This window comes from Coptis chinensis, chromosome 1 (assembly GCF_015680905.1).
Source record: "Coptis chinensis isolate HL-2020 chromosome 1, ASM1568090v1, whole genome shotgun sequence".
NCBI classification, from domain to species: Eukaryota; Viridiplantae; Streptophyta; class Magnoliopsida; order Ranunculales; family Ranunculaceae; genus Coptis; species Coptis chinensis.
The window spans coordinates 55,301,552-55,373,640 of NC_141456.1; the positions used below are offsets into that span (position 1 = coordinate 55,301,552).

The window sequence follows — 72,089 nt, forward strand, 5'->3', positions numbered from 1 at the left end:
AAATTCAACACCTCCAACTTTCTCTATGAGTTTTCCCCACGAAGAACCATGCACCCTACTTTCCTTTGCGTTCGTGCATGGTTGTTGCGACGAGTAACGGGTAAGAAATCTCTCCATATTAGTTTTAAATGTGAAATTAAAGCTACACATTATTTTATTTGTTGATTTTGAACCTATTACTTCTCCAAGTCATTGTCGGGTTTTCGGCATGTTTAGTACATGATATTGTTATTGTTGGGAAACCCATTTGCTTGAAAGAGATGATTGGTTTAAAACTTGGGTGTTTTGGAGATAAAAATTTGTTTTTGTGCACCACTATCTTACCCTAGTAATGGTCACAATGGTAACATCTTTGATCCGTGATTCATTCATACGGACTCATTTAAATCTAAGCTCGAAAAGAGTTTTCATCAAGTCTCTTGTGAGGTAATATTTCTACCTTCTTCGAAGTGCTAGTGTCCTTCAAAGCATCTCTTTCTCTATCACGTTTTATAGAGAATTGTTGCAGGCGTTTGTTTTGTTAATTTGCAAAAGTAAGATTCTTTGTTTAATTTACCTTGTAACAAATTTAATTCAAGTGAAATTGAATGCGGCTAAAATGTTAATTGGAAGTAGAATTGGTTAACTTAAGGGTGATAACTTCGCATATCGACACATAATTTTCGTTATTCTCAATATTTTTGGTACATTATGTTATTTTCTTTATGGAATTTAGTTCAAACGGTAGAGTGCTTGAGAATGCTAGTGGATCTCCACTACATCTTAAGAGATGGTGGTTCGAGTCCACCAATATCCATTAGTGCTAGTGGGTGCAAAAATTATGAGATTTTTATATTTTTCATGTGAAATATTTTGATTCTCACCTATGTATTGGGCTTTCTAATCGGCACCTATGTATGCATATAAGTAGGAAATACAAGAAGTTTCAATGAGCCTTCTCTACTGCTTTTCCCAATACGAAACAGAAGGAATTGTACCGCTCCTTCTCATGCAGCAGAGATTGGATACCTTTATGCGCTTTCTCAAGGATGACAACAGGAGGAATGCTCAGATCGTAGAAGTTGGATTGTTGGCAAATCTCCCAAAATCGGAAATAGAACTCACAAAGAAGCTGATCAAAATTGGTGGGCTTCCAAAAATATTGAAAATCTTGATTGCTGGCACAATGGAAGCAAAAGAAAATGCATTTGGTGCACTCTTTAGTTCACCGATCCTACAAATGTTGAATTTCAAAGGATGGTGGTTGACTTAGGAGTCTACCCTTTGCCTTTGAGCCTTTTGAAATCTGGTACTGTAACAACTAAGGCAAGGGCAACAACTTTAATTGGTTCTGTTGGAAATAAGGTTGGATAGACGCCCACCAAGATAAGGATAAACCACTGAGTATAGGACTCTATCTTATCTGATATTAGATGAGTATAGGACTCTATCCTATCAGATATTAGATGAGTATAGGATTCTATCCAATCAGATATTAGATGAGTATATGACTCTATCCTATCTGATATTAGATGAGTATAGGACTCTATCCTATCAGATATTAGATGAGTATATGACTCTATCCTATCTGATATTAGATGAGTATAGGACTCTATCCTATCCAATATTGAGGAGGTGGGAACCTCTATAAATACACCCCCCACCTCTCACATATTAATCATCCAAAACAACAAGAAAAGCTCTCTCTCCTTTAATGGCAACCTCTAACATTTTCTAAAGTAGAAGCCAGTAATTTGTGGAGATTCCATAGGTGGTATCCTCCCTAGCCATTGTCAGTTCTTGGTTCTTGGTTCTTGGTTCGTGAAAAAAGGTTGCTTCCCATTCGTGGTTGGAACTTGACTCCAAAGCAAAGTTAAGAAGAAGAAGATCTTGAGTGTGCCAAGAACATCTTTCCCGTAGATCAAAGCTTGGAACTTCAAATTGAAAGTCGTGACCAAGGTAACGATCTTCTATTTCCGCCTAGCGTTATTTTATGCATGTGGTATAACGTAATTGTATATATCGTAGGAATCATGCATGAGATATCGATAAAATCCTACATTTGCATCGAGCCAGTTTTCCATGGTTTGCATGCTTTTGTTTGCGGTTTTGATCTTGTGATCTACAATTTTGAAAAATCATGCGTTTTTCAAAATCTTTTAATTAATTTTTAAATAATTAGGTTGTTTAAAATTAATTAGATATTGCTTAATTTTTTTGCAAAATAAATTATTTATGGGAAATAATTAGTGGAAATTTTTTTTCTAGGAAATTTTTTTTCTTAGAAATTTTTACATGGAAATTTTTTTATGAGATTATTTCTCTATAAATTTTAGGATTTTTTTCACATGTATTTTTCCACAATTAAAAATTGACATTAGGATGTTTATTTTTACCATGCAGTAATTATTTGAATCTGGATTTTTACTATTGCATGTATATAAAATTGTTTGTTTTCTATCAACGATCATATGAAAACTAAGGCACAATGCCTAAGTCACATAGAGACCAAACTTGTAGGAAAATCGAACCGGATCTTGGGAGGCGGGCTTCCAAGAAACGCATGATCGCTAAGCAGCAATATAGGAGAACTTTCAAGAGTAATCGCCTTGAAATCTGATAAGATAGAGACAGAGCCACCATCACCAGAATATACACCAAAGAGCCCCAGTCCTATTCAGGATAGGAATGAGGCTCGACCACTTAAATCTCTCCTACATCGATTATGGGACGATGCTAAGGAACCAAATCCATATGATGTGTCATCAGGGTTTATTTTCCCACCTCACGGGGAAACAGAGGAAGTGGCTAGTAATTTTCAAATGGCTGATAGTGACTGTGAGGATGAGGATGACTCCCCTGGGCACCCAGGACGCTTCTATGTTCATGGTTGACTAGCTCTGTTTAGTTCTACATTGTTTTTTGAAAGATAGGAAACTCTTTTTTGTAGAAACAATTTTATGAAATGGAAATTTAAGTAGTAGATTTTTTGCATATTCTATGTTATTGATAGTCAAATGCATTGATTTTATTTAATGGCTAGAATCATGCTAGTAGATTATCATGATCATCTCATATGTGAAAATGTGGATTACGTAGATTTAATTTAAGAGATGATTCTTATTAAGTAGTATCTTATTTTTGGAATTCAAACTTGATAGAATGGCACCGATGGAAAATCCCCCGTTAATACGATGCTACCGAAAAGGACTTGTTAAACGATAAGAATTACTTAACTTTGGTCTAGGAAAGTTAGGCTAATTCTCGCAGATAGGAAGGTCATTGATGTAATAACCGAGACAAGAGCGTAACCTTTGAAGGATTAACACAAGTCGCTTATATCATTGTGATTTTAAGAAGTACAATGAGTATACAAGCAAAGATAATGTTGCCCGAAATTACCATACTTGGCACCATGAGGAATGACTTCATGATGCGGTATGATGGCCTTGGATCGGCTAAAGAGCTATGGGAAGCAGTAAAGGCGGACCTTGGGGTAACGCACTATCATTGCCAAAGGTGAGGAGGCTACAAATGAGCTTTGACAAATTTATCAAGCTGCCCCATACCTCTATGACACAACATTGCACGGTGATGAGAAACTTGGTTGCCGAGTTAGCCTAAGCAGACAGTGTCCCTGTCAAATGAACAACAAATTCAAATTCAAGCTGTCATTAGGACTTTACCTAAAACTTGGGAACAATTTCGCCTTATCTTGACGATGACGACAATATCACAAACTTTGCACAGTGCAAAGGAAATGTGAGTTTGAGGAACAAAGGCTTCTCAATGAAAAGCCCGTTGTTCAAACTGAAAACAAATGTTGTCAACTCCAAAAGAGGAAGGCTCCTTGGAACAAGAAAAGTGGAAAAGGGAAAGGCAAGGAAAAGGCCAAGCCTAACCCGCAAGAAAAGAAACCTAGGAAGTCGATAGACATGACTAGTGTTGAATGCTTCCGTTGTCATCGAGATGGGACACTATGCTAGGGCATGTCCTTCTCCGAGGTGAGTTTTACTTTAGCAATCGTCAATGTGGTAAGTACTATCATGTCTTTCTGATTCATCACAATATTGGATTGTAGATTCAGCAAAACGGAGATGCATCACATGTTTTAGGGATAGGTCCCCTGCTTTGAAGATTTCGGAAACTTCCACAAGGAACTCGAGAGTCCACATGGGAAACCAAAGTGTAGCTGATGTTTTGGGGCACGTGCACTTGTAGGTTGGATTTTATGAGTGGGAGATCCATCCTTATTGAAGAAGTACTATTTGTACCCTCAATTAGGAGAAATCTTTTATCGTTTTGAAATTACTTCAAGAATCCTATGTGTTTAATTTTTTTCCTTAACTCGCTTGAGATATCTTTAAATAACAGGTTTGATAGGTCATGCTTATTTAATGAATTCTTATATGACATTACACTTAGCACAAACTGAAGTTTTATGTCTAAAATGGTTGGTTGCCAATTGTGGCATGCTAGACTAGGACATATGGGACATAGTAGGATAGACCGCTTAGCAAGGGAGGGTTGTTAGGTAACTTAACCCTGTTAAAATGGAAACTGTGGAAAGTTGTCTTGCTAGAAAAGCCACCAAGAAACCTTTTGGGAAAGCCCAAAGGGCAACTTATCCTTTACAACTTATTCACTCAGACATCTGTGGACCAATGAATGTAACAGCAAGGCATGGGGCTTTGTATTTCATTACCTTCACAGATGACTATACACGTTATGGGACCGTGTAATTGATGTCTCACAAATCAGACGCCTTGGACTGTTTTAAAAAGTACAAGAACCTGGTTGAGAATCAACTTGATAGGACAATAAAGGCCTTAAGAACTGACCGCAGACGTGAATATCTTTCTGATGAGTTTAAGGAACTCTGTGAAAATAAGGGTATAGGTAGACAGCTAACGATTCCTTATACCCCTCAGCAGAATGGTGTCTCTGAGAGAAGAAATAGAACCCTGCTGGACATGGTTAGATCTATGATGGCTCAGGCTAACTTGCCTATCTCATTTTGGGGTGATGCATTGTTAACGGCTGCGCACATACTTAACCTAGTTCCTTCAAAAACTGTTGACAAAACACCCTATGAACTATGGACTGGTAGACAACCCATTTTGAACTACCTTAGACCATGGGGGTGTGCTGCCTTTGTCACTTCTCAAAATCGAGAATTTGGAAAGTTGAGTGCTCCTGGAAAGAAGTGTATCTTTATAAGATACAAATTGAGACTTCTAAGGGGTATATCTTCCTAGGGGGAGGATACTCAAGGGCATGTCACGAAGAAATAGAAGCACGTGAACGCCGATTCTTAGAGGATCAATACCCAATGAGGGGTGAGGTTGATAAGGATATACAACTTTACGGGTTGATAACCTTATAACTGGCGATGAACAAGGCTAAGATGAAACTTTCATCAACCCCGATTCTAGTAACAATGGCATTGGTCAAATGATTGATCAATCCCAACCTCGTAAGAGTGTTAGAGGCCATATCCCCAAACGTCGGTTTGAGATTGAAGGGGAGATAAATATGACCAATGCACTTACAGAAATATCTAATGAACCTAAAACATTCAAGGAGGCTATTTCTGGGTCCAATACAAGTAAGTGGATGGAAGCTATGAAGGAAGAATTGGAGTCGATCAAGAAAAACAAAGTATGGGACTTACTTGATCTACCTCCAAACAGGAGATCTATTGGGAACAAGTGGGTTCTCAAGATCAAGAAAAATGCGGAAGGGAACATAGACAAATTCAAAGCTAGGCTTGTTGCAAAAGGTTACACCCAAAAAGAAGGAATAGACTATGAGGACACCTTCTCACCAGTAGTGAGATTTGCCTCCATACGTCTCCTCTTGTCAATGGTTGCCCATTTAGATTTAGAGCTTTACCAGATGGATGTCAAAACTGCTTTTCTCAATGGAGAATTACAAGAGGAAATCTATATGGATCAACCCACTGGTTTTTCAATCAAGGGTCAGGAACACAAAGTGTGTAAACTGAACAGATCCATAAATGGTTTAAAACAGGCCTCTAGACAGTGGAATCTGAGATTCCATGAAGCAACGCTTCAAGATAAATTCGAAATGGTAAATGAGGACCATTGCGTATATGTCAAGACATCTAAAAATGGTTTTGTGATTCTATCTCTATATGTGGATGACATTTTGTTAGCAGGTAACAATAAGGCATTGATAAATTCCACTAAGGAGTGGTTGTCATTAAACTTCGAAATGAAGGACATGGGTGAAGCTAGTTATGTCTTAGGAGTTAAAATAACTCGTGATCGATCCAAACGCTTGTTATCTTTGTCTCAGGAGACATATATCAAGAAGGTTTTGGAAAGATTCAACATGACTGATTGTAAGCAAGTGGATCTCCCAGTAAGTCTAGGAGAGTCTTTGAGTTCTAAAATGTCTCCCAAGAATCCCATCAAACTCGGGCTATGAAAAATGTACCATACTCAAGCGCAGTTTCGGAAGCCTTATGTATGCAATGTTGTGTACAAAGCCGCGGACATCCGCTATGCAGTTGGGTTAGTATCAAGGTTCCAAACAAATCACGGGTCGCATTAATGGAAAGTGTCAAGAAGATAATGAGGTATCTAAAAGGCACCGTGGACTACTCCTTGTCTACCAAGGGAAAGATCTTAAGTCGATTGGGTACTCCGATCGACCGGTTTGGGAGACCTTGATGAGAGGAAAGTCAACTTCGGGATATACCTACATAATGAATGGAGGTGCTATATCCTAGAGCAGCAAGAAGCAAACTTCCATAGCACTTTCAACTATGGAAGTTTGAGTATATATTGATGTTGCTCGCCACACGTGAGGCCGTGGTGGCTCGACGATTCATCAAACACTTGTCGGTGTTCTCAAGAGTCTTGAACGGGTTCACATCACGATCGACAAAGATGGCTGCTCTTGCATATGCTAAAGATCCAAAGTACCATGGAAGAACCAAGCATATAGAGTTAAAATACCACTACGCATCGACAAATGATATGAAGAAGAAAGTGGTTCTAAAACATATATCCACTCGATCGATGGTTTACGGATCCATCGACCAAACCTATTCCAAAGGAACTCTTCCTTGCACATGTAAAAATGTTTGGGTTAAAGAGGATGTGATTATGTTAAGAACACTTTGATGGTTTAATGAATAAAAGTGCATTCTTTCGGATCGATTGCATTCTCATTATCTTTTTATCATCTCATATGTATGTCGGTAGGGTTGACCGGGTTCACTCACATGAACAGTCACTTCCATTTTAAACAATGGGAGTTTAGCTTGACAAGTCACTAAACCTTATAGGAAGGGTGGACCTAGTGTGCGAAGTCATGCCCCTTCTTATAATTGGATAAGAAGAAAACAGCTTCATAGGGAAGATTCTCGTCTAAACCTACTGAACGGTTGTTGCCAAGTGGGAGCATAGTATCATTGGAATTGTCATTAGGGATGACAACACTTGCATGGTATGAGTGGACATACAGATATCTATTGTTGAGTAAACAAATTAGATACTCTTGCCATGACATGTTTTCACACAACATGTGTATAGTTGACCACCTGAGAGCAAGAAAAGAAATATCCCTAAAATTCTTGCTATGTGAGCTCTATTGATATATTTTTTGTTTAAAACATATCGAATGGTACCCTCCTTGAACTTTTCACCTCGTCAAGAAAATAAGAGGATTACTCGTAACTTTGGTTTGCTCCCCACAAGCTCTTACTAAAAGGCTGACTGGATGCATACTGGGAAGTTGGTAGAACTCTGACGACAATGACTTGCATGCAAAGGGTAAAAGAACTGAAGGTTTATCACACAATCACTGGGATTCTACCTGGCCAGGACAATTGATGATAATTGTGAATCATGTGACACGTTTTTGACTTTATGGTGTGGACTCATAGGGATGAGTGCTATTTGTCAAAGTGATGAAACAAATAGATCTTGGGGTATACACACACTCTCCGGATATTAGGTTTTCGGATTCATCTTCTTTAAGATCACTTTCATGGTAGATCACCGCGGTCGTGGTTTTCATTGCGACTTGCTACTTCACAGATATCATGATACGCGTGTGCTAGGGGTCACATGAACCATTTTTGCCGTGTGAGACACACAAATGGCTAAGCATTCTACTTAAATGCTTCTCTTAGAAACCTTCTTCGCCCGTTGTGGGCGAAGTGGGAGATGTTGGAAATAAGGTTGGATAGGCGCCACCAAGATAAGGATAAAACCATCGAGTATAGGACTCTATCCTATCTGATATTAGATGAGTATAGGACTCTATCCTATCAGATATTAGATGAGTATATGATTCTATCCTATTAGATATTAGATGAGTATATGACTCTATCCTATTTGATATTAGATGAGTATAGGACTCTATCCTATCTAATATTGAGGAGGTGGGAACCTCTATAAATAGACCTCCCACCTCTCACATATTAATCATCCAAAACAACAAGAAAAGCTCTCTCTCCTTTAATGGCAGCCTCCAACATTTTCTAAAGTAGAAGCCAGTAATTTGTGGAGATTCCATAGGTGGTATCCTCCCTAGCCATTGTCAGTTCTTGGTTCTTGGTTCGTGAAAAAAGGTTGCTTCCCGTTCGTGGTTGGAACTTGACTCCAGCAAAGTTAAGAAGAAGAAGATCTTGAGTGTGCCAAGAACATCTTCTCCTGTAGATCAAAGCTTGGAACTTCAAATTGAAAGCTGTGACCAAGGTACGATCTTCTGTTTCCGTTGCGCTATTTTATGCATGTGGTATAACATAATTGTATATATCGTAGGAATCATGCATGAGATATCGATAAAATCCTACAGGTTCCTTATCCTTGAGCAGTCCCAAACTCGCAGTCATCTCTAAACCCACCAGTTGTTGGTGTTTCAGGAACAATCACCCATAAATGTGTGGTGCACATGGAGGCATTTGCAGCATAACCTGTACATTTTATATTCTAAAGGCAAACACTTTGCCTGAGCTAGTGGCGCTTTTGCATGAAAAAGTGCACGCAACTACCTATGAAGCACTGCAAGCGCTACTTTCGCTGGTTTGTGAAGACAAATATCATAGAGGAGCTAATGTCTTACATACAACAAATTCCATCAGTCCTATACTAGAAATTCTTGATTGGGGTACACCCTCTTTAAAGGAAGAGGCTTTGGGCATTTTGGAAAAGGTTCATGTAACTAAAGATATGGTGGACTTGTATGGTGCATGTGCTAGTCCCCACCTTATAGAAATTATGGGAGAAGTTATTCTGTAGAAATTATGTCATAAGTTTTTCTATTTGTGGCGATTTTTGTAGCTACTTTCATTAATTAATTTGAACCTTCCACATTATGATACAAACATATATTACGTATTTTACTAAGCAACTATTTCAACTAATGAACAGAAGATCACAACGCTATCAATGCCAACGCAAGAGTGCTCACAAAACTTACAGACAAAATGGCATGCAAACTATCTGTCGAAGCAAAAAAAATTAAATAAAGAAAACAATGTACCACTCCATTCTCTAGTTACTAAAATATAAAGTTGTTGCTAAAATATGAACTGCTTAGGTCTATATATCCATCAAGAACAATAACATAAAACTCCATTGCATTCAGAAGCATCCTCAGATCCTTATAACTTCTACAGAACAAGATATGCTCGTTTTTTTATGATCTAGACAAACAGATAATCCACCTCCATGTTTCCCTAAATCGGAAAATGTGAGCAATCACTTGCGTATTCCCACCACTAACATACAAAACAAGAGGATCATCAGCTAAAAAGGTAAAGCAAATTCATTACATCAAGTACCTTCACAAGTAAACATACATTACATTGGCATATAAAGAGTCGTACACCCATCTAAGACACTTCTTGTTACAAAGTAACATAGCTACTATAACACCCCGTGTTTTATTTCTTTATTTTCCTAATAATAATAATAATGTATAACAGAAAAAAATAAAAATAGGATAAGTGTTAGTGGAAATAGGAGACGAGGGTTTATGGGATAAACCTTCTTCCCTATTTCGGGGTTTTGTTTTTAACGTAAAAGAAAAGAATAGAGTTTTCTCACGAGAGTTTCGGGGAAAACACAATGAGAGTTTTAGGAGAAAAACGGGGATTTTTCCGAAAAGAAGAAAAGGAAGTTTTTTCTTGTATGGCCGATAATCGGAGAGCCGCAGGTGAGTGGATATTTCACGTTTTATTTTTGTTTACCATCGATTTTGTGATATGAGATAATCGTTCACATGATGTTTTTTTGCCAATACGATATAATCGTGATAGTGTAAACCCCTTTAATATTGTCGATCGATTTATAATTAATGTCGCGATAGAATATGATAAAAACTCGTTAATGGTGTCGTCTCTATTAGATACCATTACCATTGTTAAGTACTACATAAATCCATTCGACAAGTTGAGAGTTTAAATTGTCGGTCCCGATGCGGAGACGGCGGTGGTTGATGGCGTTGCCATCAGCACCAAAGCCCCAAACCGTACTTCCTGTTTTGTGTTTGAAGTATATTCTTTTTTTGATTTGTGGTGATGTTGGAACTGTGAGTGTTCTAATTGGTGTGAGATGGGTGATGGTGGACTGGAGATTGGGTGTTGTGAGAGCTTTGAAAGGTTGGGGAAGCCATTAATGGCGGTCCGAGATTGTAGATGCAGTTGGGGAAGTGAGTGATGTGAGTAAATCGAGTTTTTGGTTTTATGAAAGTGCTTTGGTTTTTCATAAGGAGTTGAACTGACTTGATGGAGAGGAGAGATGGTGGCGGCGCGTGAGCTGCTGGTGGTGGAGCTGCTGGAGGAAGAAGATGACACTATTCATTTTAGTTGGGCCTTGGGCCAAAACTAGTTGGTTTTGTTTGGGCCTTAACTTGTTTGGTTTTTGGGGCTGGTCCATAGTATTTTAAGTGGATCTTCAAGTTGGGCCAAACCAGTTTATGGGCCGGGTTAAGGCCTAAGTTATTGAACCTGGTCAGCTTAGATAAATCGGTTTGGGACTGGGTGACTACTGTTGACCCTTGGCATGTTGACTTTGACTTTGACCAGAGTTGACTGTGACCAGAGTTGACTTTGACCAGAGTTGACTTTTGACCAGTTGACCCAATTTGACTTTTTAACTCGGATTATGATTTGGGGTTATTAGGATAGGTCTAGGGCTATTAGCATGCTTGGTTTTAGGCTAAGACCTTTATATATACGTGTGTATGTGTATTAACTACTCGGTGATATTTTCGTCTTTTATGATATACAACGTTATGACATTTATACAGCCATGAAATTAATAACGCGTAAACCAAAAATATATTAATCAAGATACTCCTTCGTTCTCTGAAATAATGCGTAAACAAATTTACCGCACTCTTTTAGAACTCTCTACGCCTCAAGTTTTAGAAATTGAGTTTTATGACTGTTGATGTCATATGTTAGGTGGGCATTTATTGAATGTGCCATAAATGGCCCGTTAGCGTTATATAGGGGTATTCATTGAATGTGCCATGAATGACCAGATTGTTTGGACTGCCCTAGAGAGGAACTAAGGTATTCGCCTTGCGGGTTAGTTGTATTCTTTGATTATGCGAGTGTTTGGGTTACTTTTGAATACATAGGATATCTACATATGTTATATGCAAGTTCTAACTTTCTTTTGCAGGAGGGTAGGACTTAATAACATTTTGTGCAGGGACGCGGTCCTACCCTTATACAGCAATGGATATCAGTACGTTTTAATTCCGGTATTTAGATATTAAAACGAGGTATTAGAATGAGTTAAGATAATATAAGTTTTGCTTGGGAAGAACTATGCCGGTTGAGATGACGGAACTACCTGTCTTCCAAGCTGAGAATGATTAGGTAATGATAGATTTAAAGTGTTAGTTGGATAAGTAAAGTTTGAAATGTTTATATGTATTTAGTCTACTCATACCAGCAAATTCAATTTGCTGACCCATGTTTGCTATGTTTTGGCAACGTGGGTGTGTTCTTGGGAACATAGGTGGAAGGCAGTGGAACCGCGGCGTGTGATTTAAATTCTTGCCTGGAGCAGTCCGGGAGTTTATTCTATTAGGTCTGTTTTTTTGGAAGTATGTAATAACGTAGTTTCCTTTTCATATGGAATGAGAATACGATGTTGAGGACCTGTTATTCTTAGAATGTTATATTGATGGTTTTTGGATGGAAGATAGACTTTCATAAAGTAATAAAGAGAATTTTGGAGATTTTTGTTGTTAAGTTGATCCTGTTGTGATGTGGGTTTTAGGTTTTGACATGTGTTGTATCTACCCCGTCATAGCCTGGGTTTTTAGACAATTGCATATAGTGATGTTTAAGATATTTATATTTCAAATATTCATTATTTTAATTGTTTAGAAAATCGGGCTGTGACATTTTGGTATCAGAGCCAGGTTAGCCTAGATAGTGAAGGTCTAGGTGATCCTCGGATTGTGGTGAATGGGTAGTTGGAGTGTTTCTCTGTGGTATTTGGTTTGGCTTGTTGTTTTGTGTGTACTTTTATAGTGGAATGTTGGGATATGATTAGGAAAATAAAATGCTTGTTTTAACGGTTAATTTCTTATGAAATTTATAATCGAAATTTTTGCATGTTATAGTGTTGTTTTCATAACGGAGTTTTCGATTTTAAGTAAGTATTGGTTAAAGAAGAAATTGGTATTTTAAAATTTCATATTTGAGTAAATTTAGAATTTACCCAAGGAATAAGGAAAACCCTTTTGATAAAGGTTGGATTTGAAAGTTTTTTTTATTTATTGTCCAAGTTATGTATATCGTTGGTGTGTGATCCAATATACATAATATCTCTCTGTATGCACCGTTGGAGTTTGATCCAGTGTATCATGTACACCGTTGGAGTGTGATCCAGTGTGCATACCACACATCGTTGGTGTTTGATCCTATGTGATGGTAGAGAATTAGTATGCATCGTTGGTGTGTGAACCAGTGTATACTTGCATATCGTTGGTGTGTGAGCCAGTATGCATGCATCACATTGTAGGTGTTTGATCCTATGTGATGGTGGACATAGTGTAGGCCGTTGATAATATGAATCAGTCTATACGTTTTATTTTTATTTTCGAACATGTGGTGTTCGTGAGGCACTAAGAGAAATGTCGATATATGTGTAAACACTAAGGTGGTGGATGAAACATATGAGTTTTTAAACAAATAGTTTTCACCGGGAAGATCATTAAAAAGGAAATTATAATATGTTTTTTTTTAACGCCTTGGATTAGTTGGGAAATACTAACAGTGGAACTAACTGCCTCGGTGTGAGAGGAACTACATTGCCTTTTTAGTATGATTTAACTCGAAAAATATGAATCTGTTGAACTGTGAAAGAATGATTTTAATTAAGTGTTGGCAATTGAAGAAAACTAAGTACGTTTATTCCTTTTAAGGTGTGTATACTTGCGTATACACGTATGTCTCATTTTTATTTGTTGACGTACTGTCTGTTTGGTTAATCTACACTCTACCTTGAATCTCGGGACGAGATCCTTTTAAGGTGTGTATATTATAACACCCCGTGTTTTATTTCTTTACTTTCCTAATAATAATAATAATGTATAATAGAAAAAAATAAAAATAGGATAAGTGTTAGTGGAAATAGGAGACGTGGGTTTATGGGATAAACCTTCTTCCCTATTTCGGGGGGTTTTGTTTTTAACAGAAAGAAAACAGAATAGAGTTTTCTCACGAGAGTTTCTGGGGGAAAAACACAGCGAGAGTTTTAGATAGAAAAACGGGGATTTTTCTGAAAGAAGAAAAGGAAGTTTTTCTTGTAGCTGGCTGATAATCGGAGAGCCTATTTGGTGAGTGGATATTTCACGTTTTATTTTTGTTTACCATCGATTTTTGTGATCAGATAATCGTTCACATGTTGTTGTTTTGCCAATACGATATCTTGTATAGTGTAAACCCCTTTAATATTGTCGACCGATTTATACGAATGTCGCAGTAACGGTATGTAAAACTCTATTAATGGTGTCGTCTCTATTAGATACCATTACCATTGTTAAGTACTACTGATAAAATCCATTCGACAAGTTGAGAGTTTAAATTGTCGAAGTCCGATACCGGTGGTTGATGGCGTTGCCATCAACACACCAAAGCCCCAAACCGTACTTCTGCTTTTGTGTTTGAAGTATATTCTTTTTGATTTGTGGTGATGTTGGAACTGTGAGTGTTCTAATTGGTGTGAGATGGGTGATGGTGGACTGGAGATTTGGTGTTGTGAGAGCTTTGAAAGGTTGGGGAAGCCATTAATGGCGGTCCGAGATTGTACATCCAGTTAGGGAAGTGAGTGATGTGAGTAAATCGAGTTTTTGGTTTTATGAAAGTGCTTTGGTTTTTCATAAGGAGTCAAACCGACTTGATGGAGAGGTGAGATGGTGGCGGGGCGTGAGCTGCTGGTGGTGGAGCTGCTGGAGGAAGAAGATGACACTGTTCATCTTAGTTGGGCCTTGGGCCGAAACTAGTTGGTTTTGTTTGGGCCTTAACTTGTTTGGTTTTTGGGGCTGGTCCATAGTATTTTAAGTGGATCTTCAAGTTGGGCCAAACCAGTTTATGGGCCGGGTTAAGGCTTAAGTTATTGAACCTGGTCAGCTTAGATAAATCGGTTTGGGACTGGGTGACTACTGTTGACCCTTGGCAGGTTGACTTTGACTTTGACCAGAGTTTACTTTGACCAGAGTTGACTTTTGACCAGGGTTGACTTTTGACCAGTTGACCTAATTTGACTTTTTAACTCGGATTATGATTTGGGGTTATTAGGATAGGTCTAGGGCTATTAGCATGCTTGGTTTTATGCTAAGACCTTTATATATACGTGTGTATGTGTATTAACTACTCGGTGATATTTTCGTCTTTTATAATATACAACGTTATGACACTTATACATCCATGAAATTAATAACGCGTAAACCAAAAATACATTAATCAAGATACTCCTTCGTTCTCTGAAATAAATATATGCAATAAAGTTTGATAATGCGTAAACAAATTTACCGCACTCTTTTAGAACTCTACCTCAAGTTTTGGAAATTGAGTTTTATTTGTTGATGTCATATGTTAGGTGGGCATTTATTGAATGTGCCATAAATGGCCCGTTAGCGTTATATAGGGGTATTCATTGAATGTGCCATGAATGACAGATTGTTTGATTGCGCCCTAGAGAGGAACTAAGGTATTAAGCCTTGCGGGTTAGTTGTATTCTTTGATTATGCGAAAGTGTTTGGGTTACTTTTGAATACATAGGATATCTAGATATGTTATATGAAAGTTCTAACTTTCTTTTGGGGAGGGTAGGACTTAATAACATTTTGTCTTGAGGGGACGCGGTCCTACCCTTATACAAAGAATGGATATCGGTATGTTTTAATTCGGTATTTAGATATTAAAAACGAGGTATTAGAAATGAGTTAAGATAATATAAGTTTTGCTTGGGAAGAACTATGCGGTTGAGATGACGGAACTACACCGTCTTCCAAGCCGAGAATGATTAGGTTATGATAGATTTAAAGTGTTAGTTGGATAAGTAAAGTTTGAAATGTTTATATGTATTTAGTCTACTCATACCAGCAAATTCAATTTGCTGACCCATGTTTGCTTTCTTTTGGTAACGTGGGTGTGTTCTTGGGAACATAGGTGGAAGGCAATGGAACCATGGCGTGTGATTTGGATTCTTGCCCGGAGCGGTCCGGGGAGTTTATTCTATTAGGTCTGTTTTTGGAAGTATGTAATAACGTAGTTTCCTTTTCATATGGAATGAGAATACGATATTGAGGACCTGTTATTCTTAGAATGTTATATTGATGGTTTTTGGATAGAAGATAGACTTTCATAAAGTAATAAAGAGAATTTTGGAGATTTTTGTTGTTAAGTTGATCCTGTTGTGATGTGGGTTTTAGGTTTTGACATGTGTTGTATCTACCCCGTCATAGCCTGGGTTTTTAGACAATTGCATATAGTGATGTTTGAGATATTTATATTTCAAATATTCATTATTTTAATTGTTTAGAAAATCGGGCTGTGACATTTTGGTATCAGAGCCAGGTTAGCCTAGATTGTGAAGGTCTAGGTGATCCTTGGATTGTGGTGAATGGGTAGTTGGAGTGTTTCTCTGTGGTATTTGGTTTGGCTTGTTGTTTTGTGTGTACTTTTATAGTGGAATGTTGGGATATGATTAGGAAAATAAAATGCTTGTTTTAACGGTTAATTTCTTATGAAATTTATAATCGAAATTTTTGCATGTTATAGTGTTGTTTTCATAACGGAGTTTTCGATTTTAAGTAAGTATTGGTTAAAGAAGAAATTGGTATTTTAAAATTTCATATTTGAGTAAATTTGGAATTTACCCAAGGAATAAGGAAAACCTTTTGATAAAGGTTGGATTTGAAAGTTTTTTTTATATATTGTCCAAGTTATGTATATCGTTGGTGTGTGATCCAATATACATAATATCTCTCTATATGCACCGTTGGAGTTTGATCCAGTGTATACATGTACACCATTGGAGTGTGATCCAGTATGCATACCACACATCGTTGGTGTTTGATCCTATGTGATGGTAGAGAATTAGTATGCATCGTTGGTGTGTGAACCAGTGTATACTTGCATATCGTTGGTGTGTGAGCCAGTATGCATGCATCACATTGTAGGTGTTTGATCCTATGTGATGGTGGACATAGTGTAGGCCGTTGATAATATGAATCAGTCTATACGTTTTATTTTTATTTTCGAACATGTGGTGTTCGTGAGGCACTAAGAGAAATGTCGATATATGTGTAAACACTAAGGTGGTGGATGAAACATATGAGTTTTTAAACAAATAGTTTTGACCGGGAAGATCATTAAAAAGGAAATTATAATATGTTTTTTTTTTAACGCCTTGGATTAGTTGGGAAATACTAAGAGTGGAACTAATTGCCTCGGTGTGAGAGGAACTACATTGCCTTTTTCGTATGATTTAACTCGAAAAATATGAATCTGTTGAACTGTGAAAGAATGATTTTAATTAAGTGTTGGCAATTGAAGAAAACTAAGTACGTTTATTCCTTTTAAGGTGTGTATACTTGCGTATACACGTATGTCTCATTTTTATTTGTTGACGTACTGTCTGTTTGGTTAATCTACACTCTAACTTGAATCTCGGGACGAGATCCTTTTAAGGTGTGTATATTATAACACCCCGTGTTTTATTTCTTTATTTTCCTAATAATAATAATAATGTATAATAGAAAAAAATAAAAATAGGATAAGTGTTAGTGGAAATAGAGGCGTGGGTTTATGGGATAAACCTTCTTCCCTATTCGGGGTTTTTGTTTTAACGAAAGAAAACAGAATAGAGTTTTCTCACGAGAGTTTACGGGAAAAAAAAACAGTGAGAGTTTTAGATAGAAAAACGGGATTTTTTCTCGAAAGAAGAAAAGGAAGTTTTTCTTGTGTCGGGCCGATAATCGGAGAGCCGCAGTGAGTGGATATTTCACGTTTTATTTTTGTTTACCATCGATTTTGTGATAATGAGATATCGTGTTCATGATTTTTTTTTGCCAATACGATATCTTGTATAGTGTAAACCCCTTTAATATTGTCGAATCGATTTATACGAATGTCGTAGTAACAAGATATGTAAAACTCTATTAATGGTGCCGTCTCTATTAGATACCATTACCATTGTTAAGTACTCAGTAAATCCATTCGACAAGTTGAGAGTTTAAACTGTCGAAGTCTTGATTGATGTGGTTGGTTGATGGCGCCGCCATCAAGACCAAAGCCCCAAACCGTACTTCTTGTTTTGTGTTTGAAGTATATTCTTTTTGATTTGTGGTGATGTTGGAACCTGCGGAGTGTTCTAATTGGTGTGAGATGGGTGATGGTGGACTGGAGATTGGGTGTTGCGGAGAGCTTTGAAAGGTTGGGGAAGCCATTAATGGCGCGGTCCGAGATTGTAGATCGGTTAGGGGAAGTGAGTGATGTGAGTAAATCGAGTTTTTGGTTTTCTGAAAGTGCTTTGGTTTTTCATAAGGAGTCAAACCGACTTGATGGAGAGGTGAGATGTTGGCAGCGCGTGAGCTGCTGGTGGTGGAGCTGCTGGAGGAAGAAGATGACACTGTTAATCTTAGTTGGGCCTTGGGCCGAAACTAGTTGGTTTTGTTTGGGCCTTAACTTGTTTGGTTTTTGGGGCTGGTCCATAGTATTTTAAGTGGATCTTCAAGTTGGGCCAAACCAGTTTATGGGTCGGGTTAAGGCTTAAGTTATTGAACCTGGTCAGCTTAGATAAATCGGTTTGGGACTGGGTGACTACTGTTGACCCTTGGCAGGTTGACTTTGAATTTGACCAGAGTTGACTTTGACCAGAGTTGACTTTTGACCAGGGTTGACCCAATTTGACTTTTTAACTCGGATTATGATTTGGGATTATTAGGATAGGTCTAGGGCTATTAGCATGCTTGGTTTTAGGCTAAGACCTTTATATATACGTGTGTATGTGTATTAACTACTCGGTGATATTTTCGTCTTTTATGATATACAACGTTATGACACTTATACATCCATGAAATTAATAACGCGTAAACCAAAAATACATTAATCAAGATACTCCTTCGTTCTCTGAAATAAATATATGCAATAAAGTTCGATAATGCGTAAGCAAATTTACCGCACTCTTTTAAAACTCTCTACGCCTCAAGTTTTGGAAATTGAGTTTTATGACTGTTGATGTCATATGTTAGGTGGGCATTTATTGAATGTGCCATAAATGGCCCGTTAGCGTTATATAGGGGTATTCATTGAATGTGCCATGAATGACCAGATTGTTTGGACTGCTTTCTAGAGAGGAACTAAGGTATTAAGCCTTACTTGGGTTAGTTGTATTCTTTGATTATCGCGAGTGTTTGGGTTACTTTTTGAATACATAGGATATCTACATATGTTATATGCAAGTTCTAACTTTCTTTTTGCGGGGGAGGGTAGGACTTAATAACATTTTGTCTTGAGGGGCCGGGTCCTACCACTTTATACAAAGAATGGATATCGCGACGCGTTTTAATTCGGTATTTAGATATTAAAGCGAGGTATTAGAATGAGTTAAGATAAAATAAGTTTTGCTTGGGAAGAACTATGCCGGTTGAGATGACGGAACTACCTGTCTTCCAAGCTGAGAATGATTAGGTTATGATAGATTTAAAGTGTTAGTTGGATAAGTAAAGTTTGAAATGTTTATATGTATTTAGTCTACTCATACCAGCAAATTCAATTTGCTGACCCATGTTTGCTTTGTTTTGTAGCGTGGGTGTGTTCTTAGGAACATAGGTGGAAGGCAGTGGAACCGCGGCGTGTGATTTGGATTCTTGCCTAGAGCAGTCCGGGAGTTTATTCTATTAGGTCTGTTTTTTTGGAAGTATGTAATAACGTAGTTTCCTTTTCATATGGAATGAGAATACGATGTTGAGGACCTGTTATTCTTAGAATGTTATATTGATGGTTTTTGGATGGAAGATAGACTTTCATAAAGTAATAAAGAGAATTTTGAAGATTTTTGTTGTTAAGTTGATCCTGTTGTGATGTGGGTTTTAGGTTTTGACATGTGTTGTATCTACCCCGTCATAGCCTGGGTTTTTAGACAATTGCATATAGTGATGTTTGAGATATTTATATTTCAAATATTCATTATTTTAATTGTTTAGAAAATCGGGCTGTGACAGCTACACACCTACACTTTAAAATTAAAGATTGGGTTTGTTCCGAAATAGAGAAGATAACTGCCATAATTGTCAAATCTCACTCATGCAATCCTACTAGCATCCTGCAATAAAATATGCAATATGACACAAAACTTAACACTTATCATAGGATCTTAACGTTAACAACGCAATTAGCACATTGCATCCGCAACAACCCTTTAGCACTAATGGATATTAGTGGACTCGAACCACCATCTCTTAAGATGTAGTGGAGATCCACTAGCATTCTCAAGCGCTCTACCGTTTGAGCTAAATTTCATAAAGAAAATAACACGCAGTACCAAAAATATCCAAATAACAAAAATTAAGTGTAGATACTTCGTCTGATTAGGTAACCCATGTAAGTAGTGTACGGTCATTCCATGTAAACATATGCACAGTAAAAAACTATTTAAAGAAGACGAGGCAAAATTATAGAAAACAGAGATAAATATAACACAACAAATCCAAAGTTGGTAGCAGTTACAACATTTCACCTTCGATGTAGCGCATATGAATGTCTGCATGCACACCTTGAACTGCATTTAACACCAAAAACAATACTTTTTAAGTTCCAAGGAAACCCAATCCATGAGGAATGCAAAAAAGTAAGAAAGCAGATGCAAGTCTGTCCAATAGTCTTCTAGATACATATCATACAGTGAGCAAACATTCATGATGCAAATAACTCAGTGCGAACTACATGTCAAGAACAATAGCAAATAAACAAACATGAAGATTTGTGTTGATAAGATTTGAATGTCGACTGATTAATCCATTCAGGTGGGCATTTAAAAGCCGGCCACCGAAGGCATCTCAGACTTTAAAAAATGACTTCTGAAACCTAAACAATAAATGACTGGAAAAATTGGGTTAGGTTTTATTGACTTTCTGTAATAAAAGCCACTAAATTTGGTTTTCAATAATAGTGCATTACAACTTACTAAGCTAGGTTGAAGTCCAAAAACAATTTGGGAATAATATACAACCAAATGATTTGAAAGACATAGCCTTCTTATTAGCTTCCAGCTTACTTCCTATAATTAAAAAAGATCAAATAAGACGAAATGAAAATTAACAGATTGCAGGATTCACGGGACTTTTAGAGATTTGGTTTTATGAGTACTTTCGATGTCTTTATCCTAACATAGACATGATTGCTGATACTCGCCCTAGATTTGCTAGTTGGTCAGGGCCTCACTTGACTCATAATAGAGGGCAGATTAGGAATAATATATGTATGGCTCATGCTCAGATTGATATTAGTTCATTGTTACTGCCTTTGACGATCTAGTTGTACATCATGCTTGTGTGTTGTCACGTCACAGAGTTATTTTTGCCGCACGTGACTGTCAGGTTTGGTACTGTGGCGACAGATGTTGGAGGAATATGACTGGACGTTATGGAGTTCCATGTGCTCCCATGCTAGATGTTAGTGATGCAAAGTCGTGGGGTAGAACTCATATTCATGAAGTTCATGCTAGTTGTGGTCCTTGGCCATATGCATCTTCTTTTGTTATTGAGTAGACTGCTGATCAGTATTATAGATGGTGGAACCGTGTCTCCATGGGTCCGTTGTTGCCTCCTGTTGGTCGGGCTAGCAACTTCGAGTTTGTGGGCCTGGAAGGGATGAGACGTGAGCTACGTATTCCTCCTCCACCACAGCCTGTTTACAACCCACAACCTCTGAATGCATATCATCCAGCTCCTGTGTCTACCAGTAATCCTCAGATGTTTGCCGTGTGTGGACCTGATGGGGAGCCTACTTATTTCCATTCCTGAGGTGCCTCATGCTCGTTTCTGTGAGTTAGAGTCGCATATTGATCAGTATACCATGGTGAGTTTAATTGTTTTATTTATCTTCTTCATTATATATATAATATGTACTCACACTGTATTTTCTTGGATTTTTAGGCTGAGGAATTCTAGAAAGATATGAGAACCAGGTTCTTATGTTTGATGGGATGAGGACTGCCCTGTATCATTATAGCCAAGAAAGAGAGGAGGCATATTCTCAGACATATCAGCAATCCCACCGTGCGTATGACGAGACTTGGAAAGCGTATGAGGATATGCAGCAAGTGTACACGCAGCAATATCAAGGATATGAGGAACTTCAGGCTGAAGTAGTTAACCTCCGTGCAGACAGAAAAGATCATGATTCTCAGATTAGGAACTTAGAGGAGCAGCTTCGGAACGTCCAAATAAAGAGAGGAGAAAGATCGAGTGGTAAGGGGCGTAAGAAGAGAGCTAAATAAATTTGATGTAATATGATAGGTTTCGGATTATTTTGGATATTATATGATTATATCATAATCATAGATTTTGGACTACATAATCATAATCATAGGTTTTTAATTTATTTAATTTTTTCGATTTTGAATTACAATTCTTAATTTCTTCAATTGCACAATTGTTAATTTCTTAACTTCTATGCACAACTCACAATTTTTCAAGTTCTATGCACCACGGTTCTAATTTTTTGAAAAAACGCACGCGGTTTTGGCAAAACCGCGCCCATTGAAGCCCAAGCCCACGCGGTTTTGCCAAAACCGCGCCATAGAAGCCCATTTAGCAGCCCAAGCCCACGCGGTTTTGCCAAAACCGCGCGGTGTTTCTCAAACCGCGTAAGTGATTTGATACATCATCAAACCTGGAACCAAATATTGGTCGATTTGGTGTTTGGTTTGGTTTTTTTTGGTGTTTTCATCAACATGTAGTTCTCCTAAAGTTGAAAAAAAACACCAAATTCTTGAGAATTTGGTGTTTTTGATGCTAGGTTGATATCACTACTAAAGATGCTCTAAAGGTGGAAATTTGGTTGTCCACCTATATATATATATATATATATATATATATATATATATATATAGGTGGACATATATATATATACGGTTTGGCTAGGTAGACAGGCAAAAACGAAACAGCCATCGAACAGCCATAATCAAACCGTTGAATCACGTTTATATTAAAAAAAATTAAAACACCCAAATATATCTAAACACCTCTCATGAAGGGTTTTCTCTCTCCTATTCCTCTCTCCAATTTTCTCCGAATCCAAACCTAACAACTCCAAATTCAACACCAAAACACCCCCAAATTCAAACCGAAAAGCTAGATTTGCCCTTATCCCTTCTCCAAATTGAGAAAATCAAGCACAAATTGGAAGAAGGTGTGTATTTAGTTGATTTTCAATTTTTTTTTCCAATTTTAATGAAATGGATTCGGTTTCTCTGTTTCTGCTAACTTTTAAGCTTTGTTTTGCTTCTATAGTAGAATATCTGCTTTTATGAGTTTTGAACAAGTTGGTATAATGGCTGAAGAGAATAAGAACAAGAAATTTGATAGTGATAGTGAGTATCAAACTTCTTGGTGTGTCGTGGGTCGTGGGTGAGAGTGCTCTATTTGGCTGGTGAGTTGATAAATTTTGTTCATGCGTGTCGTGGGTCGAATGTTTTATGTTGTTATTTGTTTGGACTTTGAACTTACATTTTTAATGTTTGATTGTTTCTAGCCCCTCATGGCGGGGAAATTCAGTCGCATTATGGGGGTGGCTTCAGTTGAGTTTATTGATCCAAGAGAGCCTGTGACGGTTAGTGTCTAGAAATTTTTATACTTTGTACTATATAGTTTTGGTGTTGAACTTAAGGGTGACGAGTTTGCGTATCGATACATAATTTTCGTTATTTGGATATTTTTGGTACTGTGTGTTATGGAATTTAGCTCAAACGGTAGAGCGCTTGATAATTCTAGTGGATCTCTATTACATCTTAAGAGATGGTGGTTCGAGTCCACCAATATCCATTAGTGCTAGTGGGTTGTTGTGGATGCAATGTGATGATTGTGTTGTTAACGTTACGATCATATGATAAGTGTTAAGTTTTACATCATATTGCATATTTTATTGCGAGATGGTAGTAGGATTGCATGAGTGAGATTTGACAATTATGACAGTTATCTTCTCTGTTTTGGAGCAAACCCAATCTTTAATTTTAAATTGTAGGTGGGTAGCTACGTTACTCTGTAACAAGAAGTGTCTTCATTACAATTTTGTTTCACAGGTTCCTGTGGTTGAGGAAGACGATGCTATTGATTTAAAGATGGGGAGTGCAGAGGATTGTTAGCAACAAGAGTTGGAAAAGCAATAGATTGAGTTGTCTCTGGGTCAGAATATGAATGTGGATGAGCAATAATACCGAGAAGAGGATTCTATGAACTATCAAGAATGCAAACAAGAACCCAGAAGTCCGACACTATCGAGAAGAGGATTCTGTAATATATCGTCAAGCAACTATTTTCCTCCATCAAATACCATCAAATACAGTCATTGCTGCAAGGTTCAAAGCTCCTCCCACTGCCTTGTGCAAGTTTGAATCATTAGAAAATGAAATAGTCCTACCTTTCTCAAAGAATGCTTTCACGGCATTAGCAATTATCCATACAGTATCATAAGCATATAGACCATAAGGATTCAATCCTATAGTTCCATTACTTAATTTGCTCCACCTAGAGAATAAATACTTCTTATTTTCGGAAAGAGGTGTATGAGGACGTAGTGTAAGAACTCCCTGGAGTGATCTTCCGACATTTGGAGAAAGATGAGATTTAGAATCCAAAAGAGTAGATAGGCAGGTGGTAGCTATCCACACATATCCAGTATCTATCATTCTAAGATGTTTTGCGATATCAAAAACCATCAGACCTGAATTGGAATAAGTATAGTATGTACGACAGTAATACGTGATTCCATCAATGCCACTTTAACCAATGCATCTATAATTTCAGCTTGAGTTGCTCCAGGATCAGGGGGCAGCACTGCTTTGTAAGATATTCTACAACGTTGCTCTGCAAGTTTATCCCCTAATGCAGAGATACCTTCCGCCCATGATCATCATCAGTGTAGATTGCAATTACTTCTCTCCAACCGAAGTGTGTTACGATATTAGCAATGGCAGTCATTTGGAAAGCATCACTTGGTGAAGTCTGAAGAAAGAACGGGTACTAAAGTGCAGAAAGGGTGGGATTTGTGGCTGTGAAAGACAATAGTGGAACCTGGAGCTCATTCACAACATGTGACAGTACATGAGCCATTACGGAAGCTTGGGGACCAATAATGGCCACGGTATCAGTTTCCATGAATTGCAAACCTGTTTGTTAATGAAATTCGTATTAGAAGATAGACTAAGTTACAAAAACAAAAATATTGGGCCTCACTGTCAAGAACATTACAACAAATAATATAAAGACCACATATCCCAAGGTTTACTGGAACGGGAACCTGGTCTATTACTATATTCAGCTATTACTATATTTAGTCCAATACCATATTTTCCAGTAGGAGAAACCAATAGAGAGAAGACAAAGAGTTACTCAAACCAAATTACCTCCAATTATGCTGAGAAATCCACTGAAGTTGGAATTATGAACTGTAATATTTAGCTTGCTTCCACCAAGAAAACTGGGATCATAATTACATCATTAACAGTAGCTTCCATAACGATTTTTGAAACTTGTCCATTGATTGTACCAAGGGTGTAAATAGATCCAATGTTAACAACAGCAGGTCTTGAAGCCTAATTTGAGAACTCCCCAAATGAGAGTATTGATAATGCTGAAAGCTACCAAAATGGATTCATTGCAAAGGGCAGAGCTATGCTGCCTCATATAAAATTTGTTTCAATTCATTATTTGAAAACCAATCCTATAAAATTTCAAGTGAAAGCTAACTAACCAAGATTTCCCTAGAAACTTAACACACCAACCAAACTTAGAGCCCCATAAATTGTACTATTAGCAGAACTTAATAATACAAGTATACGACTTACTCTGAAAGCAAATTAACTAGTCATTAAAAGTGAAAGAAAAATACATTTTGTTCAAGTGAAATATGGACATAAACTACCATCCCGAAATAAAATATGCAATATGATGCAAAACTTAACACTTATCATATGCTCCTAACGTTAACAACACAATCATCACATTGCATCTACAATAACCCACTAGCACTAATGGATATTGGTGGACTCGAACCACCATCTCTTAAGAATTAGTGGAGATCCACTAGCATTCTCAAGCGCTCTACCTTTTGAGCTAAATTCTATAACACACAATACCAAAAATATCCAAATAGCGAAAATTATGTGTTGATACACGAACTCGTCACCCTTAAGTTCAACACCAAAACTATATAGTACAAAGTATACAAATTTCTACACATTAACCGCCACAGGCTCTATTGGATCAATAAACTCAACTGAAGCCACCCCCATATGTGACTGAATTTCCCCAGTTACAGTAGGCTAGAAATAATCAAACATTAAAAATGTAAGTCCAAAGTCCAAACAAATAACAATATAAAACATTTGACCCACGATATGCATGAACAAAATTTATCAACTCACCAGCCAAATAGAGCACTCTCAACCATGACCCACGACACACCAAGAAGTTTGATACTCACTATCACTATCAAACTTCTTGTTCTTATTCTCTTCAGCCATTATACCAACTTGTTCAAAACTCATAGAAGCAGATATTCTACTACAGAAGCAAAACAAAGCTTAAAAGTTACTAGAAATAGAGAAACCAAACCCATTTCATTTAAATCAAAAATAAAAAATTGAAAATCAACAAAATACATACCTTCTTCCAATTTGTGCTTAATTTTCTTAATTTGGAGAAGGGAGAAGGGCAAATCTAGCTTTTCGGTTTGAATTTGGGGGTGTTTTGGTGTTGAATTTTGAGGTGTTGGGTTTGGATTTGGAGAAAATTGGAGAGAGAAATAGGAGAGAGAAAACCCTTCGTGAGAGGTGTTTAGATATATTTGGGTGTTTTGATTTTTTTGATTTAAATGTGATCCAACGGTTTGATTTCGCCTGTTCGATGGCTGTTTCATTTTTGCATTTCTACCTAGCCAAACCGACTTCTCTAAAAAGTAACTACTTAAATGTAACGCCCGAAATCTCAAATAATTATATACCTAAGATATGTGACTTTTCTGATTTTTTTTGACAGAGTCTCCTCTGTATTTTCAACATTTCATAAATATAATACCTGTCATAACATGAAAATTTAATAAAAATACATCCAAACCAAATATAAAATCTCATACCTTAGTCGTAAATCCAACTACTAAAAGATATACTGATTAGTAGAATCAATTACTTAACCATCTCGACCAATGCCAGTTAAGTCAAGTAACCAATCCTCGAATAAGAAGAAAATTATAAATATACAAACATCCCAGAAACCCTATTACATGACTAGAAATAATGACACCCATAACAATAAATATTTAAGTTATAGTAAAACTTACTCTCAGTGCAATTCCCGCATCTGCCTATTTGTAACCAAATGACATACGTAAAACATTAAACCTAAATCACTTAATTTCAGTTCTTCGTTCCAAGCAAAAATACGTAATGATCCAATATTAAACAGATCACACTAAACATGCTCTAACATATATAGTTATGAAATAAAACAATGATCAAACATCATAAACAAAGAACTCTACGGGGTGGGTATCTTCCTACTAAAGCGGCTGTGCCGGGTGGCTACCTACATACCCTTTTAGGGATCAAGCCATACGTAGTTCTTCCAAAATATACCACATCGACGTTATAACTCAACAAACCCATATAACAATTCAATAGTTTGGTATTGTATCTCGACAGTTCTATATAATAACTCGACAATTTAATTCAATATTATATCTCAACAGTTCGATATAATAACTCGAATATCGAAACTCGACAAATAAACCATCTTTCCATAAAAAATATGAATTGCAACTCATATTGCACGACACTCACAATAACATTCAGTGGCCAGCATAACAAATCAATTAGGTTAAGACATTATTGATTAAAAGGACGATACTGAGACTAAACACACCATTGAAACTAGTAATACAAACACCAAAACAACTAGATAAACATCCTAATTAAAGCAATTGTCCGAATAGACAATAATGAAACACATCACCATTAACAATGGATCGATATACTTAAATTAATTATACACTCAATACTAATACAAACTTAAAGTAAAATAATAATCAACAATCATTTCAAACATAAATCTTTCTTTACATGCGAAACAGTAATGAGAAATATATATAACCTTCTTCTCAAAGTCAATGGAAAATCCCTCATTATATTCGGGGAAATATCTACTTGCGTTTGAGTTATTGAATAAGCTCCTTTAAGAAATCAGCTCCAAAGCTAAGATGCATCCTTCCAAGCAAAGTCTACAATCCTTAAAGATTTCCCTATAAGTTCCATACTATAATATAAACCCAATTATTCCCATCGAAATAGCTCCAATTCGACACCCCACAAATTAAAACCCTAATTTGTATTTCTTAGAAATAGTGATGATTAGGAGTCCTTCAATCACACAACTAGTCGAGAAATGGAGTAAATTCTTCCCCATAACAAAACCATAATATTTTCTTTTGAAGATTTTTGGAGAAGAGATTGAAGTCAGAGAGAGCGAGAGAGGAGGTTGAGATCAAGTATTCCCTCTTTTTCTTTTCTTTTCTTTTCTTCATGGACCCAACCATGGGTAATGGGCCACCACCCCTAAGCCCAATAATATGGGGTTTTACATTAAGTTAACTTAAAAATAAGTACGCAAGTAAAACTTAACTTAGAAAATAAATTCAACCCTAATGTTTTGTTGATATATGATGTATTGATCAGTCCTCAAATGTGTGTTTTATTACATTTACAATGCTTCAATTATGCCCTTCTTATGCTTAATGAATAGATAACTTATAACTTTTGCTACATTTTGTAGGATACAGGCCATTTAGGATGTATATTCCTAAAACGTGCATTTTAGCACGAAAAGGATTGCTATTGATGCTACTTGGGAAGATTCCAGCTTAGGAGAAAAAGTGTCGAAAAGTCAACCGACTAAGTCAACTGTCAAAGTCAACTCTCAAGAACTCAAAGCTAAAAGCTATGGACTTAAGGACTTAAAGCCAAATCAAGAATTCAAATATATGGGCTTAAATCAAAAGCCCATAAAGCTTAATCTTATCCTCAAGGTGTTTTTAGAAGAAGGGGCAAATATGTAATTGGTGTTCTATATAAACCAAAGAGATGTAGAGAATTAACCATCCAATGTTTTAGGGTCCAAACCATTTTGGTTTGTTAGGAGTAGAGTAACCTAATTTACATTTAAGTCATTTAATTAAAAGTCTTTTTATTTTATTTTATTTGCTTTATTTCAATTTCCATTGTTGTTCTTCAAGTTACTAAATCAAGTTTCTTTTGAGTATTTCCTTTTTGCAACATCTAATCAAGTTCTTCTTTCATTCAAGTTCTTGCTTTCAATCAATCTACCTCAAGTTTTTAGAATCTTGTTTTTATGTTATTGAACCCATCATCTATTTCTAAATCATCTTGTTTTCTTTCATTCAAAGCAAGAGTTAATGACTATTTAGTACCACAAACTTTCACATTTTTTCTTAAATGGTACCCGAACTTTGTATCTCGCCTATTCGTACCACGAAGTTTCAATTTAGTACCTCAGTTAATTTTCCATCCAATTTCCTCCAATTTCACTAACGACATTAGCACTATTCATGTTAGTACTATTCACATAGCATGATAAGAGCCCAAAACTGTAGTTTTAACCCCTTAGCAGTCATACTTTTAGACCAATTATGTGAGTAATAAGTAAGAGTTAATACTGATTACGTGTTTTTATGTATTTCAGGCTTCAAAGTCAATTATGTGCAGGAATGTGCCACTTTGATGAGATAAATGAGCAATGGTTGGTTACTAAGGAGTTCGGTGATTAAAGGCCAAGATTCAAGAAGACAAAGCCTTTGTAAAGCCTAGTCAAAAGATGAAATGTCAAAGTCCACGCAGGCAGAAACAGTGCACAAAGACAGTAGAACTTCCGAAGACCATATCTTTGGACTCAGACCTTGGAATTGGGCCTACCTTATGTCAAAACGACCGGCTCGGAAAGAGCTTTCCAATGGGCCAAGCCTTGACCCAATCAGAGGAGTAGAAGTGGACGAAAAGTCTGCTGAAGCCAACTGCAGCTGAAGAGGCCTTTTTGGACTGAAAGAATTGAGTTTTGGGCCTGATCCTCTGGCCCAAAACATGACTCCAAGCCCATGCACGATTTTTGGATCGGAACATATAAAAACCAAAGTTTAGCTCTTTGTTAATGGTAGCTAGTTAGACCTAAAATAATATAGATAAATCTAGATCTATTTTCATTAATTAATTTAAGTTTTAGTTCCATTTAGGTTCTTGTTTTAGATTAAGTCTTTGAATCATTATTCTTGATTGATTAGATAAATAAAAATAGTTATTTTAGCAAGTTCGAATTGTGGTATTTCAATTTGTAGATCTAGTTTTATTTATTGTTGGTTACCATTTCTTAGTTGTTAATTAGAATTTAATCATTGTTTAGTTTAGATTAAGTAGATTTGAATCTTGATATTATGTTTAGTTATAATAATATGGGAAATGATGTTTTGATGACTTAAGGCTAAAACATCCATTAGAGGGTTGATGAAGCCTTGATGAAAACTTAGTTGTTTAGTATAGAATCGTTGTAGAATCTATTCCACTCTAGAAGGTGGTGTGTTTAGCCATGAGAATGGGTGGGCGACCTCACATGCTAGTTAGTACTTGGTAGAAATGCCATGAACACTAGGGATTAGACTTCGAAATTCTTGCCGTGAAAACATAAGAATCGAGATCGACAATCTATACTAGGTTATTAAGTTGGATTCGAGGTGGATTTAATTCCCCTCTATTTCTTTATCTAGATTCAAACAATCGTATTTCCGTAGCTTTCATAGATTAACTTTAGTTTATATTTTATCTTGTTATTTATTATATCTTGTTATTTAAATTAACGGCGTCTTGTTAGCATAACATTTAAGTAAAGCTCTCATTAGACTTAAGACTGATTTCTTAGACTTAGAAAACAATCCATGCTAGGGAACTAGGAGTGGAGCGAACTTCCTACTCCACTTAGTGCAATTAGCATCGAGAGTAGAAGCTTTGATAATTGAGATTAAAAGATCAGTTTTAGTGGGTTTTACGTTTTGAATTCATCGTTCATTTCAGTAGGTAAACTATTCATTTTACATTTATCAAATGGCGCTGCCATCTTAGTTGCACTTTAGCATTGTTTTCTTTGTAGAAGTAGTCATTTTAAGTCCCATTAAACCCACCCACCCTTAGTTTGTTTCATCTTTGTGGTTGCCCATTTCAGCTTTGACAAATTCGAGAAAAATACGGGGCCAGCGCCGCTAAAGGGAGGAAGCGCGACCAGCTAAGTTATTGGAATTTCATCTTTAGCGGCGCCATACCGCGCGACCAGCGCTAAGTTTGGAACTTCGAAACGAGCGCGACCGCGCCAGACGGAGGCGCGCCAGCCGCATTTGAAATTTCGGATTTCCCCGGTTTGATTCGAAACCGAAGTTGTCAAGTTTTTCAGTGTTCTAATCTCTTATATACTGAAACAGCGTACACAAGGCGCTATTCATAAGCGAAGCAAGGACGCTTATCGGTATTCCTTTCTTCCATACCTCGCATTTCGGTTAGAGGTTTTACTACTAGTATATCAGAATTGTTTGGAGTGTTGCATGTTTAGTTAAGCTCAACTTAGTCTTGCATGAGATTAAGGTGCGGTCAAACAAAACAACAAAGCGTAATTACGACAACAAACAAGTCTATCTAGTACACCACCCCGACACCTCTAGCTACTATCATCACACACCATACGACATAATGGTGAAGAAAGAGAGACTCCTCTCTCCGACTTTTACAAAGCCTTGGCGATAGCCCTAAATCTTGCATCGTTCTAGCGGACCCGGTGGGGATTTTTGAATCCCCAAACATATTTAATTTGTTACCCGTTTTTCATGGGTTAGACCATGAAAAACCTTATCGGCTACATCGTAGGATTGAACAAGTCCTAACAACATTCCATCATCCTACGGTTGGTGCGGAACAAATTAAATTAAGGGTATTCCCTTTCACATTAGCCCGATAAAGGCGTCTTGGTTAACTGCCCAAAGCCTAATTACGTGGACTTCGTGGGCTAAACTTGTTCATTTGTTTATGGAACATTTTTACCCTTTAAAAACGGATGAGATGCTTTCCAAGATTCATTTTTCGACAGAATCCTCATGAATCATTTTCTGAGGCATGGAATCGTTTCACCGATCTCCTTATAGAGTGTCCACATCATAACTTAGCTAAAGACACGTTAGTTCGTGCCTTTTTCAAAGGTCTTCTACACCACCATAAAGAAGTCCTTGACATAATGAATGGGGGTAGTTTCCTAAGTAAAGGAGCCTCGGAGGCTTACAAATTTTTAGAAGACCAAACTAAGCGGAATAATAATTGGGGGGGTAGTGATGATATCCCCCGCTCATTTCCTAATTCTTCTTCAAAGAGTCAAGGCCGCCCGGTATGTTTGAGAAGAAAACCGATCGAACTTAAAATTTACTCGAATCTCTAACTAAAAAGTAGAGGCTATTTACGCTCAACAAAAGCCTATCCCCGTCATGAATGTAAACTCCAACCCATGTAATTCTGTTTGAGTCAGAGCACCACGGCGATTATTGTCCTCTAGCTTATGAACAACAACCACGGAACAAGATAATGTTTACTCTATTAATAACTATCCTATTCCTAGCCCCTTGGAGACAACATCAACCCGGTTGGAGAAATAATCAACAAGTAACACCTCCGGGTACAATAATCAAAGCGTTAGGCAAGCAAACAATTATAACCAAGCTCCACCTAGGCAAGGACAAGGACAAGGACAAGGTCAAGGGAATTATAATAATTATAACAACCAAAGCCAACACGACAAGGTCAAGCACAAGGTTAGAATAATTATAATAATTATAATACCAATAGAGGTATCGTTAGGTTAATAATAATAACTATCACAACCCACCCATAAATAATCAGCGAGATAGTTCGGTCGCACCACCGTGACTACTACACCTACACAACCGGATCGTATCGGCCTTTATACAAGTTACCCAACAACTTTTCCGACAATGACTCAATCAAACCAACAGATTTTACAATCCATAAATCGGGGCATACAACGGTTATGGCGAAATGACAAAGGCGTGTTTCGGGACAAGCGATACCAAACCCTAAAGCGGCAAACCACGACCTTTGAGGTAAGCGGTAATTCGGAAACTACAATCGTAGGTGACCTAAATGCCATCACCACTCTCCGTTCGGAAGAGTGGTTGACCTTTAAAGTAACTTCGCCTATAGTTAGTACCCTACACGGATATCGAACTAGATACGTAATAGAAAGCGAGGAGCCTACCACGGTAGAGGTACCGGTTAAATCACAACCAAAGAAACCGAAAGCCAAGGTTACCGCGAGTAGAGCCATATCACGAAATAAAACGAAACCACCGTTCCCTAAAAATTAGCCATGCTAACCGGGGATACAAACTTTGAGGAAATTAGGAACATTTTCAAGAATCTAGCGATAAACCTTCCTTTTTCGAAGCTATTAAAAGCTACCTAACCACGCTAAGTTTCTTAAAGAGTTGTGCACTACTAGGCGTAAGACCAACATACCTAAAGGCGCCTTTTTAACTGAGAAGCGGTTCAACTTTATCGAAAATAATGGAATTGTTAAGTACAAGGACCACTGGTTAGATCCCTCTTTGTAAAATGCACCTTAGGAGATTCCCACCACGCGACCGCCTTATTAGACACGGGGCGAGTGTTAACTTACTCTCCGTATTACTTGTATAAACAAATAGGTCTACAGGAAATGCAACCTACAAAAATAACGTTGCAATTAGCGGACGGTCAATTAAGTATCCTAAAGGTGTAGTGGAAAGCGTGCTTGTTAAGGTTGGGATTTCTACTATCCTGGCTGATTTTGTTATCCTCGATCTGAAAGTAAGCTAATGACTCTGTACCGATCATCTTAGGGCGCCCTTCTTGGCAGCGCCAATGCGCTTATAAATTGTCGCGTGATGGAAAGATGTCCTTATCTTTTGGCCATCTTTACTCGCCGAGGTAAATGTTTTTAAAATGATGAAACAGTTACCAAATTCGATGCGTAGATGGGGAGGTTAGCATGATCGAGAGTTTAGCTCAAGATTATTTTAACAACACGTTTCACGAAAACAATATGTACAAATTCCTTTCTTTTTGGAACTTCAGATTTTGTAAATGACTCTACTTAGAGGAAGTCAACACCATCCGGAGTCCACACCAATTGTAGACCGTCGGTTTGCTCCATATATCGATTACGAAGACTTGCTACCTAAGCAAGTCTTCATTACTATGAATATAAGGACACTTATGAAACATCAGCCGGACATTAGTCCACACGGTCTTAAACCTCTTCCCCCGGAGTTAAAATATATTCAACTTGATCCGGATGGTAGTCACCCGATAATTATATCTTCTCTGTTAACTAAGGATGAAGAGACATGTTTAATAAGGGTGATTAGGGAACATCGGTCTGCGATTGGTTGGTCCCTAGCCGACATTAAGGGAATTGACCCTAATGTTTGCACTCATCGTATCCATTTGGAGGATAACGCGAAGACTTCTCATGAACCTCAGCGTCGCTTGAACCCTGCCATGAAAGAGGTGGTTAGGGAAGAAGTCTTGCGATTACTCGATGCGGGTATTATATACCCAATCTCCGATAGCGAATGGGTAAGTCCCATTCATGTAGTTCTAAGAAATCGGGAGTTACCATGGTGCGTAGCGGGAAGGGTGACTATGTTGTCACTCAAGGTCCTATGAAATGGAGAATGTATTGATTCTGAGGCGTTTAAATGCTATGACACGAAAGGATCACTTTCCCTTACCATTTATAGATCGGATGCTAGAGCGTCTAGGCTGGTCATGCCTTTTATTGTTTTACGGATGGCTACTTTGGCTATTTTCAGATTATTATTGATATTGATGACCAAAAAAGACAACCTTCACATGTCCCCGGAACATATGCCTATAAGCGAATGCCTTTTGGCCTTTGTAATGCCCCTGGTACCTTCCAGCGATGTATGCTTCATATATTTAGTGACATGGTAGCTTTATGGAAGTGTTCATGGATGATTTTTCTATCTATGGAGACTCCTTTTGAGAATGCTTGTCTAACTTTGTCTAAAGGTCTTGACACGGTGTGAAGAAAAGAGCCTCGTTTTAAATTGGGAAAAGTGTCATTTCATGGTAAAAAGGGCATAGTACTAGGTCATATTGTATCTAGTGATGGCATCGAAGTAGATAAAGCCAAACTAGATAAGATAGCGACCTACCTAAACCACGGTTGTCAGGTGAGATTAGAACCTTTCTAGGCCATGCGAGGGTTTTATAGGCATTTCATTAAAGATTTTTCGAAAATAGCTAGGCCTTTAACTAACCTGCTTTTGAAGGATGCAATCTTTGATTTTAATTTTAACTGTAAACGGGCTTTTGAAACCTTAAAAGCGCCCCAAACCACTGCGCACCTATTATATAGCCTCGATTGGTCTAAACCTTTCGAACTCATGTGTGATGCTAGTGACTATGCGGTTGGTGTTTGTCTTGGGACAGAAACTAGATAATAAGTCCACTTTGTTATTTATTATGCTAGTAAAACATTAAACGATGCTCAACGGAATTATACAACTACTGAAAAAGAATTCTTAATGTCATTTATGCTTTAGATAAGTTTCATCCTTATTTGGTTGGTTCTAAAACTTTAGTTTACACGGACCATGCACCCTTTAGGTACCTTCTTGCAAAGAAGGATGCTAAGCAGAGATTAATCCGATGGATTCTTCTCCGCAAAGAGTTCACATTAGAAATAAAAAAGGACAAAAAGAAGGGTCGAAAGCGTAGTTGCCGACCACTTATCTAGACTTACAAATGACGATAGTAGTGATTACGAGTCCATCTGGGACTCTTTTTCACGATGAGCATCGTATGCTATTTTTCATCACCATGGTATCGCGGACATCGTAAATTATTTAGCGGCTGATGTTATGCCTTATAATTGGTCAAGAAATGAGCGTAAGAAGTTCTTGGCGAGTCAAGTTATACTCTTTGGGATGAGCCCTACCTTTTTAAGTATTGTGCGGATCAGATTATTCGTTGCGTTGCATTCCCGGTGGGAATATAATGAAGTTCTATCGTTCGCCATGACAAAGAGTGTGGTGGCCACTTTAGTGGAATGAAAACAGCCGCTAAAGTTCTTCAATGTGGATTTTATTGGCCTACCTTTTTAAGGATGCCCAAGTGCATTGCAAGGCGTGTATTCGTTGCCAACAACTTGGGCGAATCCTGGCGTAATATGATGCCATTAAATCCAATCTTGATAGTAGAAATTTTTGATGTTTGGGGTATTGATTTCATGGGCCCTTTCCTGTTTCCCATGGTTATATTTATATTCTAGTTGCCGTGGACTCGTGTCTAAATGGATAGAGGCCCTAGCTTGCGTAGCAATGACCATAAGACCATTGTATTTTTTATTAAAGAATATATTTTCTGTCGGTTTGGCATTCCTAAAGCCATCATTAGTGATGGTGGAACACATTTTTGCAACAGAGTTGTTGCATCCCTAGTGAAAAAGTATGGAGTTACACACAAAGTAGCAACTCCTTATCATCCACAAACTAGCGGCCAAGTAGAAGTTTCTAATAGGGAAATCAAAAGATTTTTAGAAACAACAATAAACCCCGATAGGAAAGATTTGGTGAAGCGTCTATCGGATGCCTTATGGGCATATAGAACTGCTTTCAAAACTCCTATAGGTATGTCTCCCTTTAGACTTGTATTTGGGAAACCATGTCATTTGCCCGTTGAATTAGAGCACCGTGCTCTGTGGGCTATAAAAAGCCTTAACTTCAATATTGATGAGGCGGGTGTCAAACGCAAGTTACAATTAAATGAGCTTGAAGAAATCCGTAGCGATTCTTACGATCTCACGAAGGATTATAAAGCTAACATGAAACGTGTTCATGATAAGCATATCTTGCACAAAGAGTTTGTGGTCGGACAAAAGGTTTTGCTTTACAACTCCGTCTACATATTTTCCCGGGAAACTAAAACCCGTTGGTGCGGTCCTTTTCTCGTTCTTGAAGTCACCCCCTTACGGGGCAATTACCTTGGTAAATCCCAAGGACAACAGTACCTTTCAAGTTAACGGTCAACGATTAAAACATTTTCACGAACCCGTCCCGATATAGAGGAAGTCCTTTACACGGGACCCTATCTATGAGGAATGACCCTTGTCATTGGTGTACTTCCTTTCACTTCCATTTAATGGTAAGTGCACCATTAAGGTAACGGGCCCTCCCTATGGAGTGTGTGGCTGTAAGTACGGATCCTAAGTCCACGGTTCACATATTTCACGTTTTTCCACTCTTGCATGTTTTCTCGGATTTTTTTGAGTCATGTTTCTATGGTGTGAATTATGTCTTTATTTGCTTATTGTTTTTCAAAAAAAAAAAAAAAAAAAAAAAAAAAAAAAAAAAATAATAATAATAATAATAATAGTTGTTTTCATTTTTAGATATAGATATATATCTAAACCCATAAAACTAGCAATCCAACAAGTCTTGGGAATCTGACTTTAAACGACCCATGTTAAAACAAATTTTGTGTTTAAAAATTTGTTTGGGGGGTGGGAAATCAGTCTTTCCATCCGGATTGCTCGAACTTTCCATTTGTGTTGCTTAGGTCCATTAGTATACTTCATTGGGGTTGACGTCATCTAATTTAGAGTTCATTCGTTCGCATAACTTACGTCACACACGCACTTCGAGGCGTTTTTCCACACTCTTATACGTCACCCATGGTTAGAATTGAGTGTTTTATGGATCATTGGATTGGAAATTCTCTCTGATCATTTCCATAACTCATTCGCCAAAATCGGACCGATAACAAAGTGGCAAATTGAATTTGAAATTACGAAAAATTCGAAAAATTTGAATTCAAATTGGGTTTGGGCCCAAGCCAACGACGCCAATCGTGCGTCTCCTTCCTTCCAAAAAACGCAGTGTTTCCTATTCCACTCCGCCCGGCTACCATGGTTTAAAACAAACCCTAAACCAAATAAAAAAAAAAAGAAAATAAAAACCGAACTACACTCACGCCAAGTAATTCAATCCAACTGAAATCTTCTTCAAACCATTACCACAAACTACCCCAACAATTTTACAACTCCGAAAACAACCACCGTAACCACCACCGCCACCACCATTGTTTCTCGTTGTTTTTTATCAAACTCGCCTCCCCCACAGGCTACAAAAACCATTAGTTATCTAAGAAACTTCAATGGCGCTACGACGAAGAATGTTGCCGGAGCACGCGTTTGAGGCCGACCATTTCGCACCATTTTACGACGCTAATATGATTAAGAGGGATTGGAACGGATTGTGGTATTCGACAGAGGAGTTCTATCACTATGATTTGGTAGAACAGTTTTATAAGAAACGAGAATTGGAGGGAAATAGGATTTTCATTAGGATAGCAGGAACGAGGAGGGAAGTAACGAGACAGTTGTTGGCTGAGCTATTAGGAATCACCAGTAACCAACCTAGATATCGACCATTCGGGAATCGATTATCTTTGGAGTTCCTGCTTTGATGAAAGATACGGTCATAGAGGGTGAATACAATACGATATCTCATTCGTTAAGCGGGACGACCACGAGAACCAATCAACCGGGCAGTAGCTCGGTGGATTGGTAGGAACGCCCTCGGGGAAAGACAAAGTCGGCGACATCGGACTTGATGTCCGCGACATTCTGGATTTTGCAAGCGAATGAGTGTAATTTCTGCATCCTCGGTTTAATTTTGAATGTGATTGGAGGAGTGGGAAAGAGCATGGCACCTCTTCCCGTATTGATTACTAAGATCATGCTCTCTCATTTTAATTTGTCGCAAAATCTGCTCCTATTAAGATCAAATTGTATTCTAATGCAAGTATTTATAAGGAATGCATCCAAGAGACTTGGCCGTTGTCTGCAGAGGATGAAGTTGATTCGGATAATAAAGGGGAAGATATGACATGGTTGGTTGAGGATAATTTCGATAGTCATACTTCTAATTTAGAGCGAATGATAATCGCAAAAACTGGTTTTGCGATCGCGGTTATCGTATCGTGAAGATATCCGACATAGACAAATTGTAATTGAAATAAGCAAAACGAACTTTCAGACGAGAGTTGAAATGCTCGAAAGGGTCGAGGGAAGATATCTTGTCTAAATTGGAGATTATCCACCGAATCACCAAGCCCGGTAGATGAAGACTCAAGATCGAGATGGGAAGGTAGCTTGTTCGGGATAGAGATGCTACGACGTGATGCCACTCGTGGATGAGTCTCTCTCTGACCGAAACCGAGAGGCATGAGCGTCGTCGCCCAAGCAGCCGGATGGCTCAAGCCATTCTTCACCACGAACCGTCTCCATCTCAGGGACCATCTTCTTCACACGCCTAGGTGTTCACCATCAGTTGTGTCCTGTTATTTCATTGTTTTTTATTGTTTTGTTAGTGGAATTTTATTTCAGTAGTTAGATTTAAATATTAAGTTGTTTGTTTTAGATTGCTTGGATTTCATATTATTTTAATATAATTTATTTTGATCATCTTTCGTAAGGTTGTCTTGGAGTAAAAGTTGAAAATTAGGCCGATAACGGCATATCTATGATTTTTTTTGTAGTGGTAGCATGATATGTAGGAGAGTTTAGAAGTTACTATTCTAAACCAAGTTTAAAAGATACCAGGGTTGTTAGGAAATCAAAACTATGGTTAGTTTTTCGTTTTTCGGGTTTGGCAGTTTTCTATTTCGAAAATTGCCTTAAAACAATTTGGCAACTTGCCGATTCGTTTTGGAAACCCAGAACCTATTTAAACTTCCATCATTCTACACTCACAACCCACACTACACCCCACAATCATCTCTCACCTTTCACTCCAAGCTTTTTCTTCTTGTTTTTCTTGTAAACTCGGTTTTGCCAGCACTTCTACGAAGCGCCACGCTCGGTAAAGAGCGCTGCGCTCTATACACCGCCATAATTTTTTTTTCAGCTGGCGCTGGCCAAGCAGAGCGCGACTCGCCCTACAACACTGTAAATCGAAAAATCTCACGAGCGCGCCCGCGCCCAAGCAGAGCGCGACCCGCGCCCAAACACTGTAATTCCAAAACCCTAGGAGCCACTTCTCTATATATGAAGCGCAGCCAGGCCCCTCCTCCGTATAAGGTGAATTCCGATTTTCTTAGGTTTCTTCCAGGTTTTCGCAGCTGTTCTCTGGGTAGTTTTTGAGATGACACCTCCTATAGTGATTCCTGAACAGTCATTTGAAGACTTGATGGGAACCGATACCTATGGAGCATCGTTCCGCGAGCGGATCGTGCAGTTAGGATGGCGGCATCTTCTGGTGAGTGATGACGATTCTTTTTCACCTAAGCTAACTGAATTCTTCTATAATAATATTACTTTTTTTGTACCCAAGAAGGAGAACAAAAATTTTCCCTTGCTATTGATGGCACGACTATGGAATTGATAAGCAATTGATAGCTTTGGTTTCGGGGTTGCCATTACGACGACCTATGCACACGTGGGGATATATGACAGATAACTCATACCTATATGAATATGCCTATTTCCATGAGTATTATGGGGGAGGGGTGTTTCGTATCATGGACCAAGACCAATATAACATCGCCCTGAGTAGCCTATCGCTGAATGTAGGCACAACCATGTTGTTCATCATGATGAACATTCTAGGAACGGCGGTTTATACGCCAATAATATCATTTGGTGACGTTTTTTCCTTGCTTTTAATTGAGGGCGTCGTCGGTATGACATTCCCCGAAGTTTTAGTTGCTACTCTGAGGCGAGGCCATACCTTGAGGCATAAGTACCTTCTTATGCCTGTCTTGGTTTGCCGCATTATGCGCGCTTGCCTACCCATATTCTGTACACAGTACACAGATTGGGAAAGGGTCGAAACCATGAGACCCACCAATCGTGTGGTAAGATCATTCCGAGCCATGACTTGGCCGGGATGGCAGGTGCAACCACATTTGGTTGCCCCTTACACCCCATCAGACCAAGTAACACTAGAGAGGTTAGCACTAGTTGATGATACACGACGGAAGGCGTGGCAAGTTGTTATGGCATGGCAGGATGCGAAAGAACCTCATATAGAAGAGGAGGATGACGAGTAAATGCTGGGGTGCAGGTAAGTTTTTAGTTAAGTTAGTGTCTGCTTATGTCCCAAGCAATTTCATTCTGTTAACCCCATAATGGGTGGAACTCTTATAGAGTTGCGTCAGTTTTTTTATATTACTATATTTGTATGTTTTAACCTTGTTTTGCAGATGTTCCTGAATTTCACGCGCTTCAATGGTATTTTTCCTACCCTCTTTATTTAAATGCTTTGAGGACAAAGCATGCTTCTTGTTTGGGGGGCATAGAAACACGTGTAATTAAGACATCTGTTAGGATATAGATATGTATAATATGCACTTGTTTTCTAGTTAAAATTTCAAAAATTCAAAAATATAAATAAAAAAGTATGCTATACACTTTGGAATATTGGTATTGTTTTCTTTCTCTATGCTCTTAACAATTTAAAAGTCTCACATAGCTTTTGCGTCAGAATAATTGTTAGAAACTTAGGTTAATATGTAGGTAATAATCTTTGCATCTATCTATAAATTTATTACATGAGTATCTATGATTGTTAGCAGTAAGTTTATGAAATCTAGGCTAGAGTACTTATTCTACAAATCCTGTGAGAATATAGCCTAAAGCCTTATATGAGCGAAACATTTGAGAAATGACACAAGGGAGAAGTAAAATCCGGATAGAGAAATCACACGTCCACTTGCTTGATCACTAAACCATATCCTAAGTGAGAATTTAGGCCCTCTTTCGATCGATATAGCCAGAAATTCAAACCTATGAATTAGTTTCGCTAGTAAGCCCCTCGAGCCTTTCCTTAGCCTTTCATAAACCAAAATTCCTTTACCCTGTTACAAAAACAAAACAAAATAAAAATATAAATCAACCTACCCAATTTAGAATAAGTCTGAGAATAGAATGAGGAAGAAAGAAAAAGAGAAAAACCTGTGTAAACAAAAATTAGTAGTTGCTTCAGAAAAAGAAAAGAAGTTTCCATCCAAGAAAGGAAAAAAAAATAGAAATAAATAAAAACTCCAAAAATAGAATAAAAGGGAGTCAAAAGCCAAAGAAAAGAAAAAGAAAAAATATGGCTAAGGATGAAAACAAAGTATAGAAGGCAAAAGAAAATAACAAGGTTTCTCTAAGTTACATAATATGAAGACTCTATTATCTCAGACTTGTCCTTTTGAATATCCATTTCCTTCCTTCTTAAACCATCTCCTAATCCCCGCAACACCTAATAAAGACCTCTAGCTCAGTTAGGAATAGGTTAGTGTGATAGTAAGTGGTAGATGTGTTTGATCGACTCCAGCTTCCTTGTGTGTCATTGAGATTGTAAGGTAAAGTGTGCCCACTGCACACTGGAGTAGCGAAACTTGAGTGGAAAAATCAGAGTGGTTTTTGTCTTGACATTTATGTGAGGACCTACTTAAGGACGCTATTCCGAGTTTTCAGAAACGGACCTGCTATTACATTTCATAGTATTACTCATTGTTATATGTTTATTTTAGATGATTGATTATTATGCATATATTAGCTTAGGGTTCTGACTGGGTTATTCTTATGTATTTGCTAGTGAGATGTATAGATAGTTGAGACATGAATGAGAAAACAATAGTTTTATTTCTTAGTCGTTGTAGTATAGATGAAGTTTGTGAGTACCTTCATCTGAAAAAACTCACGAGGCTATAACTTCGTCCACTAGGGAATTCCTAGTGGTTTAAGGCCTTGTTGCATATGGTCAATGCAATCGCGACTCAGTGGAGAGGCAGAGTAGATAGAACTCCATTTTTGGTCACTTATGCTAATTTCTCATATTTGCTTGAGGACAAGCAAAATGCTGTTTGGGGTGGTTGATAAGAGCCCAAAACTGTAGTTTTTAACCCCTTAGCAGTCATACTTTTAGACCAATTATGTGAGTAATAACTAAGAGTTAATACGATTATTACGTGTTTTATGTATTTCGGGCTTCAAAGTCAATTATGTGCAGGAATGTGCCACTTTGATGAGATAAAGGAGCAATGGTTGGTTACTAAGGAGTTCGGTGATTAAAGGCCAAGATTCAAGAAGACAAAGCCTTTGTAAAGCCTGGTCAAAAGATGAAAAGTCAAAGTCCACGCAGCAGAAAACTTGACAAAAAAGAGAACTTCCGAAGACCATATCTTTGGACTCAGACCTTGGAATTGGGCCTACCTTATGTCAAAACGACCAGCTCGGAAAGAGCTTTCCAATGGACCAAGCCTTGACCCAATCAGAGGAGTAAACTGGACGAAAAGTCTCTGCTGAAGCCAACTGCAGCTGAAGAGGCCTTTTGGATTGAAAGAATTGAGTTTTGGGCCCGATCCTCCGCCCAAAACATGACTCCAAGCCCATGCACGATTTTTGGATCGGAAACATATAAAACCAAAGCTTAGCTCTTTGTTAATGGTAGCTAGTTAGACCTAAAATAATATAGATAAATCTAGATCTGTTTTCATTAATTAATTTAAGTTTTAGTTCCATTTTCAGTTCTTGTTTTAGATCAAGTCTTTGAATCATTATTCTTGATTGATTAGATAAATAAAAATAGTTATTTTAGCAAGTTGAATTGTGGTATTTCAATTTGTAGATCTAGTTTTAATTATTGTTGGTTACCATTTCTTAGTTGTTAATTAGAATTTAATCATTGTTTAGTTTAGATTAAGTAGATTTGAATCTTGATATTATGTTTAGTTATAATAATATGGGAAATGATGTTTTGATGACTCAAGGCTAAAACATCCATTAGAGGGTTGATGAAGCCTTGATGAAAACTTAGTTGTTTAGTATAGAATCGTTGTAGAATCTATTCCACTTTAGAAGGTCGTGTTTAAGCCATGAGAATGGGTGGGCTGACCTCACATGCTAGTTAGTACTTGGTAGAAATGCCATGAACACTAGGGATTAGACTCGAAATTCTTCTTGGAAAACGTAAGAATCGAGATCGACAATCTATACTAGGTTATTAAGTTGGATTCGAGGTGGATTTAATTCCCCTCTATTTCTTTATCTAGATTCAAACAATCGTATTTCCGTAGCTTTCATAGATTAACTTTAGTTTATATTTTATCTTGTTATTTATTATATCTTGTTATTTAAATTAACGCGTCTTGTTAGCATAACATTTCGTAAAGCTCTCATTAGACTTAAGACTGATTTCTTAGACTTAGAAAACAATCCATGCTAGGGAACTAGGAGTGGAACGAACTTCCTACTCCACTTAGTGCAATTCGCATCGAGAGTAGAAGCTTTGATAATTGAGATTAAAAGATCAGTTTTAGTTTACTTACGTTTTGAATTCATCGTTCATTTCGTAGGTAAACTATTCATTTTACATTTATCATAACACTATTCACGTGAACAGTGATTTAACTATTCATGTGAACAATTTTTTTTAAAAAATCTTTAATCAATCTAAAAAATTAATTCTTTAATGAAAAATAATAATAAAACATTATTCACATGAACAGTGTTTTTTGTGATAATCTAATTTTTAAGATTGATTAAAAAACACTATTCACATGAATAGTATTTTTATTATTTTTCAATAAAGAATTAGTTTTTAAGATTGATTTTAAAAAAAATGGTCACGTGAATAGTGAAAACACTGTTCATATGAATAGTACTGTGTGAATAGTGCTAACGCCGTTAGTGAAATTGGACAGAATTGGATGGAAAATTAATTAATGTACTAAATTGAAACTTCGTGGTACGAATAGGCGAGAAACAAAGTTCGGGTACCATTTAGGAAAAAAACGAAAGTTCGTCGTACTAAATAGTCATAAACTCTTCAAAGCAACTTAAGCAACTTGTATTCAATCTTGTTCATTTAGTTATTAAGCAACCACATCATTTACATACATGTTCTTGAGCCAATTAATCCAAGTTTTTCATGTTTTAATCCTTTCTCATAAGATAACTAGTGTTTTCCACCATTAGAAGGTTTAGAGAGAGATTTTTTAACCATCAAACCGGCCATTCCTCCAAACAAAGGATTTAAGATGAACAACACAACCCTAATCACCACTATTTCTACTTGATCCCCTTTGATTGTCTCAATTTTCCCGTTGTGTGGGAACTTCAGACATTGATGATAGGTGCTTGGAATAGCTCAGAGTCTGTGCAGCCTGGTCCTGCCAAAGATCATGTGATAGGGTGTATTAGCTTTTACCACAACAAAGTTTATGATGAGAGTTACTGGACTAGTAGCTACGGGGTAGTTGGATCTCCCCAACTGTCAGAGCTTTGTCCCCACTAAATCCATATAAGTTGGAGTTGGTGGCGACCATCTCAAAATTAGGAATCTGTAGCTTCTTGAATCCGTTGTAGTATAACACATATGCTGAGCTTTCTGGATCAACCAATATGCGATGCAAATCATAATCTCCAAAAGGGATTGTCAGAACAAGTGCATCTTCATTTGGGCTTTGGATGCTACAACAATCGACTTCAGTGAAGAGGATAAGCGGATCTTTATGGGGTACCGCATTGACCTGTGCTCCCGTAGTCAGTTCGCTGTTCATGATCCTCATTTGCTTGGCGATGCACATTTGATGTTGCGTGCCTTTTTAGTGACCTACCCACTTCGTTTGCTTGCCTTTCCAAAAATCATATTTAGCTGGAGGCGGCCATTGAGCGGTCCAGTTCCTGGGCGATCTTGAACTGATGTACTGATCTCCTCAGACTGTACTATATTCGCCTGTTTGTGTGCTACAAACTGCTTCAAATCTCCCTTTCAATCAGATCTTGTAGTTCATTTTTTAGGGTCCTATAGGCTCTAGTGCTGTGACCCTTACTCTTATAGATCTTGCAGTAGGTCCTTTGGTCTCTAGTACCCAAAGAGCCTGGCTTAAGTGGAGCTGGCCATTTGAGGTAACTCTGATTCTTGATTGAGTCCAAAACCCCATCTGCCATTTTGTTCAAAGGGGCGAAGTTTCTGAGCGAAGTTTCTGTCCATTGAGGGAAGAGCTTCTTCAGCTCCTTCCACTCGTGGCTTCTTCTATGGTTTTCTATATAAGCTACTGGTTACATTCTGGTACTGTCCTCTAAGCATCCGTCCCTTTGATGGGGATTCAGCCCTTTGGCGGCCACGATTACGATCTCTTTTCAACTTTTGAGGGGAAGAGTTACCTTCTCGAGGGGCTACAAGAGCTGTCCGACTAGCTTTTTTGCTTCCTGACATTTGTTCAAGACATTCTCTTCCCACCCAGCATGAGTCTCAACCCTATCTAGGAGTTCCTCTAAATCATGAGGTGGTTTCCTGGAGAGGGATCCGAATAAGGCGTTGTTTTCATCCAACCCTTGTTTGAAAGCGATTATGGCAGTCTGTTCACTGCAAGACTCTATCTGGATTGAAATTTCCATGAATCATTGCATGTAGGACCTTAATGCTTCTCCGTCCTTTTTCTTGAAGTTGAACAATGCGTCAATACGCTTTGGTTGGTGTGATAACTATAAAATATATAGTTTTACTAACGAATAAATGATGAAACTTAAACGCAAGTAAAACTAAAACTATTTTCTTGTCTAAGGTGTTTTATCAAAGATTTCTACTCTCAATTCTATCGAAATAAAGTTGGAGTAAAAGATTCGTTCCACTCCAAGTTCTTTAGAATTTGTGTTTCCTAAGATTATCAAACTACCCAAAGTTAATGAGAGTTTTACGAAATTATACTACGATGCAAATTATACTAACGAGATACAATAATTCAACTACGAAATGCTAAATTAAATCTATGATAAGGAATTAGGGAGGATTGATTCCACTTTAACTCGACTTAATTTACTAACGAAGAAACGTCGTAATCCGAATTGCACTACTTTTGCATAACAATTGGTTCTTCCTAATCCCTAGTTGTTCATGGTAATCTTTACCAACTAACATCTAGCATTTGAAACAATCAAACCCATTCTCATGATGAACTAATTGTTTTCTAGAATGGAATGGGAAATCACGACTACTCTACGCTTAACAAAAATCAAGCTTCATCAAGACTTCTTCAACCCCCTCTAATGGAGGTTTAGCCTAGAATCATTATGCTATCATTAATATATAAATTCAAGCAAGACATGATATAAAGATTATAACTTTGCTTATTTCAACTCGAATGGAAATTTAATCATGCAAGAGTTAATTGAATCTAGTAATGACAAATAACTAAATCTATGAATTGAAACTAAAATGATTTAATGGAAAAAATGAAACTAAATTATGAAGAACTAATTAACTTTATTGATCTAATGAATAACAATAACAATGATTCAATAACTGAATTTAAAACTAGGTAAAATGAAAAACTAATTAATTTAAAATCTAAATCTAGATCTAAACTATTCTCTGATGACTACTTGCTACCTCCTACTAAAGATTGCTTAAGAGTTAAGTCTTGTGTCCTCAAATGGAGGAGACCAGATCCTCATTTTCGTGCATGAGCTGAGGAGCCATGTTTTGGGCCAGAAAATCGAGCCCAAAACCCCAATTATTTCAGTCCACATAGGCCTTTTCAGCTGAATTTGACTTCCATACACTTTTCGTCCACTTTTGCTCCTCTGATTGGGTCAAGGCTTGGACCATTGGAAGTCTGATTCCAAGCTGGTCATTTTGACATAAGGTAGGCCCGGTTCTCCGAGGTCTGAGCACAAAGATACGGTCTTTGGAAGTTTTGCTGACTTTTGTGTGCTGTTTCTACCGCGTTGACTTTGACTTTTCAGCTTTTACCGGGCTTTACAAAGTCTTTTTCTCCTTGAATCTTGGCCTTAAATCACATATTTTCTAAGCAACCAACCCTTGCTCCTTTATCTCGCCAAAGCAACACATTTCTGCACATAAATGACTTCAATGCCTGAAATACATAAAAACACGTATTTAGTGTTAACTCTTATTTATTACTCGCATAATTGGTCTAAAAGTATTATTGTTAACGGGTTAAAACTTCAGTTTTGGGCTTTTATCAAACCACCCCCAAACAGCATTTTGCTTGTCCTTAAGCAAATATGAGAAATTAGAATAAGTGACCAAAAATGGAGTTCTAACTACTCTCGTTTTGCCGAGTGCGATTGCATTGACCATATGCAACAAGGCCTTAAACCACTAGGAATTCCCTAGTGGACGAGTTATAGCCTCGTGAGAGTTTTCCAGCGAAGGTACTCATAAACTTCATCTATACTACAACGACTAAAAATAAAACTATTGTTTCCTTATTTATGCTCCCAATTGTCTATATATCTCACTAGCAATGAATAAAGAATAATCAAGTCGAAACCTAAGCAAATATATGCATAATAATCAATCATCTACCAATAAACATATATAGAATGAGTATTGCTATGAAATGCACTAGCAGGTCCGTTTATGAAAACTCGGAATAACGTCCTTAAGTAGGTCCTCACATAAATGTCAAGACAAAAACCACTCTGATTTTTCCGCTCAAATTTCGCTACTCTAGTGTGCGGTGGGCACACTTTACCTTACAATCTCAATGACACACAAGAAAGCCGGAGTTGATCAAACACATCTGCCACTTACTATCATACTAACCTATTCCTAATTGAGCTAGAGGTCTTTATTAGGTGTTGCGGGGATTAGGAGATGGTTTAAGAAGGAAGAAAATGGATATTCGAAAAGGACAAGTCTGAGATAATAGAGTCTTCATATTATGTAACTAGAGAAAATCTTGTTATTTACTTTTGCTTCTACACATTGTTTCCATCCTTAGCCATTTTTTTTTCTTTTTCTTTGGCTTTTGACTCCTTCGATTCTATTTTTGGAGTTCTAACTCTTTATTTCCTTTTATTTGTTTATTTTTTTTTATTTGGATGGAAACTTTCTTTTCTTATCTAAAGCGACTAACAAATTCTTGATTCTAAAGGTTTTTCTCTTTTCTATTCTTCATCTCTATTCTCAGACTCATACAAAGAATGGGTAGGCTGATTTTTTATTTTATTTTATTTTGTTTTTTTTATAAAAGGGTAAAGGATTTGTGGTTTATGAAAGGCTAAAGAAAGGTTCAGAGGGGTAACTAGCGAAAATTAATTCATATATTTGAATTTCTGGCTATATCGATCCAAAGAGGGCCTAAATTCTCGCTTAGGATATGGTATAGGGATCAAACAAGTGGATGTGTGATTTCTCTATCCGGATTTTACTTCTCCCTTGTGTCATTTCTCAAATATTTCACTCATATAAGGCTTTAAGCTATATTCTCACAGAATTTGTAGAATAAGTACTCTAGCCTAGATTTCAGAAACTTACTGCCAAACAATCATAGATACTTATATAATATATTTATAGATATATGCAAAGATTGTTACTTACATATTAACCTAAGTTTCTAAAAATTATTCTAATGCAAAAGCTACGTGAGACTTCTAGATTATTTAGAGCATAGAGAAAGAAAACAATACCCATATTCCTAAGTGCATAGCATAACTTTTTATTTATATTTTTGAAATTTTGAAATTTTTATTAGAGAACAAGTGCATATTATACATATTTAGATCCTAACAGATGCCTTAATTACACAAGTTTCTATTCCTCAAAGTATTTAAATAAAAAAGGTAGAGAAATACCATGGAGACGTGTGAAATTCTAGAACATCTGCAAAACAAAGTTAAAACATACTAATATAGAAAAAGAAAAATAGACGCAACTCTATATGAGTTCCACCCGTTATGGGGTTAACTAGAATTAAATTGCTTAGGACATAAGCAGACACTAATTGAAACTAAAAACATACCTTAACTCCCGCGTTTAATCGTCATCCTCCTCATCTTCACTAAAGGAATGAGGTTCCTTCGCATCCTTCCACGCCATGGTGATTTGCCAGGCTTCACGCCATTTATCATCTACTATAGCTAACCTATTGATAACATAAAATGATAGTTTTACCCACGAATAAATGATAAAACTTGGTCGCAAGTAAAACTAAAACTTAACTTGAGTGTTATAGGTGTTTTCTCAAAGATTTCTACTCTCGATTCTATCGAAATAGAGTTGGAGTAAAAGAATCGTTCCACTCCTAGTTCTTTAGAATTCGCATTTCCTAAGATATCAATCTATCCAAAGTTAATGAGAGTTTTATGAAATTATACTACGATGCAAATTATACTAACGAGATATGAGAATTCAACAACGAAATGCTAAATTGAATCTATGATAAGAAATTAGGGGGGATTGATTCCACCTTAACTCGACTTAATTTACTAACGAAGAAACGTCGTAATCCCAATTGAACTATTTTCGCATAAAAATTGGTTCTTCCTAATCTCTAGTTGTTCATGGTAATCTCTACCAACTAACATCTAGCATGTGAAACAATCAAACCTATTCTCATGGTGAACTAATTGTTTTCTAGAATGGAATTGGAAATCACGACTATTCTACGCTTAACAAAAATCAATCTTCATCAAGGCTTCTTCAACCCCCTCTAATGGAGGTTTAGCCTAGAATCATTATGCTATCATTAATATATAAATTCAAGCAAGATATGATATAAAGATTATAACTTTGCTTATTTCAACTCAAATGGAAATTTAATCATGCAAGAATTAATTGAAACTAGTAATGACAAATAGCTAAATCTATGAATTAAAACTAAAATGATTTAATGGAAAAAATGAAACTAAATTATAAAGAACTAATTAACTTTATTGATCTAATGAATAGCAATAACAATGATTCAATAACTGAATTTAAAACAAGGTAAAATGAAAAACTAATTAATTTAAAATCAAAATCTAGATCTAAACTATTCTTTAATGACTACTTGCTGCCTCCTACAAAAGATTGTTTAAGAGTTAATTCTTGTGTTCTCAAATGGAGGAGACCAGATCCATTTTTTCGTGCATTGGCTGAGGAGCCATGTTTCGGGTCGGAAAATCGAGCGCAAAACCCAATTTCTTTAGTCCAAATAGGCCTTTTTTAGCTTGATTTTACTTCCACAGACTTTTTGTCCACTTATGCTCCTCTGATTGGGTTAAGGCTTGGACCATTGGAAATCTGATTCCAAGCCGGTCGTTTTGACATAAGGTAGGCCCAATTCCAAGGTTTGAGCTCAAAGATATGGTCTTGGGAAGTTCTGCTGACTTTTGTGTGTTGTTTCTGCCCGCGTTGACTTTGACTTTTCAGCTTCTACCCGGCTTTACAAAGGCTTTTTCTCCTTGAATCTTGGCCTTTAATCACAGAACTTCTTAGCAACTAACCCTTGCTCCTTTATCTCGCCAAAACGACATATTTCTGCACATAAATGACTTTAATGCCTGAAATACATAAAAACACATAATCAGCATTAACTTTTATTTATTACTCACATATTTGGTCTAAAAGTATTATTGTTAATTGGTTAAAACTACAGTTTTGGGCTTTTATGAAACCACCCCCAAACAGCATTTTGCTTGTCCTCAAGCAAATATCAGAAATTAGAAAAAGTGAACAAAAATGGAGTTCTAACTATTCTCGTTTCGCCGAGTGCGATTGCATTGACCATATGCAACAAGGTTTTAAACCACTAGGAATTCCCTAGTGGACGAGTTATAGCCTTGTGAGAGTTTTCTAGTGAAGGTACTCACAAACTTCATCTATACTACAACGACTAAGAAATAAAACTATTGTTTCCTTATTTATGCTCCCAATAGTTTATATATCTCACTAGCAATGAATAAAGAATAATCGAGTCGAAACCTAAGCTAATATATGCATAATAATCAATCATCTACGAAAAAACATATATACAATGAGTAATACTATGAAATGCACTAGCAGGTCCGTTTCCAAAACTTCGAATTAGCGTCCTTAAGTAGGTCCTCACATAAATGTCAAGACAAAAACCACTCTGATTTTTCCAATCAAGTTTCGCTACTCCAGTGTGCAGTGGACACACTTTACCTTACAATGTCAATGACACACAAGAAAGTTGGAGTCGATCAAACACATCTGCCACTTACTATCACACTAACCTATTCCTAATTGAGCTAGAGGTCTTTATTAGGTGTTGCGGGGATTAGGAGATGGTTTAAGAAGGAAGAAAATAATTATTCAAAAAGGACAAGTCTGAGATAATAGAGTCTTCATATTATGTAACTAGAGAAAACCTTGTTCTTTACTTCTGATTCTACACATTGTTTCCATCCTTAGCCATTTTTTTTTCTTTTTCTTTGGCTTTTGACTCCTTTGATTCTATTTTTGGAGTTCTAACTCTTTATTTCCTTTTATTTGTTTGTTTATTTATTTTTATTTGGATGGAAAATTTATTTTCTTATCTGAAGCGACTAACAAATTCTTGATTTCAAAAGTTTTTCTCTTTTCTATTCTTCATCTCTATTCTCAGACTCATTCAAAGAATGGGTAGGCTTTTTTTTTTTTTAATTATTTTTATTTTGTTTTGTTTTTGTAACAGGATAAAGGATTTGCGGTTTATGAAAGGCTAAAGAAAGGCTCAGAGGGGCAACTAGCAGAAATTAATTCATAGGTTTGGATTTTCTTGTTATATCGATCCAAAGAGGGCCTAAATTCTCGCTTAAGATATGGTATAGTGATCAAGCAAGTGGACGTGTGATTTCTCTATCCGGATTTTACTTCTCCCTTGTGTTATTTCTCAAATGTTTCACTTATATAAGGCTTTAGGCTATATTCTCATAGGATTTGTAGAATAAGTACTCTAGCTTAGATTTCAGAAACTTACTGCCAAACAATCATAGATACTTATGTAATATATTTATAGATAGATGCAAAGATTATTATTACCTACATATTAACCTAAGTTTCTAAAAATTATTCTAATGCAAAAGGTGCATAAGACTTCTAGATTATTTAGAGCATAGAGAAAGAAAACAATACCCATATTCCTAAGTGTATAGCATAACTTTTTATTCATATTTTTGAAATTTTTGAATTTTTACTAGAAAACAAGTGCATACTATATATATCTATATCCTAACAGATGCCTTAATTACACGTGTTTCTATGCCCTCCCCAAACAAGAAGCATGTTTTGTTCTCAAAGTATTTAAATAAAAAGGGTAGAGAAATACCATGGAAACGCGTGAAATTCTAGAACATCTGCAAAACAAAGTTAAAACATACTAATATATATTAACTCTATATGAGTTCCACCCGTTATGGGGTTAACTAGAATTAAATTGCTTAGGACATAAACAGGACACTAAAAACTAAAAACTTACCTTAACTAAATTCATCATCCTTCTCATCTTCAATAAAGAAATGAAATCACGCCATGGTGATTTGCGGGCTTCACGCCATTTGTCATCTACTTTAGCTAACCTATTGATAGCGTAAAATGATAGTTTTACCCACAAATAAATGAAACTTGGTCGCAAGTAAAACTAAAACTTGACTTGAGTGTTAAGGTGTTTTATCAAAGATTTCTACTCTCGATTCTATCGAAATAGAGTTGGAGGAAAAAAGATTCGTTCCACTCCTAGTTCTTTTAGAATTAGCATTTCCTAAGATTATCAATCTATCCAAAGTTAATGAGAGTTTTACAAAATTATACTAAGATGCAAATTATACTAATGAGATATGATAATTCAACTCTGAAATGCTAAATTGAATCTATGATAAGGAATTAGGGTGGAATGATTCCACCTTAACTTGACTTAATTTACTACTTGAAGAAGCGTCAGTAATCCAAATTAAACTGCTTTAGGATAACAATAGGTTCTTCATAATCCCTAGTTGTTCATGGTAATCTCTACCAACTAACATCGAGCATGTGAAAAATCAAACCCATTCTCATGGTGAACTAATTATTTTCTAGAATGGAATAATTCTCGGCTTAACAAAAAAAGCTTCATCAAGGCTTCTTCAACCCCCTCTAAACTAGAAATTATGCTATCATTAATATATAAATTCAAGCAAGACATGATATAAAGATTATAACTTTGCTTATTTCAAAAATGAAAATTTAATCATGCAAGAATTAATTGGCTGGTAATGACAAATAACTAAATTTATGAATTGAAACTAAAATGATTTAATGGAAAAAATGAAACTAAATTATGAAGAACTAATTAACTTTACTGATCTAATGAATAGCAATAACAATGATTGAATAATTGAATTTAAAACAAGGTAAAATGAAAAACTAATTAATTTAAAATCTAAATCTAGATCTAAACTATTCTCTAATGGCTACTTGCTACCTCCTACTAAAGATTGCTTATGAGTTAAGTCTTGTGTCCTAAAATGGAGGAGATCAGATCCACATTTTCGTGCATGGGCTGAGGAGCCATGTTTTGGGTCGGAAAATCGAGCCCAAAACCCAATTTCTTAAGTCCACATAGGCCTTTTCAGCTAGATTTGACTTCCATAGACTTTTCATCCACTTTTGCTTTTCTGATTGGGTCATGGCTTAGACCATTGGAAAGACGGTTCCAAGACGGTCGTTTTGACATAAGGTAGGACCAATTCCGAGGTATGAGTCCAAAGATACGGTCTTCGAATGTTCTGCTGACTTTTATGTGTTGTTTCTGCCCGCGTTGACTTTGACTTTTCTTCTTTTACCGGGCTTTACATAGGCTTTTTCTCCTTGAATCTTGGCCTTTAATCACAGAACCTCTTAGCAACCAACTCTTGCTCCTTTATCTCGCCAAAGCGACATATTTCTGCACATAATTGACTTCAATTCCTAAAATACATAAAAACACGTAATCGACATTAACTCTTATTTGTTATTCGCATAATTGGTCTAAAAGTATTATTGTTAAGGGGTTAAAACTTCAGTTTTGGGCTATTATCACCTATCAAGCACCATTTCCTCTGATTGGGTGTAAGGAGCAACTTGATTAGGTTGTATCCTCCACCCTGGCCAAGTCATTTCACGGAAAGATCGAATAATACAATTAGTGGGTCTCACAATATCGACCCCAACCCAATCTGTGAAGCGGCACAAAAAATAGGGAAGAAACATAACATAATACGTCAAATTAAAACAGGCATAAGAAGGTACTTATGCCTCTTGCTATGGGCTCGGGCTAAACTAGACATTAGGGTCTGGTGAATATCATAGATTGTACGTCCCCCTGCTAAAGCAAGGAAAATATCACAAGTTTCGTCATTCACAGAAGAATAATGCCATTCCCCTCTAATGTTTAGCTTGATCTAAAACAGTAAAGTGCCCATGTTAATAGATAGGCTACCAAGGGCGACGTTATAATCCCCTTGGTCCTCTATCCTAAAGATTCCTGCCCCATAATGCTCATGCAAATCCTCATAGTTATACATGTACATATTATCTACCAAATAGGCCCATGAGTCTTGTATTTCAGTGGGCATAGCAAGTCCAAGAACAAAGGCTAGCAAGAACCTGGAAATTTCCATCGGTTCATCCCCAATGGTGATGGAGAACACTTGTTCTCCATCTGGTCTATCAAAAAACTTACAATTATCCTAAAAACAAAATGCAAGTGTGGGAGAATAAAGTTCATCAGCTCTTACTATTAGCGGTTCCCAGCCTACGTGTATGATCACCTCGCGAAACCATGTACCATAAGCATCACTTTGGAACAAGTTTTCAAAAGACTGTTCCAGTATGATACGAGGAGATGTCATCACAAAACTACTTTCTAGCACAACTGCAACGGTCCTGGAATAATCCACGAAAAATTGGAATTTTTCGTGTCAACGGAGGTCAGGGCGCGGGGTTGCTCAACCTAAGCCTTGTATGGGCGCGGGTCGCGCTCCGGAGAATTTGGAGTTACAGTGTTTTGGGCGCGGGTCACGCTCAGGTTTGGTCTTGGGAGGGCGCGGTTATGCTCAAGGGAAAACTGGACTTACAGTGTTTTGAGCGCAGGTGGCGCTCTATTGAGGCGCAGGTGCACTCCGAGCTGCTTGAGTGCTGAAGTGAGAAGGAAAAGAAGGAAAATTTGGGAGTGAAAGGTGAAAGATGAAAGTGATAGATGTGAGTTTTGTGTGAAGAATGAATAAAGTTTATAGAGGTTTTGGGTTTCCAAAACGAATCGGGAAGTTGCCAAAAAGTTTTAAGGCAATTGCCGGAAACAAAAAAATTCCAAAACCGAAAATAGAAACAATCCATATTCTTGATTCTAAAACAACTCTAATATCTTTTAGATTGAATTTAGAATAGTAACTTCTAAACTCTTTTAGATTTCATCCTACAACAACATCTAATCATAGGTATGCCAATATCGGCAATATTCCTAACAATCACTCCAAAACAACTTCTAAAATTGAGGATCATATAAAAATCATGCTAGAATAAATAATACCACCCCCAAACAATTCGGGAAGGTGGGATTAACAATAAAATCAACGCACAATTTAAAAGAACCAAATTAAATTCAAATTCAAATTCAAATTCAAATTCAAATACAATTAACTACCGAATTCAAATTTAACTACAAAATTCAAAAATTAACATCCGAACTAAATAAAAACAAATACAAAAAAATATCAACTCATAATATCCCTAAACAACGTGCTCCTGGTAGTGGATGGCACATGAGAAGGAGTGACTCCTGAGCTCTCGATGGGCCAAAGCCATCCGTCTGCTTGGGCGGCGGCGACGCGTGCCTTCACAAAGCCTCCTCAGAAGAAGAACCCCCCCTGGGGTGGGAAGCGTTCACGCATATCTTCACAGAACTTTTGATGACCTTCCATCTCAGGCCTTTATCTCCTCCCAACACTCATCCTCGCGCTGGGCGCGAGTGTCTTAGTTACGATGGATGGCAGCTTGTCGAGTCCGGAGATCTCCACAAATAGTGTTGAGAGAACGCATGCCACGATGAAGCACCAACATGCGTTGTGTATCAGACGTACACCTCTCCAAGGCATCGACATCAAAACATGTCGTGTCCTCATCATCCTCCAAGTCATCCTCCGACTCATCCTCTTCAGCTACCCTCTCTTCAGGCAACCTCCACGTCTTTTGGATACACTCCGTATAAATAGTAGGATTTTGGTGCCTCTTCAGGTAAATCTAATCAGACTTCAGAGTCGCTCTCAAGGTCATCATGATCTTCATTATCAAAATAGGGAAAGGTGCAATACTCTTCCCGACTCCTCTAATCATAGATCAAAAACTCGAGGATACAGAAATCATACTCTCTCGTCTGGAGTATCCAAAGCACGTGGAGACAATTCAGGCTGATGTCACTGACTTTCTCCTTTCCAATGACATTCCTCCCAATCCACTGAGCGACAGCCAGCTGGTTGGTTCGCAGAGACGACTGGCTAACATAATGCGAGCTCGCATTGTAGTTACCCTCCAAAACCATCTCGTTCATCAAAGGCTCTATCCCAGTAAATTGGGATTCCTACACTGTTGCTACTAGAGTGCGTCTTTTCTCCATGCCGAAGATACGAGCCAACAAATTTCTATCCATTTCTCCCCTTACTTTATTTACCTTCACAAAAATTTTATTTCCAACCAACTCCCTCGTCCTATAAAATTGTTGGACCAAATCTTCGTGATAATAATCGTTCGTCGTATACCACAAATGGCTCCAATCCCTACGAGTCATCTCCTCACTGTAAAATGGTGCAAAGTGGAAGGGCATAAATTCTTGTTATTGCAAAATTCTCCATCTTTGACCCATTGGAGTTTTGATAGGATTTGTGGGTTTGAATAAGGTAGGGAGACGAGTTTTGAAACAAACTCACTAAAAGTAATGGGAGGAGGCACAGTGGTGGTGGTGGCAGTTCGAAATTTGTTAATTTTTTTTATATTTTTTTGGTATTCCAAAAGGTCGAAATTGGTGGGGGAATGTTTTGGAGAAGATTTGAAGTTGTTTTAAATTGTTGGGCGTGGGTGTTGTTAATTTTTTTTTTTTTTTTTTAAAAAAAAAATTTAGTTAGGGTTTGTAAAGCTTTGCTAATGGCGGTGGAGAAAAGGAAAAATCACGATCTATTTTGGTTTGAAGGAAGGGGATGCACGTGCGTGGCATGTGCATGCGAGATTTGGGCCCAAGCCAAATTCGATTTTCGAAATTTGTCGATTTTTTGCGCAACTTCAAACTAAAATTGCCACTTCGTTACCGATCCGATTTTTGCTAATGAGCTTTGGAAATGATCAGGAGAGAATTTTCAATCCAATGATCCATAAAACACTCTATTCCAACCACTTGTGACATATAAGAAGATGGAAAGTGCCTCAAAGTGCGTGCGTGATGTAAGTTATGCGAACGAATGAAATCTAAATTCATCGATAATGTCAACCCGAATCAAAATATGATTAAACGGCCTAAGTAACAAAAATGAAAAGTTTAGCAATCACAGATGGAAAGCCCGAGACCCCACCCCCAAACAAATTTTAGACAAGAGATGTTAGAAAATTTGTTTTAAACGTAGGTCTTTTAAAGTCAGATTCCCGAGACTTCCTAGATTACTATTTTTGTGATTTTAGAATTTTAGAATTTTTATGAATAAGATTTAATATAAGAAAAATGAAAAACAATAAAGACATAATTCACACTATAGAGAAACATGACTCAAAAATCGAGAAAACATACAAGAGTGGAAAACGGGAATTATGTTAACCGTGGACTTAGGTTCCTATACTTACAACCACACACTCCATAGGGAGGGCCCGGTTACCTAAATGGTGCACTAACCAATATATGAAAGTGTAAGGAAGTACACCAAACAACAAAATGAGCCGTTTATAGTCATATACTCGAGACTTTAACGAATAAATGGATATCTATATATATACCCTACAATTTTCCATATATCAACAACTTAAAGAGTTGTGGTTCTTTCCATAAATAAATAACATAGAATGCACCCCCAAACATAATCAAGCACCAAGATTTTCTACACCGCGACTTAGTGAAATGAAAACGAAGTCTGATAGATCTAGAACGTAACCACGCATGCACCTTCTTTTTCACCTTTGAACAAGACTGTGTCCAAGTGAATGAGCGTGAGAAAATGGATGTTTGTGGAAGATATGTTGGATATGGATAAATTTTAGAAGTAAGGAATGGAAGAAATGAGAATGTGGATTTAGCCCCAAACTCATTGGTGGTGTAGGTGGGAACTGTCTCAATTCGGAAAATGAAGGTGTCAAGTGCCTTTCCTTTGGGAATTATTTCCGTATTAGGAGGATTTAGAAAAGCATTAAGCACAGAAGAAGCAAGAGGGTCAAGCGCAAACTCCAAGTTCCGTTGAGAAAGTGGAGGGTGGGGAAAATTGGTGATGGAAGATGAATGAGTGTCAGCTAGAGCTCTCAGGTCTAGATTATCAAAAGCCTTGAGATATGCAACACATTCCTCAATAGGTGGGTCAAAAGGATCACTGGGATAGAGGGTGAAAAATTTATCTTCTGTCATAGTGTCAAGGGATGAAGGGATGTTGGCAGGGTGGGATTCGCGAGGTGGCAAAAAAGAGTTGCAAAAGAGATGAAGGAAATCTTCCTCGACTTCTAGGGAGTTATCTTCAAAGTTGGAACTTCTAAAGGAAATGAATTGGTGCATATGATTCTCAGGAAATGTGTTGTTAAAATACTCTTGAGCTAAGCTCTCTATCATGCGAAATTCTCCATCGATATTTGTATCAAGAAACTAGTTCATCATTTTAAAAACATTGACCTCAACAGAAAGATGGCCAAAGGACAAGGACATCGAACCATCGCGGCAGTTTATAAGCACGTTGGTAGTAGCCAAGAAAGAGCGCCCTAAAATGATCAGAACAGAGTTATTAGCGACTTCTGTATCGAGGATAACAAAATCCGCAGGATAGTAGAAATTCTGAACCTTAACCAGCACGTTCTCAACTACACCCTTGGGATACTTGATAGACCTATCAGCTAATTACAACGTCATTTTTGTAGGTTGAATCTCCTGTAGACCTATTTGTTTATATAAATAATAAGGGAGTAATTTAACACTCACCCCCAGGTCTAGTAAAGTAGTGGTCATGTGAGTATCCCCTAAGGTGTATTTACACAGTAGGACCGACCGGGGTCCTTGTACTTAACGATTCCATTGTGTTCCGTTAAAGTTGGAAATTGTTCAGTTAAAAAGGCATCTTTAGGAATCTTTTTCTTACGCCTAGTAGTGCACAACTCTTTGAGAAACTTAGCATGGTGAGGTAACTTTTTAATCGCTTCAAGAAAAGGTAAGTTTATTGTTAGACTTTTAAAAACTTTCCTAATCTCGTCAAAATTTGTATCCTTGTTTAACATAGCTAATCTCTGAGGAAACAGTGTATACTATTTGTTTAACCCTGCTTTTCTGTTTCTTAGGCTGTGGTTTAACTGGTACCTTTACAAGGGTAGAATCTTCAGTTATCATTTTGGTATCTAGTTCGATATCCGGTGTAGGGACTACTGGTGGGATAACTATAGGCATAGTTACTTTTTTATCAACTACTCTGCCAGAACGGAGAGTGGTGATGGCATTTAGCTCACCTATGTTTGCATTTTCATTACTAGTATTACCGTTTACCTTAAAGGCTGTGTTTGTTGTTTTAGGATTAGGTATCGCTTGACCTGGAAACACACCTTTGGGTTGTACTTTCTCTTGGGCTAACTGCTATAAAGAAAGTTGGATAGCTTGTAAAATCTATTGTTGGGTTTGCATAGAGGCGTCGAAACGATCCGGTTGTGGAGGAGTGTTAGCTATAGGTTGTGTGACAGGAACTATGTCACATTGATTATTAATGGGTGGATTTTGATAATTATTATTTATCAGAATGTTACCTCTATTAGCATTATAATTATTATTGTTATAATTATTATAATTCCCTTGTCCTTGCCTCGGTTGAGCTTGGTTGTAATTGTTTGTTGGCCTAACATTTTGGTTATTAAACCTTGGAGGTTGCTGATTATTTCGCCAACCGAAGTTGGGGTTTTGTTGCCAAGGTGCGTTAGGTTTGCTATTAATGGAACAAACATTATCTTGTTGTGATTGTTGTTGTTCATAGGCGAGAGGACATTAGAAGTCGGGATGCTCTGGACTCAAATAGAAATTATATGGATTGGTGTTGACATTCATGATGGGGATACGCTTTTGTTGAACAGAAATAGCCTCTACCTTTTTAGTGAGAGATTCGATTAAAGCTTTTAGTTCAAGATCTGGTTTCATCTCAAACATACCGGCGGTCTTAACTGTTGTAGAAGAACTAGCGGAGTGGGAGGTATCATCACTACTCCCCAGTTATTATTATGCTTTGTTTGATCTTCTAAAAATTTATAAGCCTCTAAGGCTCCCTTACTGAGGAAACTATCCCCATTCATTATGTCAAGCACCTCTTTGTGGAGGTGTAACAGTCCCTTGAAAAAGGCACGAACTAACGTGTCTTTCGCAAGGTTATGGTGTGGACACTCTATAAGAAGATCGGTGAAATGATTCCAAGCCTTTGAAAATGATTCATGAGGATTTTGTCAAAAGAAATGAATCTTGGAAAGCATTTCATCTATGTTCAGGGGTGGGTAAAAATGTTCCATAAATAGTTGAACAAGTTTGGCCCACGAGTCCCGAATTAGCGCTTTAGGCGTTAACCAAGATGCCTCCCTTATCGGCTAAAGTGAAGAGAAATACCCTCAGTTTAATTTGTTCAGCACCAACTGTAGGATGGTGGAATGTAGTAAGGACTTGGTCAATCCAATACATGTTTGCCGATAAGGTTTTTCATGGTCTAACCCATGAAAAGCGGGTAACAAATTAAATATATTTGGGGGATTCGAAATCCCCATTGGGTTTGATAGAACGATGCAAGATTTTGGGCTATCATTCAAGGCTTTGTAAAAGTCGGAGATAGGTGACTCTCTTTCTTGACCATTATTTGGTGTGTGGTGTGTGGTATATTAGCTAGAGGTGTAATGAGTGGTATACTAGAAAGGCGTGTTTGTTGATGTTGCCGGTTGATTCGTTAGGCATTTTTCTTCGGCTTGACTTTAATCTCATGCAAGGCTAAGACCAATCTTAACTAAACACGACAACACTCCAAACAATCCTGATATGCTAGTATGAACCTCTAACATGAGATGCGAGGTGTGGAAGAAAGAAGTACCTGAATGCCTCATTGCTTCGCTTATGAATAACGTCTTGTATACGCATGCTTAGTGTGTATAACGAGTTAGAAACACTGAATAAGTTGAAGTAATGGAAGTTTGAACTAACCTGTGGAAATTGGGCAGGTCAAGTAGGGTATGGTCGCGCTTTGGTTCAAATTGGGAGTGCTGCTGTGGTCGTCGGTCCCGGTCGAGATCGATTGATTTGGGCGTGGGTTGCGCTCTAAGTTTGCCTACCAGGGGAGCGGTTGTGCTCCGTACTTCACTGATGTCCAGTAATTTGGGCACGGGAGGCACTCCAAGTTTGCCTACCAAGGGCGCGGTCGAGCTCCGTTCTGAAACGGACAACCACAGTTAGAATCAAACAAGGGTGGGTGGGTTTAATGGGACTTTGGAAAGACTAATTATACTAACGAAAACAATTCTAAAGGAAACTAAGATGGTAGCAGTGCCATTTGATAACTGTAAAATGAATAGTTTTACCTACGCATAAGAAACGAAGAACTTAAACGCAAGTAAAACTAAAACTATTTTCTTGTCTAATGTGTTATTTATCAAAGATTTCTATTCTCGATTCTATCGAAATAGAGTTGGAGTAAAAGATTCGTTCCACTCCTAGTTCTTTAGAATTCACATTTCCTAAGATTATCAATCTATCCAAAATTAATGAGAGTTTTACGAAATTTATACTACGATGGAAATTATACTAACAAGATATGATTTTATACGACTATGGAACACTAAATTGATACTAGATAAAGAATTAGAGGGGATTGATTCCACCTTAACTCGACTTAATTTATTAACGAAGAATCGTCGTAATCCGAATTGAATTGCTTTCGCATAACAATTGGTTCTTCCTAATCCCTAGTTGTTCATGGTAATCTCTACCAACTAACATCTAGCATGTGAAACAATCAAACCTATTCTCATGGTGAACTAATCTTTTTCTAGAATGGAATGGAAAATCACGACTATTCTTCGCTAACACAAATGAAGCTTCATCAAGGCTTCTTCAACCCCCTCTAATGGAGGTTTAGCCTAGAATCATTATGCTATCATTAATATATAAATTCAAGCAAGACATGATATGAAGATTATAACTTTGCTTATTTCAACTCAAATGGAAATTTAATCATGCAAGAATTAATCGAAACTAGTAATGACAAATAACTAAATCTATGAATTAAAACTAAAATGATTTAATGGAAAAAATGAAAATAAATTATGAAGAACTAATTAACTTTATTGATCTAATGAATACCAATAACAATGATTCAATAACTGAATTTAAAACAAGGTAAAATGAAAAACTAATTAATTTAAAATCTAAATCTAGATCTAAACTATTCTCTAATGACTACTTGATACCTAAAAACTAAAGAATGCTTAAGAGTTAAGTCTTGTGTCCTCAAATGGAGGAGACCAGATCCACATTTTCGTGCATGGGCTGAGGAGCCATGTTTCGGGCTGGAAAATCAAGCCCAAAATCCAATTTCATCAGTTTACATAGGCCTTTCCAGCTGGATTTGACTTCCATAGACTTTTCATCTACTTCTGCTCCTCTGATTGGGTCAAGGCTTGGACCATTGGAAAGCTGATTCCAAGACGGTCATGTTGATATAAGGTAAGCCCAATTCCGAGGTCTGAGCCTAAAGATACGGTCTTCGGAAGTTCTGTTGACTTTTGTGTGTTGTTTTTGCACGCGTTGACTTTGAGTTTTCAGCTTTTACCGGGCTTTACAAAGGCTTTTTCTCCTTGAATCTTGGCCTTTAATCACAAAACTTCTTAGCAACCAACCTTTGCTCCTTTATCTCGCCAAAGCGACACATTTCTGCACATAAATGACTTCAATGCCTGAAATACATAAAAGCACGTAATCAACATTAACTTTTATTTATTACTCGCATAATTGGTCTAAAAGTATTATTGTTAAGGTGTTAAAACTACAGTTTTGGGCTCTTATCATGGTGCTTGTTGTATGAGTACCTATCTATGAAGGTCCTAAACATTTCTTCTGAGGACTTGATCTGCCGCTCAGGTAACCTGTGGTACCACTGGAGCATAGATCCAGACAGTGAAGCTTTGAACTCTTGACATATGATGTGGTCATACCATTCATATTGTCCCATGGTTGCTCGATATCTGAATACGTGATCCACCGGATCTGATTTGCTATTGAAGACACTAAACTTCGGTTGCTGATAGCCATAGGGGTAAGGCTTTCTCATTATTCAAAATACAAAAATCAGGTCATTGCCTGTCATCCGATGCATTTGATGTATTAGGTCATTCTTCTCAGTTTCCCATGCAACTTCTTTAGTGGAATGCTTCTTGGTCTAAGCTCTTTTCCAATGTCTAGGGTCGACGTTGCAATCCTGGTCACTTGACATTGGTTCGGATGCTGTATCCGAGTCCTCATCTAAGTTGCTGTATTCCGACTCAGATGTCTCGCGTCGACCTGGGCCCCCATGCCTTGGGTTCTTTGCACGACCACCTTTTGGAAGGTCATCATCATCGTGATCGATGAGTGGCTCCTTCCCTATATCAGATTGATACATATGCCTCTGTAGCTGTACTTCTCATTCAAAATTACTTCTTTGTTGTTCCAGAGCCTATACTGCCTGGCTTGCTTGAACAGACTCTGGGTTAGTGAGGACAACATTCTCACCATCTTGACGCTCCTCTTGAGCGTTATTCCTGGGGCATGCACTGGGAGCAGTAGGTCTGTCAGTGTTGGTCATAGGTCTTTGGAAGGGGTTATTCGCGTCATGGTGACCGACGTTCTCCCCCCCTTCAAGTATCTTGTGCTCTTCTTTTCTCACGGGCGAACGTTGTGCATGGTAACGCCACCCTTTGTTTTCTTTGTTCCTACTATCACAATGGTAAGAGTTTTAAAATTAAATCAGTCATTTAAAAGAATGTTTACCTGCTTTAATCCCCACAAACGGTGCCACGAGATGTAAGGGAGTTTTCGAGTATCCCTTGATCTTCCTCTGTGCCTTATGCTCCAGAAGCTTTGACTGAGTAGAGATGGGATGAGATGATTGTGACTTCAGGGTTGAATCGCCTAGTGGCTGCCTACGTATCTCCTTGTTTATGTAGGAGAATCAAACCCTATTTTGGGTAGTTCCTAAGAGCGAATCCCTATGGTTTATATAGGAAGAGCTACGAGAGTTTTATGGTTAGCACTGTCCTCACCGCTTATGAGTTCCCTTCCATCTTTGGACTCTACCTTCCTATTAGGATTCCTCTCCTTATGGAAGTCTGAATCTAGACCATATTATATGAGAGGTAAGTTTCCTTGTTGATCATAATGTCCCAACGAGTATGGGAAGATTATATCTAAAAGGTAACTCCTAAGATATGTCATCACGATTCCTTCCTTATCATCAGAGATCGCCATCTTCACTTTCTTTATGTTCAGGAACTCTTTATATCAGTTCCTAACGACTTGGAGAACTATCATACTTAGAGGCAGTCAGCCACGTACCTAGCACATATCCACTAAACACTCATGCTAAGCACGAGATCACTTATTCACATAACTAATCCGATAGTCCTTGTCTCATTCTGGACATCTATAGTCATAGATTATTTCACATACACGTGTCATTTGCTTAATGACGGGAAATCCCCCCTACACTAGTGTTCTTTACTTTTCTTCTAGTAGTATAGTTCTTTAGAGTTAGGGCAGTATTCTTTGTGTTGCTCTATAAGGGGTAGCTCAGAGAGTGGCTGCCTAGGGGAAGTATTCTTTGTGTTTGACTTAAGTGTTGATTCATTGAATGACTGCCTAATTAGGAAGTACTCCTTGATGTTGCTCTCGGTAATACATTGAATGGTTGCCCGAGCTTACATAAAAGGAAAAAAAGATATTAATAGCATAAAGATAGGAATAACCTTAAGTAGAAATAAGTGTTCACGATATTTCGTACAAGAAGGTATCAACACTCGCTTGATTGCCTAATTGTAATCTACTTGTGAGAACAACCATGAAGCAGAAGGTCGAGCATCAAAGGTATCGGCTGATTCAAATCTCTTGAATTCCCTCTCATATAATCAATCACTAGTTTAGTTTAGTTTTGTTTAGTTTAGCTTAGCATTAGTAATTCACAATCTCTACAATCATTATTTTTAATCCCTTAAACCCCCTTTCCAATCCTGTCTTTATTCACAATACAACTTAAAAGTGGAACGATATCCTACTCATCCTTTACTCATTGAGGGATAATTAGGTTTTGATATTGCGTAGTTTTGGTCAACGACATCCATCATCCATCATCATCCATAATCTCATCCCACATACCATTCTCAACCATAAAATCAACGAGTGCCACTTTTCTCCCTCAACATCTACAATTATTCAAAATTTTCAATTATTTTTCTTGATTCTATTATGTCTTTTGAAGATCTCTACATCATCTCTTCTAAATATAAACCCTTGTTCCTAATCAATAAGTAGTAGCAGGACTCGGTTGTTTTTTTTTACGCTAATCAACCATCATGTTAAAACTTAAACTTGAACAAGTTAACAATCTAAAGATGCAATACAATGTGGAAGAGATGCCATGTCTCGGTGCCTAATAGGCCACCTACCAAACTCATGTGCCTCCCTATTAAAAATTTTATTAACCCAGTGCATATGGATTATACTACTGGTCTTAATCTTACTAAAAACAAGTTTAGAAGATGTTAAAATGGGCTCTAATTGCTAGGCTAGATTATCTAGCACAGTGAATGGTGAAGGATTTGCCATAGTTTGAATCAATATTTGGTTATCTCCATGAGAAAGTAACTTTTAGATAGAATTCTAGCTAGGTGGCTGGATAGCAGTTCAACTTCCATAAACTCAGCTTCTTCAGCGTTCTTGACTTTTAAACAAGGCTCTAAAATTTGTTGCAAGTGTATTTCCTTCCATATCCCAAGCCATCACTTCAGCTGCTCTTACTCCTCTTCCTTGCTCCTTCCCTGTCAAAAGAGGCATCAAATCTTATATTAACAACTGGAAGTGAGTTAATCATATCTAATAGAATGGAGCTAAGGTTAGAGATATGATGGGAATCCTCTTCTGCTTTGTATGCTTCCAAGCATTTTTGACATGTAGTCGTTGCTCCTCCGATGATATATATTCAAACTTATACAAGTTTCTTACTTCCGAAATGCATTGCATGCTTATATACACAAACTAGAAGACCTTTGGGTAGCTATATCCTCATTCTTGTTATGACACCAATTCACAACCTCATCAACCAAATATTGTCATTTGTTCCATTTTAAATATACTTTAACTCTCAAGTTGATAGGATTAGCTTAACCAAAGACTTTTGTCCAATCGTAAGCTTAAGTTAGAAAGATATACAATGGTGTCTCAACACAAGACTAACAAAAGGGACAATTCATTATGTCCCCTTCAATATTTCTATTTTGCTGCAGATCCCCCTACAGGTAGAGCTGGCATAGAGGGATGGAGCCTAGAATCTGAGTTTGGGGATGCAACTCTTTGTGTGTGTGTGTGTGTGTGTGTGGGGGTAGTTCAAACATTTCTTATAATATAATAATTGTTTTTCCAGAGAGTTCCTGATAGAATGGATATTGAATGGTACTCTATTGCATAATTTGAAGTTTTGAACATATTAGAATTGAGATTTTGATCGATGGAGATTGATCGCCCTTTTCAGCCTGAACAAATACGCCCATATTTAGTACCCAAACCTCCCGATCCCTCCTGATAAGAATATAACTATTTCTTATCGTGATAAACTTCTAGGAATAGATTCGTCACTGATATGGGATCAGGTATACGTTATTGAGTCAGATAACAAAGAAGAAGAATAGAATGATAAAGATACCAATGATAATTCCTCAAATCTTGTCCCAACAGTCACACTTGGTAAAGAGATAAAGAAAAAGGTCGATGCCCATGGAAAATGATAAACACAAAAAGTGTTGAGATAACAATTAATGTAACACTAACAATAATCCTAACAATCAATGTGTTTAGATCAATTTCCTATTGTCAAACATATCATGCAATATAAATAGTATGGATTCATTCCACACCTAATCAACAAGATGCATATGAATTCCACTAAATTAATCAAGAGAAATAATGGTGAGAGTAATATGTGAGATGATAATTTAACTATTATGATTAAACTTATGAATTTAAACTTATACTAACTTAACTAAACAATAGAAATATGTGAATCAAATAGAGAAAGTTAGAGAGAGCTTAAAATCCACTTTTCGATTCATTAATATGCTAGCATAAATTTATTAAGAAAAATCTAGTTTTTATATTCTCACAATTGCTTGAATATAAACGCTAGATTTTTAATGAATCCTAATTACTTTATACTATCGCTAGTCATAAACTAATTAGCATGAGAGAAAGTTTGTTTTCCATTCTCATGACAAAATTCACAATTCCCTAGTTTAACTTAAACTCTCCTTATCTCTAAGTCAAGAAAAACCTAAACTTGAAGTTCTGAACAACAATTCTATGCTATCAAATCAAGTCCTCTTAAAGTTTCATTCAAACTCCCTCTAATGGGAGTTTAACTTTGATTCATTGGACTATCATAAACAATATAATGAAAAGAAGATATAATAATAATAGAAATATTAAAGAATGGAATTAAGCTTGAAGGTATTTTAATGAAGTGGAGGCTACAATATAAACCCTAAATTATACTAAATCTAATGAGGAAGAAAATCTTGTTTTAGCCCTAATCCCCTTTATAACTTAAAGGCTTAGGTTACAATTTTCATTCATACACTTGGGAGCTGTGTTTTGGGTCACCAAATAACCCAAATACCTAAGTCCAAAAGTGTCCTAACTGCTGAAATTTACTACACTGCCCTTTTCATCCAATTTTACTACTTTGATTAGGTTAATGCCTAAACCATTAGAAAGTTATTTCTGAGCCGGTCATTTTGATATAAAATAGACCCAATTCCAAGGTCTGAGTCCAAACAAACGACCTATTAAAGTTCTGTTGACTTTCTATCCCTTTTCTGCCTGAGTTGAATATGATTGTTCTAGCTTTGACTAAGCTTTTAAAAGCTTTTTCTTCTCCAAACTTGGGTTTTAGCCATAGACTTTCTTTAGAATTCAACTTAGCTATTTTTCCATGTAAACGCGATGTCTTTATACATATTTTCAGCTCAAAGACCTAAAATACACAAAAGCAAGTAAATAGTGTAAACTCACATTATTATGAACATAATTGGCCTAAATAGACTATTGTTAAGGGGGTTTAAACTACAGTTTTTGGTGCTTATTAGAAAACAACCCTTATTGCAAATATAATTGGTGTAAAAGTCTCACTTAATAGATTCAAAGAGAGAATGATCTCCCTTTGGAAACCACAAGGTAAGATTAACATCACCGATCTAGGTAATAATTTCTTTATTATTAAATTTCATGATGAAGAAGACTACTCTAGAGCCTTATTAAAAGCTCCATGGACTATTTTTGGTCACTATATTTCCCTTCAATGATGGAAACCAAAGTTTTGAGCAAATGAATAATCACTTTTGAGAAAAGCAGCATGGGTCCATAGATGGTTATCTCAAATAGAAGGAATCAAAAAAAATAGGGAACGAGTTCTACTCCAATCTTGGGGTCAGTTAGTGCTCAAGCAAGTCAAAGTACAGGAGGAGCAGGGGATCATATCTCTAAGAATATAGGTGAAGACATGGCAAAAAAGAAACATATAGGTTCAGGTGGAGCAATTCAAGAAGTACACATGGCTGTGATGAAGGTTCAAGCCCGACACAGGCTTCAGGTGAACAAAGAGTGATTTCCATCTATAAACCTAAAAAAAATCACCAAGCCCAATTGGTAAATAAAAACAAATCCAAAAATTTGACAACCTGACTAATAAGGTTCAACATTGCATTGATCAACGTGGAAACAATAAATGAATGTTTTGAAAACCGAACTGATTTTTTATTGAATTGGTTCAACTATAGTTCTACTCGGTTGGACCAATTGATGTTTATTTAGTAAAATATTTGATAAATAATATAATTACAAAAATGAAATGAATAAATATATGTTTCAATTCAGTATTAATTGGTATTATAGATCAAAATGGAAGAATTCTACAAGAAATACATAATAACAAATTGGGAGTTTATTGGTATTATAGATCAAAATGGTATATTTTTTTTATTGGAGTATGAAATTTGCTTGGGAGCTTACTTGGGAATTTATTTGCAAATTCTAAGGCAAGTGAACCTACCATTTAATTTTTAAGTATAATTAGGATATTGTGATTGCTTTGGCATGTATATCCTATTGTCTTTATCATGCATACTCTAAAACTTTGTTATTCGATTTCTTTTGATAAGGTGCATAATATAAATAAATAAATAAATAAATAAATATATATATATATATATATATATATATATATATATATATATATATATATTACAAAGAAAAAGAGAGATCAAAACACTTGATAATTGTGGAAAGATCAGTTTGCAACAAGAATACTCTTAAAACAAACTGATTTTTATTTATATGGGTGAAAGTATGTTATAGGAGGGAAAGAGAGCACCCTCGATACTAGAAATAAAAGATAAAATTGAAAGGTAAAACAAAAATACTCCTCAACAAGGGTGAGGTATCCCTTTATAGTAGTCGGATTTCAAACCATAATTTGAAGTCTGCATATGAAGTGGCTAAGTGTGCTAAAGTATTTGCAGTCAGCTGGGCCACCTTGACAAAACATACTTGTCTTTTACTTCGGTTGAAAGGATAAGAATACTTATCTTGAGTAGAATAATGCTTTTTCACTATTTACTTTGACTTTTTACTATTCACTTTTTGACTTTCGTGAATAATACAACTTTATGTCCTCTTCATGAAGAATAATTCTATTTTATGTCCTCTTCATTGGCCAGAAGACATAGGCACTAATCATGTTTGCCAATAAGAAATATTATTGGTCAGAAGTCACAAGTTTGGTCAGCAGATTCTCAACAACTTGAGCAAGGACAATGTCATCTTCCACTTCGTCTATTTCTGAGGTTGAAATGAAGCCTCTTAATTGAGTGAGGAAATCATACGGGGCCTCTTCTTCAATGAGTTTCCATGTCTCAAGACCAGAAGAACTTAAATAACAATTCTTTCTCCACAAATTTTCATAAAATTTGGTTCTATTGGAATTATCCAGGGATTATGTTTGAATAAGAAATATATTAGATTCAGAAAAAAGGCTAAATTGTGGATTCTTCTATACCGAATTAAGTTTGATAGCCCATTTAATTTGATGGAGACCAATGGCACGAATATCTGCCATTTCTTTATATCGCTCTTTTGTAGTAATAGTGTGAAACCTCTCTTTGGATTCCAAAACAATATAAACCTTCGAGATATCAGAAGGTTGCTAGTTGTATATAAGAACCAGATGTACTGCTGGATGAGTCTCATACTTATTATATTCTAGGCAGGCTGTGGTAAATTCACAATAAACAGTATGATGCCATTTAATCATAGCATTATTGATAGCTTTGACAATAGGAAAAGCAAATAATGTTTTCTCAGGAGCTCCTTCTTCTAATAACACATCTGTGCCTATTGTAATGGATTTAATAAATCCCATTTCTAAGAGTTCATCAATAAGATACATATCAAAAGCTTAAAAATACTGCCAAAATGTATCAGGGAGATAAATATGTAAATTAGGATGCATGTTATGTGTTCCTTCTGTAATATGTTCAATGCCTTTTACAATTAAAGGACACGTACCCAAAACAATATAATTCTAATTATTAATCCATTTTTTTATAATGGGATGGGTGAAAATTCTGGATTAATTCAGGTAATGGTGATGGAAGGAAATTTTTAGCTTTAATCGAAAATAAATCTAAAATGTCTTTGGAGAGAGTACTCCAAGTGACACAATCCAGAGATCTTTTCAGATCACGAGATTCTTTAAACTTCTAGAACTGTTTAAAGGTCATCCAATTCCTAGTTTCAGCGTAGTTAGTTTTGTTCAAATATTTAGCAGTAACCTTGAGAGTCTAAATACAACTCTTCTTATCATTTTGTTCAAATGATTTGATAACATTATCCATAATAGAATTCTAAAAGGTATGAAGCTTTTGATGTGTAAAAAACCTATGTCTGTTATCATAAACATAAGGTAACTCTATATCATCAAAT

The 72,089-nt window shown here is 36.9% G+C and overlaps 2 long non-coding RNA genes and 1 pseudogene across 2 annotated transcripts; all 3 read right to left on the reverse strand.

Moving 5' to 3' along the window:
• Window positions 1-9,681: 9,681 nt before the first annotated feature.
• LOC147524605 (uncharacterized) lies at window positions 9,682-20,773 on the reverse strand. The gene is made up of 3 exons (XR_015197041.1): window positions 20,679-20,773; window positions 20,232-20,273; window positions 9,682-9,739 (listed from the first exon to the last, which is right to left on the reverse strand). It is a non-coding gene; the product is annotated as an uncharacterized LOC147524605 (long non-coding RNA).
• A 3,970-nt stretch (window positions 20,774-24,743) lies between these two features.
• On the reverse strand, window positions 24,744-26,582 carry LOC147524606 (uncharacterized). Its single transcript, XR_015197042.1, has 4 exons — window positions 26,380-26,582; window positions 26,139-26,277; window positions 25,119-26,036; window positions 24,744-24,881 (listed from the first exon to the last, which is right to left on the reverse strand). It is a non-coding gene; the product is annotated as an uncharacterized LOC147524606 (long non-coding RNA).
• A 5,302-nt stretch (window positions 26,583-31,884) lies between these two features.
• On the reverse strand, window positions 31,885-31,976 carry LOC147524607 (small nucleolar RNA R71; annotated as a pseudogene).
• Window positions 31,977-72,089: the final 40,113 nt, after the last annotated feature.